The sequence below is a fragment of the Marmota flaviventris genome, chromosome 3, assembly GCF_047511675.1.
Source record: "Marmota flaviventris isolate mMarFla1 chromosome 3, mMarFla1.hap1, whole genome shotgun sequence".
NCBI classification, from domain to species: Eukaryota; Metazoa; Chordata; class Mammalia; order Rodentia; family Sciuridae; genus Marmota; species Marmota flaviventris.
The window spans coordinates 57,232,818-57,304,906 of NC_092500.1; the positions used below are offsets into that span (position 1 = coordinate 57,232,818).

Sequence of the window (72,089 nt, forward strand, 5' to 3'; positions counted from 1 at the left end):
AGCTTCCAATTTTTTCTTTTGCCACAAACAAATTAGTAACCTCCTCTGGTTCTATTATGTTGCCCAGAGAAGGAAGGGTTAGCAGATGATCTCCAAGTTCTCTATCAGTTTCAACATCCTGTGCTTGTAGTCACCTGAAAGATTAAGTCAGGGCTGAATTCACTAGGAAGTTTGAATGCCTGAATTCATCCTATTCAGCTCTACCCGCCAAAGGCAGGCAAGTACTTTTAACCTGGTAGCATTCTCAATCAAGATTTGTCACCACTCAAAGACCACGTAGACTAAGATGCATATATTAAGTCTTTCCTCCAAGGTCCTAGTAAGTATTACTGTGATTATTTTATTATTCCTGGCTATTGCCTGGAATCTATGATTGTCATCACAGGTTCATTAGAAGAGCATTTCCCCCAGCTCCATCCAGAGCACTGAGGGTGGCTATTTGTAATTCAATATACCATTTCCAAAACCACAACTTTCACATTTTTTAAAATTCTTTTTATATTTGGTTCCGATGCAGGGGTGAAAAAAAATCGGTATTAAAATTAGAAGAATTTTATTTTCTTCAAAATCATTGTTTTATTTGTGAATGGTAGGATAACTTATACATTTCTTTAATTTGGAATTGAAGGGTTTCTTGATAACAAAATGAAGTTTACTCCCAGAAGTTTCCCTCAATACCTCCAACTCAGAGAACTAGCCTAGTTTTTGCTCACTTGTTTGCGCACTCCCTTTAAGCCCTTCAACTCCATTGATATATGGTTCCCAGGACGTAGTGGAGACTTCTGGCTGGAGAGGCTGGAAAATGTAACACCAAATTTCCTACAATCTCAGCTCCACTTTCTCCTGAGTCCGGCCCCCGGCTGGAGCCTTGTTATTGTCACGTGGCCGCGGGGTCGCCCGCGGTGTGGCGGGCCAATGGGCGCACGCGGGCCTTGCCCGCCCCGCCCCGCCGCGATGCTCCGCAGTTCTGGGACTTCGTGCTTCGCCGCTGGGAGGAGGCGAAAAAGTTTCTTTGCGGGCCAGCTTGCGGACGCTGCTCGGGCTGCAACTCTGCCACAATTTGGCGGTACTTTTCGGTTTCTGTCCTGCTGCTCCGGGGCATGAGAGGGCTTTGGTGCTAAGAGTAAAAGAAGTTTACCTGGGAGCTCGAGAGAGGAGCACGCGGCTGGAATCAGGGCGTTCACTCGTGGCTGGAAGTTTGTAACCGAGCCCGAGTTCGCGCCGGCTGCGGAGCGCCGTGCCGAGCTAGAGGCCGCGGGACCACGATGTGCGCGCCGAAGCTCCGTGCGCCCGCGGCGGCGCTGGGACTGCTGCTGTGTGCGGCGCTGGGCCGCGGGGGCCCTGGCGAAGGCAGTCTTCTCGGCGGCCGCGGTGCACACGGGCAGCCCTCGGAGGTTGCCGCCGAGCGCCCGTGTCCAGCTCCCTGCCGCTGCCTCGGGGACCTGCTGGACTGCAGTCGCCAGCGGCTGGCTAGTCTTCCCGAGCCACTCCCGTCCTGGGTCACTCGGCTGTAAGTATTCTTCCCGCGGACGGAGGGGATCGGACCGCTGGATTGCGGAAAAGCGGGAGACAGTGAGGGCCTGGTTGCGCCCTCTTCCAGGGCAGCTCTTGCTGGCCCAGGCCACTAGCGGCGCTTGGTGGGGGTGGAAAAGGAGCTGTGGGGCCTCAGTCTCCTTCCTGAGTGCTGCGCAGGTGGGCGCTTGGGGCGCCCCACCCGGCGGCTGGCGGAGGTGGGGAGGGGACTCGGGCAATTGCCTGAGCCGGACTTCTAGGAGCTCCTGTCCGGGCCCAGGAGGGAGAGGTGACACTCTACATGGATGACCGGAGTTTTGCAGTTTTTCCTCCGAGTTTGTGTGGGAGAATGGCCCAGCTTTACCTTCTGACTGGTTCTGCCCCTGTTCCTATTTCCAACCAGTAATTTCACTCACTTCTTTGACTTGGGAAGCCCCCTCAAGTCACTGCTCAAGCTATGGCAGACATACTTCAGACTTACCCCATGCGTAATTTCGCATTAGCAAGCTGTGAGTTTACCTTCTGGGCCACACAGTGACCCGTTTTCCTTTCGCTAAGAAGTTGGGTGGTAAGATTGATCAGTAGATGTGGAAAGGAAGACACTAGATTTTTCAGAACCAAGGACGTGATTTCTGTGGTCTCTCACAGCCGATTTAGGGGAGAATGCAGTGTGCTCTTATGCAAGTTTTTGTATTTTCGCTGTGAAGTCTGAAAATCTGAAATCACTGCCAACTGCATGGAAGAAGAAGGAAGAAAATGAAATTTAGTTGGAAATACTGGTCCTTTCAAAACGTTAACCCTTTGTTTCTCCTAGTCCCCAGTTTTGTTAAAATTTAAGAGTTCTGTAAAATTTAACAACCCCCCTCCCCCCCAAAAAAAACTTTTTATTTTTTTAAAAGTCGTTATCTTGTTTAAAAGAAAGAATATCTTAGACTCTTTATAATCTTAGATTTGGGCCTAGCAAAACTGCCGTGGAAATTTTCAGTTCTTAAACAATTGTAGCAGACTGTCCTGTTGTTGTAATAACCGGTTGAAGGTTTAGTTAGGTGGTTTAAGAAATTGTATTTTTACATCATTGTGCTAATCTAAATTCCTTTATTTGTATTTAGAATTTTAGAATTGTTGAATAAACCTTAATTTAATACAAAAATAGAATTAAGGAGTGTTGGGTTGGTATTTAATCGCTTATCATGGGATGTCTTACTTAGTAGTTTTTATTACAAGTGAAGAAGGAGATAAGGGCTTTAACCCAAAGCAGGAAAGACTTTCAATTAGTTGTGGCTAATTCCATTCAATTGCCTCTTGTGGAGGTCATGCTGCTGCATTCATGAAATGTGAATGGCTCTATTGACAACATATGGAACTAAACATTTGAATGACTGGAGAGGTGAACACCTATGAATAATAGAGGGACTAGAAAGAAAATGAAGATAGTGCTTCCAGGAATGTTTAGAAATGCTTGGATTCAGCATCAAATCTAACTGTATTCCGTAGTTTCTCAAGGACAAGTGGGCTCTTGGATCATGCCAATGTGCAACATACTTTTTGTGAGTTTAGATGTCACTAAAGAAATAACTGTGTCTCCTTGCCTTTGATTAGAAGTTGAGTTGAACCAAAAGGAGTTCGATACCTATTTAAACATTGTCTTAAAAGTAGCTGACCTAATTAGGATTTTGTTTTGCAGATAATTTGGTGGCACACTAAAAACAAATTACAGTTTATTTGGTTAGCACAGTCTTTAATTACATTTCCGCCAGCAGTAAATTGTCTCAATACAAGTCCACATTCCTTAAATGTATGTGAAAATAAGTTCCACTTGTATAAATAAGCACTTGGTCTGTTGTCAGACGCCCTGCTGTGATCACTCATTGAACAGCCCTGTCATTCTTGTACTTTTGTGACTTCTAACCATCTTTGTAGGTGTCACCAAACCATGTGGTTGAAGTTCTTTATTGTAAATGTTTCTTTTGTTTGTGCCTAAAGCTCTGCAGCTGTCTTCTTCACCTTTGAACAAAGAAAAAACAAACAAATGTGGAAATGAGTTTTACCTTCTCTGTTATTTGGCATATTGGAATAGGAGGTGTAAGAAGATGCTACTTAATTTTCACATGATTGAAAAAGCTCTTAAGTAGATTATGGAAATAAGTAGAAAAAGGGATATTCTTCGACATGTTTTACCTTCCTTAGGCAATTGAAATAGTAAAAGTTTGTCTTGGGACTAGCTTATGAAAGCATTGTTCAGAAAAAGCACAATGTCTATTTTTTGTTTCATGTATATGTGAGTATGTATTTTCCCCACTTGATTCAGTTGAAATTCCAACTATTCAGTTGAATAGTTTGAGTTACACAATAATAATACTGCACTTAGTTCTACTTTCAATAAGTAACTCCTAATAAATACTTTAATGAAAGTAGCTGTTAAAACAGTAACGCTTTGGAGCCTTGCTGTAGAGTTTGTGCTTTACAGAATTCTGAACCTAAAGAAACTTATTGTTTGAATATTATTTAACCAAAAGAGGGAAAAATTGCTGATGAGAGCTTCCAAGTATTACTACTTTCCCACTGAAATGTCAGAATTATTTATTTTATCTGGTAGAAAAGTTTGGGTTAGCACCAGGGCTCAGGCAAAAGCCAGAAAGGTAGATTCTGCTGGTGTGACTCCTTGAGTGTTGGCCTGTTATAAATCTTCTGGTCCATACCAGAATTGGGGGTGGGGTAGAGGTAATAGTCCTTATGGTTTTCACAGCTGTTTTTCTATATTTTCCAGACTAAAACTCGAACATAGCTGGCTGATTTATGAGTCACTTTGGATCAGTGTCTTAAAACAGCTACAGCCTGGCTTTTTGTTTTTCAGCTTTCCAGATTTCTGCTGAATTAGCAGCTCTGCAGGCCCAGTGGGATTGATTAAGAAGCTCTGCTGTATTTGCATTTTAAAATTTGACTTAGAAGTCAGATTCCTAAATGCTAAAAGGAAGAAAATGAGAGCTGGAACCACATGTTGTAAATTAATTATTTTCATATATATTTATTTGCTTGCTAATATGCAGGAAGAGAATCTTCTCTCTGTCGTGTAGAAAGAGTTTGAGTTTTGAGGATTTGGTTCTGGGAAAATAGTTAACACTTCTCTCCCATACCACCTTTCCCATTTGTTAACCTCACTACAACAAATTTTTTTTTAAAAAAGTTTCTTGGGGAAGATGTTCATTAGTGGAATTCTAAAAACGATAAATCTACCCTCCTTTTTGAATGCTTTATGTTCTGAGTTTAACAAAACACAAGAATTGTACAATTGTGAATCTCTCCTGAGTGATGTAGCCATAAAAACAATGTAAGGAAGATTTAGGAAAATGTGACATCCTTTAACTGGAAAGTAATCATTGCTGAAATGTAAACTATATTAAATCTAAATTTAGGTACATTAAAAGTTTCATGGCTTTAAGTATTTAGCAGTAAAAGTCACTTACAGGGCGCTTTTTTTCTTCTCCCACATATAATGTGGTTTTAATAGCACACAAAACTCAAGCATGCAAGTGTGTTGCAATAACTGAAATATTTAAGTTTGCCAGCTCCTGCTTCTGGATCAGAAATGAGTGGTTCCCTGCATGTGCCCTGGTCTCTGAAGGTAGTTTCTCATTTTAAAGGTCTTTTGTTTGAGGATCTCATCCCATTACTGGTAGAAAAAAGTTAAGCACTCAATCTCATTTCTCACAGGATTGCCCTGTGGAATAATCCTAACAATGAAGTGGAGAGTGCAGTTGCAGTTTTTTTAATTAAAAGGAAAAATCACCTGTATTAAATGTAAATGCCAGATTGGTTCCCCCTTTGCTTTTAAAACGGGAAACAATGGGGGAATGCAGGTTCAATGTTCCTGAGTTAAGTCAGTTCAAATGAGACTCTCTGAGGATTCTGGCTGCCTCCCAGGTGAAGGACTCCTTTCCTTGGTTGTTTTTTAAGCCATGTGGGAAATCTGGGACTGTCTGGGGTGCTAAAAGCACACAGGTTTTGTTTGAATCCTAACGTGAGTTGTTGGGCTCACGGTTTCCTTGATGAACTCCAGATGGACTTGGGCCGGACTGTGAGGGAAAGTGTCTGGCTCCAGCCGGTGGTGAGCATGCACAGCAGTGGTTGTAATTGCAGGATTTTTATAGTTTAAAGACTGTGCCAGATTTTTTTTTTTTTCATGTTATAACTCTACCAGAACAAATCTACTCATGTCTGTTACTGTCTGGTAGGTCTTTAGGCAAACATACTTGGAATAAAACCTTTGCAGTGTTTTTTTTTTCTTTTAAAGGTGAAATAGAGAAATCCAGGGTTACTCAAAATAAAAACTTGGAGACTGAAAGGATCTCTGATTTCTGATTGTTAACTAGGCACCGAGTAACACTTTTCTTCTGTTTTTAGTTATTTATTTTGGGAGAACATACTTATGCATGTAACATAGTTCATGCTTTTTGTTCAGTGGACTTTAGTTGTTGGAAAACTTTCCTTATTTAAAAAATCTTAAATTTTAAACACAAAGAATTAATTTAGGAAGAGCCAATTTACCTCTTAGAGTGGGCCCCTTGTAAGCCATACTGCTAATCAGCCCCATTTGCAGTATCAGCTCAGCCATTTTATTTTCATTACACCATTTTGAAGGCACATAGTCAGTGTATTGTTGGAACGTACAGGGACTGTAGTCAAGCAATTTGCCAGATTTCTTTTCGAATTTTGAATCTTAAGCGACAAGATGAATTCCTTGGACCATCATGTATGTAGGAATTTGTTGTTTTTATATTAGGATTGGTATTCTGTGAAATTGTTACTAAGTTAGACTGGGAAACACTAAGTTTGAGTGAGAAACACTTTCATTTTAGTGATTGAATCTATTCACAGGTGCTTGTACAGTCTGCTTAACTTTGTTAAAAGATGGTCGATGTGGTTTAAATTAAATGTTAAATTACCAGATATTTAGATTTGGGGAGCTCCAGAAAGCAGAGGGTTCAGGTGGTTTTGTACCCTTTTAACACACAGGCACGAGTGCACACATACACACACACCACAAAATTTTAATACAATTTAGTGCCTTAACCAAAACAAACAGTTTTGGGTGAAAAGCAATTTCTGTTTTGTCTGACTGTAATAAAAACATTGATACTTAATTTCATGATAATAAAAAGGTTTGTATAGAAGCTGTAGTTTCAGCAACCTGCCTAATTAGCCATTTTTCATGAGCCATGATGTCACCATATCGAGTTGGGAGTGGGGACTTGGGAGGGTAAAGCAAAACTAGCAGTTCACAAAAGATCTGTTCACCATGTGCCAAAAACATCTCTTAAAACATTTGTGGGTTTAAAGTATTTGAATCTGCCAGTTCTTAAACTAATTTTGTCCTCTAGAGTTTGTATTTTTGAGTTTGGCGTTTTGGGTGCCATCTAGTTTGTGGCCAGAGTGGACCAATTATTTCTTCAGTTGTCACTCGGGTTGATAGTGCCACTAGTTCATAAGCCCACTCTGTCTTGCATGTTGTTGATCCTAATTTTGGTTTTTAGAAACTAATAATTTTCATTTTCTTAAAGGGACCTAAGTCACAACAGATTATCATCCATCAAGGCAAGTTCCATGAACCACCTTCAAAGCCTTCGAGAAGTGTGAGTCCTAGTTACTTTTTGTTTGAGATTTGCATAAAATATATTACCTTTTCACTGTATGAACATTTGGATTATAATAAATTATTTAAAACTTTGAACTTGGAAGGAATTTTTAAATAATTTATAAAGTTTTCATATCTAAATTACAGATGACCTAATTAGCCCCACCACCTTTTCTCACATTTATAGGAAACTGAACAACAATGAATTGGAGACCATTCCAAATCTGGGACCAGTTTCAGCAAATATCACACTTCTTTCCTTGTAAGTAAATATCAACAAAATTTCATGTGTATGTTTGTAAGAGCCATGGGTATTAGATGTTCCATGATTCATGTGGGCTAGTGTAAAGCTCTTAAGAGCAAAGTATGAATATTTCCTCTAGGATATAATAAAGAAGGATTCTTTAACTTGGTTAACTTATTTTTCAACCTATAGTGCCACTTCTGAATCTCAAGTGTCCATGTACCTTCTAACAACATACTTTATGTTTTGCTGTCATTGTCAAACTAGTTGGTCTTCAACATACAAAGGAGCCCCATAGAGATGTATGTTTGATGACATTCTCTATGTTAGGATTTTAATTCTGGTGTGGCTCAGTGGTTGGCATGGAATCCGTGGATTGTGGATTACATATCTCCTAGTGGAGAATGATTAGAATTGTTTTGTGAGGATACTTGAGAGTTGGTGGTAAGGCATTGAGGTTCCCGTTTTAAAGTGAGGCAGCTGAGTGAAAGATCAGGGTTTAGAAACCTCAACTCGAAATATCAACTGAGGCAGTGAGAATTAAATATGTAATTGAAGTTAGAAACATCATCACATGTTATTTTGCAAATAAGAGTTTTCAAATACAATTAAAATTGTGGTTTTTGCATTTTTGTAGAGTATAAACATATTTATATTCATGTATTGAGGTAGATTATAGAATAATTTTTGATTTTTGAGCATTTAAAAGTAGCATTTAAAATGCTCCTGATTTAATTTCTTAAATTAAGTAATTTACCATCTTAATCTTGAATAATTAAAAAATATATTTGTGCCATTGAAGCTAAAAACATGTTCCTTCTTTAAACAACTGAAGAGAAAAATCACCATTGTTAGTTGCTTCTGGTGAAGGTGTTGGGAGGGTTGAAATTATACAGTAAATTTCAGGAAAGCTGTTCAATTAATTAAAGTGATCACTACCCAATTGCTTACATCTGGTGATTTATAGAGGTTTGTTTTTACTGAGGGCCCAGGTCAGCCAAGTCACGGTGCAGCCGCTGTGTCTGCTTTCTTCTGTTTGAATAAGAACTAAGTGACATTTGATACTGATGTGGTTTTAGCAAAGATCAGAAACAGAAAGGAATGAAAGAAAAAGCAGTTGGTATTTGACAAATAAACACTGAGTCTAAAAAATATTTTTATGCTAGCATTAATACCCATTTTCTTTGTCTTTTACCATTGCTTAAAATATTGGAGTCTAAAATGGAATCTTGGTTTTGTTATCTCACTAGGTATTCTTCTTTGGCCAAGGGAGCTTTTTAAACCTCACTTGCTTTCCTGGTCTTGTGTTTTGGCAGGTTCTATCAGCATGCTCAAGAGGGCCTTGAGGGTCATGGTACACTTCATTGCCGAGGGGTCTTTGGGGCCAGTTTGTAGCCTGGATGGGTTGAGGAAAATAGTGTGTACTTTGGCCTGGCATAGAGTCGGAAGCATAGAGCTTGGGAGGAAATTAGAAAATTCTATTGGAAATAAATAACAGCGGCTGTACCCTTTAAGGCTGTAATTTGGAAATAGAAAGCCAGAAGAGTATCTAAAAAGTTAGAAATCGTCAAAATTTGGATTTTTCTCCATATTGTTTTTATTTGTGTTTGGCTTTAGCAAGAGCTATGTCAAATCAGCCTGAATAATCTCACTCTTTTTCCCCTTAATCTGCTGCAGTACTTCTGACCAGTGATTGCTTTGTTCTCATATAATGATAGAACCAATTACTAACTAGATTATGTAGACTCTCCAAGAGTAATTTGTAGGATGGGCTTACTCAGGCAATGTGGAGAGTGAAAATTTATTTTCATACATATGAAATATCTTGAGGAATTTTACTTCTGGTTGTTTCCTTCTACCAATGTTTTGTTTTCTCTCTTGGATATTGCAGAGCACAACCACTGTTTCTAAAACACTAATTGTTTCCATGTTCTATTGCATAGGCTGAAACATTTTCTTTTTTAAAGAAGAACTTGAAAATAATCAGAGCTGGATATCAGTATTTAAATACATCTCTGAAATTTTAGGGAAAAAAAAAATCTACTAAACCACATGACATGAGTCAGATTAGATACTTGGTGTAGTGTCACAATTAAAACCCATATTTTTCAAAGGAGTTTCTGAGACTGTTGGACCCCTGTGTTATCAAGTTTTAAATTTTTTTTTTACTTTCTGTTGTCTAGAGGAAAACTTTTTTCTGGGTTATTTACACAGGTTAAATAATTTGAAAACTTGTGTTAAAAGGAAAAATTAGCGGAGTTTTCAGCATAAGATTTAATATCCAGGCTTCATTCCATTGCTGCCTTGTGTTCTCTCAGCTGGAGGGCCTGGATACAGAGAACACTGTACCTGGTAAGATCTCCCTCTTAGTCGTAGGAGCCAGGAGCTCATATTTTATCAAATGATACTAATGTCCAGAGACATTCAGTTAGGGACTGGTTCTGGTAACATCGGGGAAGCCTAGTAAAATGCCAGGCACCTGGGATGCTGGTTGAACATGCTCATGTACAAAACTCATCTCTAACCTTTTCAGGGATCTTTGAGAATATAAAAGACCTGAATAGACCTGTTTTCCTTTGAATCCCACACAGAGTTGCCTCAGAAGTCAGCCCCTGTGCTAGGGGCAAGGCATGACTTGTGTGTGTCCTTGTTTTTCTCTCACAATTTCATGACTGTGGCGGGATGGTATTTTTTAGGTAAAGAAATGGAACAGTCTTGGGAATGAACATACAGTGAAACAGTTGACCTGGCATAAGTGAGCCAATTTTACTGATGTGCTAGTTTTGGCTCTGGTGGCCCTCCAAATGTGCTCATTCAGTGGAAAGCCGTTGTGACATGACCTGCTCAAGCATTGGGCAGTTTTGAAACATGTGGACCTGGGTTAGGGAAGTTTGTGACTTGTGCAACATGATTGTTGAATGAAAGAGGCCTTGTTGGTTCTTAAATAGGTGAGTTGGGTCTTAGTTGTGATGCTGATGGTTTATATAGTACTGCCCAACTTGCAGACACTTGTCTGGTTTTGAAAAGTGTTTAGGTCAGTAGCTGTCCAAGTTTTATCTGGAGTGCTTGTTAAAAATGTAGCTGGGCACTGTGGCCTACACTGGTGAGTCCGAGTGACTTGGGAGACTGAAACAGTAGAATCATGAGTTTAAGACCAACCTGGGCAACTTAGTGATACCTGTCTCAAAAGAAAAAAAAAGTGGGAGGAGCTGGGGATGTAGGTAGAGAACTCCTGGGTTCAATCCCTATTACAACCAAACACACATACACACACACACACACACACACACTCACAGAAGAAGGGGAAAAAATGTAGATTAGTAGATTCTCTCCTAGAGATTCTAAATCAGTGGGTTTGGGTAGGGCCCAGGTTTATTCATTTTAAAGTATTTGCCTGATCACTCTGATCAGCTGTTCCATAAGTATTTCTGAAATTACTGATAAGGTCAGTATCACAAATAATCGTTTTGTCCTTATCTCTTATCTTACAGGTAGAACATTTCCTCCAAGTCTGTCGTTTTCTTTATAGCCTGTCATTTGTCCAGAGATGACATTGTTACCCTTTTGGGGGGGGGGTCATTATAAATGCTGATTACCTTTGCTGGTAGCTCTCCAAAATGGGCTCATTCCGTGGAAAGCCATTGTAGAGATTTTAAGCTGTGAGACCAACAGATCTGGTATTTGACAGTGTCACTCTGGCCTTGGTATGGAGAATGGCCTGGAGGTGGCAGGAGCGGGGAGAAGGGGGCAGAGGATTGAACCTATGCAACAAGAGTGGTGTTGGCCCCGTTCTACAGTGCTGCTTTGGTCACATAGAAGAGTAATTAAAGCAGAGCTCAAGTCAGACAGCCTGGTATTAATTGCTGGCTCCACCCATTGTTAGTTTTGTGACCCTGGGCAAGTTACTTTCTTTTTGTTTTTCCTCAGCTTTAAAAAGAGAATAGTAATAGTGCCTATCTCACAGGATTATTGCGAAGATTCAGAGAGAGGATACAGTAAAGCCATTTGGCACTCACTGAGTGCTCAGCGACTGAGCCATGACGGTTGGTGATGGAGACAATTCATTCAACTAAAATGTGTTGACTCCCTGTTGTGTGCCGGGCTCTGTTTTAAGTGAAGAGCAGTAATGAAAAACTGTGAAATTTCCCTTCTATCGAGGAGAAAGACAAAAACAGATAGGCAAACAGACTTTAAAAGGAAAGATGACTTCAGTCCATGATAAAGGCCGTGAAAAGGGATTAGAATGCTGTGGCAGTTGTCCTTTGATGTGGTCGGTGAAGGTGAATACTGAATGCTGACCGAGTTCCACCTTGTGCTGGGCATAGTTCTAGGATCAGAGGAGTAGTGAACAGAACAGACGAAAATCCCTGCCCCCAGAGAGCTGACCTGTTGGAAGGAGGAAGGCAGAAAACACCTGGTGTGATACCATCAAACCAGGAAGTGTGAGGACTGTGTGTGGTCACAGAGGACTCCCCAGTTGACCGCCCTGCTCCATTGAGGCCCACACTTTGCCTTGTAGACCAACTCATATATAGGCAAAAAATGATATTGCTGCTGCTTTTCTCCTCTGCTGCATTGTGAGGCCTCTGTGGTCGAAGTTCCTTTCCTTAATGCAGGTGTGTGGCATAGTTAGTTAATGCTTAATGCATGAATTAAGGAATAGTTATAAATATTCATATGCATTTAGCATAATTCAGAGAGATCCATGTACATTTAGTCTAAACCTGTGACTACAGATTTCTATTGGAGACTGTTCAACTGTGCATACTTGGTACAATAATAATAATTATAAATTATTACAATAATACTGGTTGAAAGAAAAAAAATGAGAACAAGAGAAGTAATTTCAGTAACTCAAGGATGCACTTCACCACTCGAGCAAGAGAGAAACGTGCTCTGGAGTATGTGGGAGGTGGGAAATCAGAACCCCTTTTCTCATTTGTCTTTGTAAGTTTGAATGGCTCAGTTCACTAAGGGTGACTTTGGTATTCAGAAATACGGCTTTCATAGCACATGTGCCCTTCACGCTTGTGGACTTCTTCATCAGGTCCTGAACTTAAAAATTCAGAATATAATAAACAATGATAAAACACATAGTCTTTCCCTAAAAAATTGATCTGCTCCCACTCTGAAGGCAGCTGGCCACGTTGGATTCATGGAGCGTGGGAGGGAGACTGTCGAAAAGTGCTTGGCTGTGTCCTGAGGACTTCAAGGGCACGCTGATGATAGATGTTTCCCCCTGTCTGCTGACCTTGGAACCTAATGCATGTGAGATGTGATTCTGTCACATCATGTGTCTTCTCAAATGGAGATGCTTTGGGGAGGCAGGAAAGTATAAAAGTGATGCTCTTCCTTCAGGTCTCAGGCAGTTTGTACACTACTGAGAACAACACTGGGTGGCTGTGGTGGTGGGGAATGGTATTCTGTGTGGTGTGAACTTGTTTGTAGAATCATGGGGATTTTTCTTTCAGTTTTGAAAGGTCTACAGGTGTAGTGCGTGTAGTTTCTAATGGCATTTGTCACAGCTTGTTCCAGTGTAGGACTCACATCTGACTGAGCTCTCTGTCCTCTCAGCAGCCCAGTAGAGTCCCAGGCACAAAAAAAGGTACCCATTAAGAAATGAGAGTGAGGTTTATTCAGAAGAGTGGACCAGAGTAATTGTGGGCCCTTATGCAACAGGAGAGGGACCTGAGCTGGGAATTGTGCACACAGGTTTTGGTCTTGTCTCACACTAATGACCTGTCTGACCTTAGGCAGACTTAATTAACTCTTCTTTGTTTATCTGTACTGTCTGAGATGTCTGCCCATCTATCTCCCATGGTTCCGGCAGAGGATCAAATGGCACGTGTACATGAAAGGGCTCTGAAGGGTGTGAGCAGCCGCAGCTGCTCCAGTTGCAGTGTGGTGGGCTTGGCAGAGGAGCAGAGGATTGGGGCAGGGGGCCAAAGTGGATTCTTGAGTGGAAAGGTCACAGGAGGAAGACAGGATTTAGAAATCATCCTGGCAGCAGTAGATGAATTAACAGGAAAACTTTTGCTTTCTTTAATTGGTTAAAAAACAAAAAAGGGGGAGTACAAAATTATAATTAATAATAGCAATATTTGTAGCCTAAGTCTTGTATCTGTAAGGTATATTTTGAGTTGCTCAAGTGCCCAACAATAACATTAACTATGCACTAGAGAACAAAGAAAAATAGGTCTTGATCTCTGCTCTTGTGGGGCTCTGAATAGTGAGAAGACAGATGATAAAGACATTCTTGTCCAAGTGAGGTGAGGTCTAGGATGACGAAGGATTCCCAGGGGTGTGCCAATGCATAAGGTTTTAGAATGTATGGATGGGAGGGCAGGGAAGGTCTGGAGGAAGAAGGAGACCTAGGAAGTTAGTAGGATCAGCTCATGAGGCTTCTGCCATGCTTAGGTGATTTGCAGTTTGGAGGAATCATTGAATTTTTATGGTGTTTTTTTTTTTTTTTTTTTTTTTAGCAGGGCAGTGAATTTACACAGTTTATCACAGAATCTGATTTTCTTCTTTTATGGAGATAGCATTAAGGAGTGTTCATTTACAAAATCAAGTGCCATAATGTGCCTTTGAGAATTAACAATTATGACTTGCCAAATACTTGTTACCTATAAATCCCTAGAGTTGTTCTGTACCTTGAGCCCTGTAATGTGCTGGGCCACATACCTTTTTTTTCCCCCACAAAGGGAAATTGGCCATGGGGTGGGAGTCATATGAATATTGACTTCTGAGTGAGGGGGGAGGGTACAAGTTGAACAAGTGATAGAAATCAGACTTCAATACAGACCGCCCCCGACTTAGGATGGTTCAACTTAGGAACTTTTGATATTTCATCTTTGTGATGGTGTGAAAGTATACCCATATGACGATTCTGTTTTTCATTTTCAGTACAGTGTAATAAATTATGAGGTAATCAACACTTTATTATAAACACCTTTGTGCAAGATGGTTTTGCCTCTCTGTAGGCTCGTGCGCATGTTCTGAGCACATGTAAGGCAGGCCAGGATGAGCCATAGTGTTCAGTAGGTTAGGTGTACTATATACATTTTTGACTTATGATATTGTCAGCTTACATGTTTGTTGGGATGTAACTGCATCTTAGGTGGAGGAGCATCTCCATAGTTAGTTACCTACTCAGCCCAGCACCATGTTAAGTGAGAATTTCATCTAAAAGTAAGCATTTCTCATTACACTCCAAAAATCAGACTGTTAAAGAAATCGGTTTGGGGGACACTGATATAAGAAATGGTTGCTTGGTTTGTGGCACTGAGTTTATTTAAATTATTCACCAAACTCTCTTTATAACTTTTCAAACAATATTGATTATTTTAATAGGTTCATAGCTCAGAGATAAAGTTGTATTTAGGGAAGGCTGCAAGCATTATAACACTTTCAAGTAAGGATATATATTTGAGTAATTTTGTGACTAGGCAGTACAGCCCAAATAGTTGTTTTATCCAGTACTTTTCAAGTCAGTATTTGGAAAGAGTTCACCAGTTTGTTGTGTTAATTCAGGAAGTTGGGGAGCAGATTTGCTAGAATTATAACTTATGGTTCTGAGGGAGTCAAAGTACTTTGTTTTGAGTAAGTGGACACAAACCATATCCTGTCCTTGCCCACATCTGGGTAAGAGGAACCCGGATTTCATCCCCAAGTATATGCTGCCCTGTTGTGGATGAATGGGCGGAGTCTTCTTTGCTTGTCAGACTCTGCCTCTTAGGGCTACAGCCTTCACTAGCTCAGAGAAGCCACGTACTGTTGTACTTAATGGAAATAAGCTCACGGAATGCAGGTCTTACAAAATAAACACATAAGGATCTTAATACGATAAGTGGTATTCTTTCATTGAATTTTAAAGTGTTTATGTCTAACTTGCACTTAAAAGAGAGTTTACTGTTCACCGAGTTGTATTTGTGACAAACACTCTTCAGTTTATCTTCACATTTAATCTCAAACTGGTCCCCAGAATACAAACTTACTAGGTTTTTGAAAACAGCTGTATTTGAAACATAAATTCGTGATCCTTACATGGCTCTCTAGATCCTTCAGTGGTCCCCCACTGCTCTTAAGTCAGCACAGTGCTTCTCAAGATATAGAATACTATGCATCCTTTTTTCCCTTTGAACCTTCTCTAGAGTCATTGCTGTGTCCCAGGCAGGCCAGGTTGTGCTGCCCCAGGTTCCTGTGGTATGCTTTTTTCTCCTGTCTAGAGTACCCACCCTCCCTCCACCCTTCATAGATAAGACTTGTGTCACTTTTGCATTTTTATATCTTCTCTGTTATAACAATGTACCTTGTTATTGTATAAATAATCATATTTTCAGCTATGTATTTGTGGAGTCTTTAAATGTCTTTCCCTCACCAAAATGGAACTTCACAAAAGTTGATATCCCATCTGTTTTTGTCCCCATTTCTACCCTGGCATGTAGCACAGTGCCTGGCACACATAGACACTCAGTATATGTTTTTTGGTTAGATGGATGAATGAATGGATGACCTAGTCCAAATTCATATACATAGTAAGCTTTTCTATTCCAACTTTTCCATGTACCCCAAATTTTTTTTCATTCATAAAACTTGGTTTTTCCAAAGTACCATCAATTCTAGATGGATGGAATGACTCACTGATCAGCTTTTTTTTGTTTCCAGTGTTGCTTTTTGAAGGCCGTAAAATTGACTCCTACTCCTTGAACTTAACCTTCCAGTATATCTTGCCTCAGAAACTTCTGTATTATCAGTGTTTATCCTGAATCTGAATCATTTTCTCAGTCTCTCCCCCACCTTCGTACCAGCCATTTACATTGCTGCTTTGAAGTATCAGGTACAGCTTCTTCTAAGAGACTTCCCTCTTTGCCGAATGAGGCTTGTTCTGCCAAGACAGACACAACAATAAAGTGAGAGGCAGTAGCTTTTCATGATTGGGGTGGCAAGATTCAACATGTGTCTCTATTCTGGTCTAGTTACTTTTCCTTCTTTTCCTTATTATAGTTTCTCTGCTGGCTTCCACAGGCCAGAGGTTTGGGGCTCTGGTTGGGTAGAGACCAAAACAATCAGACTTCTAACCAATACCATCTCTACTTTCTTTGGCTGAAAGTTCCTTAAGTACTAAATTCAAAACATGAAAGGAAATGCAATTGTAAATATAAACACCTCCTTTCTAGCACTTACCAGCCCTTGTCTGCTGTCTCCCTCCCTCTTTGTGTAGCTTTCTCAGGCAGATAGAGCAGCCTCTAGAGTAAGGTGGAAGATAAATTGACATAGTAGGGTAGAATTCCTGCTGCAAGTACTGTAAAACGTAGGATAAGTCTGGTACACATTTGTGGACTGTCAATTTTATTGTGCATGAACAAGTTTGACCATTTTAATAGCAAATAAATACATTATGGAATAGCATCAAAAATGGGTACTTTTTTTTTTTTTTTTAATATGATGCTTTTGAATTTGATCACTGATCACTGTCTGATCCCCCAAAGGGCAATGGCCTTGTACTCTTCAAAGATAAAAGGTTGCTGATGGATTCAAGGTAATTGTCAACTAATTGTGTAAATCTGTCTTTGTCTTTCACTATGAACATGTAAGTATCAAAGAAAAGGTGGAAGGAATTAGAGTTTGCTAAATGATAAAACTGTTACAACCCCATTTTCATTGGTTCAAAGTGTCTATGGGCAGTCTTGTAACTTGGAATTAGAAGAGACATTTATCTCTGTGGAGAAATCCCTGGAAGAGTGGTTATAGGACCTCCCTCCCCTGAGGGGACAAAGCTCATTCCTGGTGAGGCGCCTTTCCCATTGGCTGATTCTGTAGCTCTAATTGCCAGGACTTTTGTACATTAAGCTGAGCTCTGCTCTTGTGCAGATTCTGACTGCTCTCCTAAGCTCTGTGTGGTGGGGAAAACAATTTCCTTCTATTTTTGGCATCATAGTACTTACATATCTTAAAATACAAGGTTTTCTCAAAGCCCTTTCTCTTGGCTCAAATTCTCAGGCCATTTCTTGCGTAGCATGGGGTCTCAACTGGCCCTGTCTGTTAGCACTTTCTGTGGTGGTGGAAATCCCTAGAGCTTCGTGCCCCTCTCTGAAGATGAAGACAAGGGATCACTGTGAGCTCACCAGCCTGTATGATCATACCACCACACTTTCTGTCCTATTTACAAAGACAAGTTAAATACTTGGGTGAAATTAAGATAATCTATGCCAGTGATGTTTCTGGTTCATTGTTCTGTGAGCCATATTGGAAAATAAAATGAAATGAATTTAGCTTGATGTGTTCATACAGAGTTAATGCTCTATATGCCTGTTTATTAATTTGAGGTTCAGAAGAGTGATGTAATATTTTCTCATGTACTTGTACTATCATCTTAAGTGAATGTTCTTTATATAGACTAAATTTTTTTGTTAGATTACCTTGTAAAAGTCTGAGTCGAATGACTTTTCAGTGAGAAACAAACTACAGTAAATTTTTTGAGGGAAGAGTTTGCTTTTTGGGGATTTAAAGTGAAACTGATGTTATTGATGGATTGAATTGCTTGCTGGTAAAGACTTCCTGTTAAACATGGTGGGCTGAGTGCATTCATGTTACTCTGCTCCTTCCTGCACCCCATTAAAATGAAAGTAAAAGATTTGAAAAAGAAGGGTTATACCAACAGGAACAAAGAGAAAATAGAGAACAAAGAGAGGACACAGTTGAAATAAAAAAATGCCATAAAAATGTTGTAAGCAGATGGATCAATTACAATTGACTTAGAAGAAGGAGAAAGCAGCTGACTTCCCCAAAAGGCAGGCTTTTTATTTATTTATTTATTTATTTTTGAGTATACTGCAGATCCTCAGAATGATTCTGGAATTCAGAACCTATAAAGGTGAGGTGCAGAACAGAATTGAAAATAGAGAATTAGTTAATAGTCTTTTACAAGAAGTATTCAGACTTCCCTTCACATTCCTACTCCAGAACTCAGAGCCCTTTCCCTAGCACAGAAGACTGGAAGTTTACTTTCATGAGAACTGGAATAGAAAGAAAGTCTCTGGAATTCAGGTAGGGGTTGTGGACACCATCTTTGGAAATCAGCAACATTAAGTCACTCCTGAATACTGAAGGTGACACCCCTGCTCTCAACTTAGTTCCCAGATAGCCTTCCCAGATGACAAGAGATGTGCTCCCCCACCCCCATCCACCCCACTGAAGACTGAGGATTCAAGAGAGAAGACCCACAGAAACTGACATGTGACCATACCACAGTCACCTGTGCAGAGATTCACTGTTTAGCAAGCCCATGTCACATGAAGCCCTCACTAAGCTGCTTAGTGTTCCTTTTTATCAAATCTGAGTGAATGGCCATTGGTCAGCAGACATCCGAAGAGGTTTCTGACAACAAAGTCAGAGTCTGAAACAGCAAAATGGAGTCAGAGGCAGTGGAAGGAAAAGGGTACTTGAGAACAAATGTGATATCTTTGGAGCGAGAAGAGAAGATGCTAAATCCACAAAACCAGAAGCATGGCAAAAAAAAAAAAAAAAAATTAAAAAAAGGAATATTCAGCAAGTTAGCTGAAAATAGAAGAATGCAATAAAAAACAATTTAGTAAGGTAATAGAAGTGTCAGGAGAAAGTTGAAAAAATTTTGTCAGAAAGAAGAACCCAAGGACCAAGGGATGGAAAACAGGAGAAGAGAAAGTGAGCAAGTGGGAGGATTAGAAGACAAAGGAAGTCTTCACACCTCCCTAGATCAAAGTCTACGAGGAGACATTGATAGAAATGGAAGGGAAGAAATTTTCCAAGAGAGAAAAAAGTTTCCCATACTGGAGGGGTCATGTGTCTAGATTGAAAGGGTCTGCTAAGTGCCAGCACTGTGAAAAGAGGGAAAAAACCTACAGTAAGCTATGTTTTCAGAATACTTGGGGTAAAACAGGTTCTGGGATGGGGTGTGGGAAGCATATATGCAGATCTCTAGGATTGACAGAGGTTCTGTAAATGTTCTCCTGGCAGCGTCTGCATCCCCTGGGAACTTAAAAGAAATGCAGACTCTTGAGCCCCTCCCCACACTCAGTGAAACAGAAACCCCAGAAGTGTTGGCTGCTCAACAACTTGTGCTTCAAGAAGCCCCTCCAGTTCTGATGTGTACTACCCTTTGAGGCCCCTGGCTCATCAAACTGCATCCAGGAGTGCTGTGATAGAACAACATGGTGCCTTCTCTGTACCAAAAGAAAAGGGTTGCTGATTTAATCTCAGTGCACACCTGAACTGTCAGCCTATAAAGAATTGTGTGTGTGTGGTGGGGGTACCAAAAAACTTGTATACTTGGTTTCTGAGGAAACTACTGGAAGATGTGACCCAGGAAAATGAGGGATTAAACCAATAAAGATGAGAAATAGCCTTCAAGTGATGGAACACCAATGTAGGGGAGAGGTGAGATAAATCCTCCCAAAGGGAGGGTAGGCTCTAGAAGAGGCTACAGTTTTTACATCATGCAGTTGTGTCAAGTAAATCTGGTCATATCCAGTGCTTATTTAGAATCTCAGGTCATTCGGTGTGGAAGAGATCATTCCATTTCCTTCCTTTTAACAGAGGAGAAAATCAAGATTCAGAGAATATAGTAGGTCAAGACATGAAACTGAGAATCGAATCAAAATACCCTCTCTAGGTAACTGTACTGGAGATCTTACTTTTAATAGTTAGATTCATGTAGGGGACCATGGTTTTTGTGTTTACTTTTTTGACTGGCAGCTATAGTGGACATAATATTTCCTGATGTACATATGCATCTTGAACATATGGATGTATGCATCAATGCCTATGGGCCAATCTAAAGCCAATCTGAAGTTTTTGGACTAGTCAGGATTGTCTCCTTCAGGGTCTTGAACCCATTCATTTTATCCTGAGTTTTGGAGCTCTAAAAATGAACTAGAGGTTCTCTCCACCCACAAGTAAATCAGAGATTGTGGAGACACTCAAACAGGTGAACCATACCAGTGGTCTGTCATGTGAAAATGGCTGTGGAAGGCCTCTGCCTCAAAATAGGGAGAACTTAAAAAAAATTTTTTTTTAATCAAAGGAGAGCTTCTTATTGCACATAAATTATTTCAGATTAAAATGCCTTTGGTAATTATCTTCTTTATCATCCTGTTGTCTTCTAGGATTTACTTGTAAATTTCTGTTTACACAGAGGACTAAGTTGAATTTACATTTGTTGATCAAAGAAGGGTTATTTTGTATGTGGTATGATTTTTTTTTTCCATTTTTAACATGTGTTCTAACTGGCACATGAATAGGGTCCTGATTTTGTAGGACCTGAGTATTAAAATACTGTGTTGTAGCCATCTTTATCCTGTTTGTGATCCAAGAGATAATTACATTTCATGTTGACCTGGCTTTGAGCTGAAAGAACTGAGTCTTTGCTCCTTACACCATGGCTCAGTTGCTGGTTAGCATCATTAGTCCTTAATCAAGAATCTGTCTCCTTGCAGAAGTTTCCTCAGTTGGCTTTATTCTTTGATGCCACACTACTGGTGAACCAGTCCAAACATGTGTTCTTTTAATGAAACTTCTTAATTATCTTTTTAGAAAAGAGATGAGCAGAGACAGTTTATTTTTATCTGTATGGGAAAGGTTCTTTGCTTGCCAAATTGTTCTGTTAAAAGAAGCCTGGTATTATGGGATGTTAGTTATCCCAGCCAAAGTAGTTTTCAGGGAGCCTTAAGGATACCATTTTTTTTAATGGGAGTGTGTGTGTGTGGGGGGGGGGGGGCGTGCTGTAGTGTTAGACCTTAATGTATTTGCAAAATGTGGTATTTTCTTTAACAACTTATAACTTCTTTATAAATGGTGCTGAGCCTGTTACTTGCAAATTATACGTAGAAATCAGGATTTCCTTGACTCAGCCAGACCATACCAGTCAATACATTTAATATGCTTACATGATAGTTATTTGTATGGAATGGATGAGGTTAAGCAATTCTTAGTTGCAATAATTAAATTGGAATTAAGGGGTAGGGTTAGATTGGTACATTATAAGAAGTGAGAGCATTGCAAATATATAAAAATTGATTTCAAATTAACTCCATGCACACATCCTCTCCAAGTGGAAAATGCCATAGTGTACATATGTATATACCTTCTTTTTTTTTCTTTTTCTTTTTTTTGGGGGGCGGGGTACTGGGAATTGAACTCAGGGGCATTTAACCACTGAGCCATATCTCCAGCCCCTGTTTGTATTTTTTAGAGACAGGGTCTGAGTTGCTTCACGCCTCGCTAAATCGTTGAGGCTGGCTTTGAATTCTTGATTCTCCTTCCTTAACCTCCTGAGCTGCTGGGATTACAGGCGTGCACCACCACGCTGGCCCATACCTTCTTCATACAAGATGGTATGTCTATACACCTCACAACTGCAAGACCTTGAGCTGTCTGTGCAATAGGTGGGAGACTGATGAAACTCGTCAAGAAGCTAGAGCTTGATTGATTCAGAAAATTCAGTGTGAAAAAATCTGATATTCTGCTTCCTCACCAACAAAAAATATCTCCTCCTGGGGGTCTCCTTTTAAACTTCAGAAATAAAATAGCACTATTTATTTATATTCACTTAAGTCTGTACAAGTGCTTTTGAGACACTTCTGCTTCCTGATGATTACAGTGAGTCAAAAAGTGGTCCTGTTACTAACTTCTTCAGTTATATTTTACCTTTATTAGTTTAGTCCAGGTTTGCATTCAGAGCTAGTGAAATGAGCGCATTTCTAATATGTGAGAATAACACAATTCATTTTCCTAATGATCACAGACATATTGTAATGCTGGAATTGGGCTGGTCTGATCAGTAGCATCTCATACCTGAGCAAGAGGGGGATGCTAGTCTGCCCCACATTCCTTAGAAGGCCTCAAACCAAAACAACAGAAACAACTAAAAAGGTAGAACACAATGGTAAAGAATAGAGTTAATGGCATCTCTGGACCTTAGTCCCAAGGACAGAGCTACAGATCTTTAAAAAAAAAAAAAAAAAAACTAGGCCTATGTGCAGGGGAGAAGAGCTCAGCCTATGCTCTGGAAACTGGAAGAGTGGTCCCCACCCCAGAGCCTGTGTCTAGTTAGGCCACCACCCTGGTGCTAGCATTGTCTCTGTGTCCACCACATCAAGTTAGGAGCCTCCTCAGGAGGATCACAAGTTCAAAGCCAGCCTTAACAATTTCGTGAGGCTGTAAGCAACTTAGCGAGGCCTTATCTCAAAATAAAAAATAAATATTAAGGGCTAGGGATGTGGCCCAGTGGTTAAAGCACCTCTGGGTTCAATCCCCTGACCAAAAAACCCCACAAAAATTAGGAGCCTCCTACATGGTGCCCCTGCGCCTGTTCTTGTCTGCCCTTCATCCAGTCTTTATACCCATGACTGCCAGAGCAGCCACTGTGTAGCACATGTGACCCCACTATTAGAAATGCTTTGGCTTCTCCTCACAGCTGATCTTGAGCTAGAGACTAAATGCCTGACATGGTTTCCAGGGCCCTGCTTGATCTACTCTTTCTTCTCTTCTCAGCCAACTCATTCTTGAGCTTCATATTTCTCCAGTATCTAGCCGGGAACTCCAAACTCCAGCCATCAAGACATTTTTTCATTTCCTCAAAGAAAAGACGCCTTGCTTCACTTTCACTGCCGCCAAGCTAACCCCTCATCCTTCAGGTCTTAACGTAGTTCCCCTGGCAAGTTTTGTGACCCATGCCCACCCTCACTCTTCCCACTGTTCTTGAGGAGTCTGCCCTCTCTACGTGCTCTGCTCCCTCTTCCTTTCACAGCGCTTACCACACTATTGACCTCTCCTTTTTGCCTGTTCTCTCCCCTAGACTTCAGGCTTGGTGGGGTCAAGGCATCTCCATCCTGGTTAATGGATAGGTCTCCCTGTAGCCCTACATCATCAGACAGCAGTGGGTACCCACATCTGCCTCTGCATTTTAAAAAGGTATTTGGCAAAGTTGGTCAAAAGATGGAATTGGCAACAGAATGAAGCCATTATTATTGAACCTAAGAAGCCAAGGCTGAAATATCTGGGACTCCTCTTTTTCCCGTGGTCTTAGAAGCCTGAAGGAACCTTCTGCCTCCACCCCCCCCCCCCCCCGCACAACCATGCCCCCAGTTCTGTTTGTCCACAGGGATTAATTATACTTCATCTCAGTAATGATTTGACTGTGGAACTCCCTGTACTCTAAACAGAGAAGACCAAAATATTTCTAGTCTCTTAGGTGGGTTTGCATGAACCTAAAGCACCTTTCAGTGCTTATAGTACCATGTTCTGATTTTTGAACAATGGAAAGATGGCATTTCTACGTGGCTTAAATAACAGAAAAAGTATTGACCCAGTTTTATTTTTGTTCAGGTGTTGCACACATCCTGCCAAAAATATTAATTAACTGCAATGCTTTTTACTATGTCGGTCGACTTTGGCATTTATCCATATTTGAAGAAAAATGAAAGGTGGAGCTGAATTGAATATTTGTCTCCTAGAAGTGGCTATTTTGACCCACTCTGTGATATGAACTTATTTTGGAAGTTTCAGATGATAGAGATTTTTTTTAACTATAATCTTATTTTTTTACCTTTCTTTCATGATATAAAGCAAGTTTTTTTTTTTTTAGGAGGGGGTTTGTTTTGTGTTTTAAACTGGTACATATCAGGTGGTTATTTGCCAGTTACTTTAAGCGCTAATAAGAAACTGACATTTGGATTTAATTCAGTTCCATTAGGACAGATTTAAATTTTTGTGATACAGGGGCTATTATCCTGGCAGTTGTAAGGGATTTTTGTGCTGGGGCGCAGAGCTGACAAAGACTGTACTGTGCATGCTCCATCTATAACTGAGCACTTTCACACTGCAATTTAGGAGGTGTGCAGCTCAGGAAATTGCTGGCTTTGGCTGGAGTATACTTTTACTGCAAGGAAAATTTTATTCGTCACTCAAGTAATTGGCAGTTTTAATACCTTGTTCATAATTGCCTTATAAACAAACGAATATATAAACCAAAGATTGTATGGTCTGTTATCTTGTAGCCTTGTTTGACCAGAGTGATAGACACCTGTGAGTCTCGCTCTCCCTCCCCTGAAACCCTAATTTGCTCCATTTATTGCAAAAATCTCTGGCTACGTGTTTTCTTTCTGTTGTTTTTAAAGTGTAAGTGTAGCTATACTAGACCCAGACAGCCTGGGAGCCAAAACCAGATGCAGATTTATGAAAGGAGATGTAGCTAGGGACAGAGCAAGGTCTGGAAAGAAGGGGCACTTGGACATTTCAGGGTTACTGCACTCTTGGTGGGAGGACATCCTGATAATGCAAACATTGGTTTATGTATTTTAGAAAAAATTTGTGTGCCCCAAAGTGTGGTTTTGTTTAACCCACACACCCTGACCCTGAAGGCCTGTGGCTTGTCCCTTGGATTGATTCCATCTCCGGGACCTAGAAATTGACTAATTGTCTTTCTTGCATTACCCTTTACCTCACAGCTAGATCAAGGAGTTTACGCACTGGCGAATCCAGATGTGGGAAATGGTCAAAATCAGAGGTCATGGCTGACTTGATTCTAAACAAATTCTGGAAGACTTTATGGGAATCTGAGGGGTTTGCTAATTTGTGATTTGTACACAGAACTGCTAATACTTTTTGTTTTTAACTTTGTTGTTAATTGCCAAGTTCAGCTCTTAAAATATGTATTTTCTAGGCTTGTATAGGATTACTTTAAAAAAATGGAGTTAAATTCTCTGTTGGCTTGGATTTTTAAAGATCAAAAATGACATAAAAGTCATTTGCTGTGGGGTTTAGCAATATTTGAGAAGTTGTATTAGTTTTTTGTTTAAATACATAACTTGGGGCCTGTTTTCTCCTCCTTATTGTTCTTTATTGTGGAGAAAACAGCACCTGACATTTGCACATAATCAGGAATACAACCTTGTAACTCCAGAGGGTCAAGTGTAAATGGGAGAGGTCCTGTCCTAGGGCATTTGTGAGTGTTGGTATGGTGAAGGCTTAGTGAACCAGGTGGAGTCCTATGTTCACTTCAAGCCTTCTGGCTTCAACTTCTGTTGAGCAGTTTTGCAAGGTGAAGCATTTTAGATCTTTCTGAAGGTACATCTCCAGTAAGAATTTAATTGCCAAAATATCTTTGATACTCTGAGTTCTTAGAGACAAACCTTCAGGAATTGCTTTGGGACCAATTTAGACGTATGCTCTGCAATGGCTTAGAAATACTCAGCTTGTTACATGAAAAGCCCTGATTTTTTAATTTTAAAACCATCTATTGTATCTCTATCAGATAAATTATTTTAAGATTAAATAGCATAGTATATGAGAAGTGTTTGGCATAGGGCTTGGCCCCTATTCTTTGCTCAACACTACTAGATTTCATACACATTCCAGGGTAGAGATAAAGATATATGTCTGCTTCTAATAAACTTGCAATATGGCAAAGAAGACCAGCATTGTATATACTATGTCAGAATGCAGTGTAGGATTTGGGGAATATAAGTACAGGCTACACCTAACTCAGGAAACTTCTGAGGTTGGGAGATGCCTGAGACATATACTAATACAGAAGAACTTAATAAACTCAGAGTGTTACAGAATCCAGCTATTGATAAAGGAGATACAGATATGAGATATATCTTCTAAGTTTTCTTGTTAAGTGAAGATTAACTGCAGACCAAAGAAATGCAAGGTGTGATCTTTGTAACAGCTCTGCCTTCAACATACAGATTGTTTCACCATTCCTTGGGTTGTAAAGAGAAGACCTTCTCATGATTTGTAGAAGGGCTCTTATCTTCCCAACTTTTCTGCTCTGACATGTTAATTTCCCCCACCAAATGATGGTCTAAAAAGACCAAGCTACCTGATCTAATATGGCAGTGGAGAAGACTTGCATGTCTGTTGGATTCCTGTTTTCTAACAAAATTGTCACTTAGCTGAATTTCCCGTTGGGACCGGTAGTATTGATGTCCTTTTAAGAAGTTTGACTTGGCCTCTTTTGATTTTGTTGGTTTGTTTTCTTGTTTTTCCCGCCATGTGAAATCCAGTAACATTATCAGAACTGCCACGATGGTGGGACAGAACTGTGTGTTTTGTCCTTTTTGATAGCTACTGCCTACTGTAACCAAGGAACTAAATTCTAACATTTAATTGATTAAAATTTAAAGAGCCATATGTGACTAGTGGCTCCTGTGTTGTGCATCTTGATTTAGACTGTTAATGTCAAACCTGTCTTAACCTAACTGCCCAGGGATTAGACTAGTATGATCTTACATAATATTTTTATAGTATTGAAAGCCCTGGAGCATCTGTACTGGCATTGAAACTTTGGCAATGCATTGAAACTTGCTATTGCTAAAAGGAAAAAAAAAAAAATCTTTCCAGAATGGTTTTTAAAAAAGCCCCATTCTCGTGAGTATTTGAAGTTCATTGGCACCTGTAGTGTGGGTACTTTGCAAGAGAAGAATTAGATTATAAATCGGGGAGAAGAAATGGGAAATAATTTCATCAGTGCTTATATCCCTCTTGATACTAGGACTTTCACTTACCGTGTAATAAGATAAGGAAGAACTATTTTGAAAAATAGCATGTTGTCTTAAGTGGATAGTGCTTAGACAGCTACTGCCAAATAGTATCAGACTTATAGGAATGTGTTTCATATGTTCTAATGTGATATGATTTAAGATTCAGTGAATAAATCAAAGTGGTTGTGGAATTACTGCTTAACTTTCAAAAGTACTGTTTTAATCACCGTTGCATATTTTTTAAGAAAAAGTTAGGAACAGAGAAGATTCTTCTGTTTTCAGCAGGAATAGGAAATATTTTTCTCCTTTCATTTTTTTGTACCATTAAACCAGTTATCTGTGCTTTCTTTTAATTCCAGAGCTGGAAATAGGATTGCAGAGATATTACCTGAACATCTGAAACAATTTCAGTCCCTTGAAACTTTGGATCTAAGCAGCAACAATATTTCAGAACTTAAAACTGCATTTCCACCCCTTCAACTCAAATATCTGTAAGTGAAGCTTTCTCTACCAAAAGTTTTTATCTCCAATGAAAATATCATGTTATAATGAAAAAAAAAAAAAGATACAACAAACACTGCCTAACTACTAATGGATCAAAAAATATCACTTTCTTATTGATTTGAAATGTGTGGTAACCTCAATCTCCATTTTATTCTGACACTTTGGGATTATCTTTGACTATATAAAAAATTGTGTTAAAATGTTTCTTTAAAAAAAAATCAAAGTTAACTTTGCTGTGTTTTTTTTTTTTCCCCATTTTGTTTTGTGTTTTTTGTTATTGTTTTTTTTTTGGGGGGGGGTTGTTTGTTTGTTTATTTTGGTACTGGGGATTAAATCCAGGGCCACTTAAACACTAAGCCACATCCCCAGTCCTTTTTATATTTTATTTTGACACAGGGTTTCACAAGTTACTGAGGTTGGCTTTGAACTTGCAATCCTCCTGCCTCAGCCTCCCAAGCTGCTGGGATTATAGGCTTGTGCCACTGTGCCTGGATGAAAAATGAATGTCACAAAAGTAGAGGCTTATCTTAACAGATTTTTGTAAACTTCAAGCCTCCCACTCTTTCCCCAGAAATACGTGTGATATTATTGTTATTTGCTTATGGATTTGAGCATTGGGATTGAACCCAAGGCCTCACAAATGCCATGCATGCATTTACCCCCTGAGCTATACCCCCCAGCCCATGTGTGTGAATCTTCACATCAACATTTGTCCACAAGGACCTAAGGGTAATTATTGTAAATATCCATTGAATGTTAGGCTCTCTGGAGATTCTTTATAATGCAGAGGTTGCATGCACTTAAACTTCCCAGAGAAACTAGAAAGAGCAGCTCATCCTCAAATGTTCAACAGGTACATCAACAGCAACAGAGTCACATCCATGGAACCTGGGTATTTTGACAATTTGGCCAACACACTCTTGGTGTTAAAGCTGAACAGGAACCGAATCTCAACTATCCCACCCAAGATGTTTAAACTGCCCCAACTGCAACACCTGTAAGTCCAGTGTCCTCTTGGATACTGTTTCCCTCACCTCCTCCAAATCCTGATGTCTGTATTCCAAACTTCACACTCTGGTAAAAGGCATTTGGAAGCAAGCACATGGCCACCTTTCTTCTGAGAGCTGGGGTTGTAGAATCTTTGAATTGGGAGGATCCTTAGTCATCACCCACTACCAGCTGCTGCCTGACAAGACACTGTAGATTGATACTGAAAGAGGTAACAGTGTTATCATTGAATGGCCTCCTTACAAAGGTGCCATTGTGGCACCAAAGAAATCATGGGGCTCTCAACAGCTGCGGTTTATGAGAATAATGCCGACAACTCCAGGAGGCCCCGATAGCTTAAGAGGCTGTAAAGAACTGTCTTGTTAATAATGGGAGAATGATCTGTGAACAGGCTCCTGCAGTAGTGGTTTTCAGCCTTGGCTGCACATTACAGAGACTTGGGGAGCTTTTAAAAATCCCAGCACCCAGGCCACGCCCTAGACCAATTACATTAAAACCTCTGGGAGTAAGAGCCAGGCTTCAGTAACTTTTAAAACTCCCCAGGTGGTTCCAGTGTGCAGCCAAGATTGAGAACTACATACAGCCTTAAAAGAAATAATTAAACCTAAAACGAGTCAGGGAAGAGAGTAACCAATTTTGTAAGCAGACGGAGCAGGATACTCTTGAAGGCCCTGATCCTGAAAAGACCTCACGTTTTAGTGGAATGTTTAATGTCCTCATTCTGGATCATTTAAAAACAAATATTAATTGATATGCTTCTATGCTGAGTGGACTGTGGTTTAGAAACTCAAGTGCAGTCTGGTTTCAATATTTTATTATTCCAAAAATACATCACATATTTCAGACAGAAATTCACTCACTGCTAATAAACTGAAATTCTTCTCAATAAAAATGTTTAGAAATTTAAAACGTTCTATGTAATTTAACACTGACTGGGTTAAATATATTGTCGTAATGACACATTTTATTACTCCCTCCAGAATTTAATTGTCATATAAGCTAACTGTTTAATTTGTCATATCCAATGCAGTGAACTGAACCGAAACAAGATTAAAAATGTAGATGGACTCTCATTCCAAGGGCTTAGTGCTCTGAAGTCTCTGAAAATGCAAAGGAACGGAGTAACAAAACTTATGGATGGAGCTTTTTGGGGCCTCAGCAACATGGAAATCTTGTAAGTGTGGGTTCTCACAGTTCCCACTCAGCGAGCAAGAAGGTAGAACACCCAGTAGTTCCCACTTGAAATACTGTGTTAAAATCTCATAGTGCACAATCTTATTTATAATTTACTATTGAGTTTTGTTTCAGGTAATCTGGTTGAAAATTCCTAAGCACATAAACTTATAAGAAAGATTTTAGAGTATTTTCTGCCAATATCTTCTGATAGCAAGAGCTAAATATCTATTAAACAATCGGAATGTGTCCTCAGATGGAATTACATGTCCCCTTTGAAGAGACTCAATAATGAACTTTGGATTCTGCCTTTGATTCTTCTTATAAATGTAGGCAGCTGGACCACAACAACCTAACAGAGATTACCAAAGGCTGGCTTTATGGCTTGCTGATGCTGCAGGAACTTCATCTCAGCCAGAATGCCATCAACAGGATCAGCCCTGATGCCTGGGAGTTCTGCCAGAAACTCAGTGAGCTGTGAGTTGCCTTTTATTCTCAGGTTTGAGAGCAGGGATCATGCCAGAGCATGAGCTTCTTACCACTGATCTGTGAAATTTTCATAACAAAGTTTCCAAGGTGACAGATTTTTTTTTTCACATGCAACCTCGTCCTTATATTTATTGTTGTGATAAGTTGAAGCCAACTCTGCTGTTTCGTGGTGCATGGGCAAAAGCAATCATGGTTATTTTGGGGTTTTTTTAAATTATTGGGAATAAAAATAATGTTTACCCTGAGTATTGTTGAGGTCAGATTTTAAAGTAAGGATTGTCATAGTTACATTTATTGCCTGTCCGTCAGGAAGCAAATCGTCATGTTGAATGGAAAAGTCAAAGCCGTTTTCTAAAATTCCTTTTTATCTTTATAGGGACCTAACTTTCAACCACTTATCGAGGTTAGATGATTCAAGCTTCCTTGGCCTCAGCCTACTAAACACATTGCACATTGGGAACAACAAAGTCAGCTACATCGCGGACTGTGCCTTCCGGGGGCTTTCCAGTTTAAAGACTTTGTAAGTTACACTTTCTGCTTTCGGTACATGAACCTAATTGGTTCCTAAATGCGCCCACTTTTCTCCCAGCAGATTTCCTTTTTGTCAAGGAAATGTGTACAGCCTCAAAAGTAGCATCTTAATCTGTCCCAGAACAGTTTGATTAAAATGGATCCATTTTATCCACATGTGTTTCATAAAGGGATTCAAAGGACAGTGATCAGATTTTTTGGGTGATTATGGTTAGCCTTCTCAGGATCTCCAGGAAGTTGATAACTGCCCAAGAGGGATGCAGTTTTAAATCCACTAACTTTTCTTTAGAAAATGCAGATTAAAAATTACCCAGAGCAAAAAGATAGACAAAGGGCAGTGGAGGATGATGCCTACTTCTCATGCCAGTTACATCTACAACCTGATCGCTGTCCTAAGAGAAAGAAAAGAGAGTTGAATTAATTGACCTTTGAAAAAATCTCTCAGATATTAATTTAACATTGTGCAATGGGCCCTTGATTTTTGCGCTGTCAGAAATTTGTGCTCTGTTCCCTGTTTGAAGCATTACATAATTGAAAGACGCTGTATGCTTTGGCGAACTCCTGCTTGTGTGGTTGGAACTGTGGTTTTAAAGTTTAATGCAGTTTTCAGACTCTTCAAGTCTTCAGAATTTAGTCATCTTGATACAGGAATTAACAAGGCCAGAGTCAGCTATCTGGATTTGGGGCAGAAACTTAAAATGTAGTTTGAGGGAAGAGTATAGACTATGAGAGGTGCCTTGGGAAGCGAAGAGTTTATGATTTTGAAAGGGGTGGAGATGATAGGGGGAATTAGGAGGAGTTTGTTACAAATGGCATGCCACCTGGGTGGTGATCTTAGGTTTCTGAAGCATCTCTCTAAAGATAATGCTCTTTTTAATTAGGGACCTGAAGAACAATGAGATTTCATGGACTATTGAAGACATGAATGGTGCTTTCTCTGGGCTTGACAAACTGAGACGCCTGTGAGTATTATTTGCCTCATAATTTGGCTCAGTCTTTGACTTAAAATTTTTGTCTTAATTGAAGTCAGTTCCACAAATTAACACTGTAAAGAGATTATAAGTTGATGTGTAATCCTGTTGCTACCCTGTATCATTTCCCCCAAATGAGTGTTCTACAAGATGTGTATATAATAATTAGCTTTTGTTCCTTGGATAAAAGGGGAAAAAAATTTAACATTTAAGGTGTACAACTGATCTCAGTGTCTACTAATATATAACTACATTTTTAATTATTTGCACTGCTTAGACTTTGGGAATTATCATTGGGTAAAAGTAGGCATACTTACTGTTAGTCAGCTTTTTATTGCTGTGACCAAAATAACCTGACGAGCAATTCAGAGTAGGGAAAGATTATTTGGGGTGCATGGTTTCAGAGGTTGAGTCCATGGGTGGCCAACTCCATTGCTCTGGGCCTGAGAAGATGCAGAGCATCATGGAGGAATGGAGTGGTGGAGGAGTGCTGCCCAGCTCATGGCAATCAGGAAACAGAGAGGGCATGCAGGAGCGGAAGGAGCCAGGGATAGGGTTTAATCCCCAAGCATACTCCCTCAGTGACCTGCCTACAGTTTTTACCCAATATTCAAATTATTAATCCTTCAAGCAGATTAATCCACTGATGAAGATCCAGTCATTTCACCTGTGAACAACACTGCATTGCCACCTGAGCAATTCAGAGGACATCTCATGGCCAAACCATAACGCTAACGTGAACATTTTGAAACCCTATGTGTTGCATTCTACTCACATGAATTTTCAAACAAAGTGATCCAGTGATTAATACTGCAGAAGGTCCCCAGAATACAGGATGAAAACACATTTAGCCATAAAACGTTCTTACAGATGGCCAAATTTTGTTCTAAGCCGACTATGAAGATATCCAAAGAGGAGGGGAAGAAGAAAACTTCCACTATTATGTGCTTTATCTGAAAGAATTTCCTTGAAATAAAGTTCCTTCCTATTCCTAAAAAGACCAAAAAGCAGTGCTTTAATGTCACCATCAGAGTAACTTCTTACTTTTAGGTTTACTGTTGAATGCTTTGACAATCATATTGTACAATGGATATAGTTTTTAAGATATATTGTTAAATTGATGAAAATATACTTGCTCACAAATGATTGAAAGAGCAATTGTTTTTATGAGAGTTCCACCAGCAGAGTGGCTTTTTGTAATTAACTGTTCTGTTCTCTGATTATTCCTGCCTACCCACCCTCCCAGAATACTCCAGGGGAACCGGATCCGGTCTATTACCAAAAAAGCCTTCACTGGCCTGGATGCATTAGAACATCTGTGAGTAGATGGAATTAAGTTACCTTAAAGGTAGTCTGAGGTGTTTCTTGAAAGATAAAACTAACTAGAGTGCAATTTTGTTGTCATTCTCCCAGGACCACAAATGTGTTTATATATCTATCTTTCTACCTGCCTATTTGCTTGCCTATTGATCTGTCTGCTGGTGTGCATATCTGTGTTTTCCTATACATTTAAGGACATTGCTCTACTTCATTTTTGGATTTTCTTCACTTTTCTTAAGTAATGATACATTTAATTAAAAAAAAAAAACCTATCTATTGTGTGGTTAATGCATGCTGGACATGGTGAGAGGTATTTGTATATGGTCTCATTTAACCCTTATGAGAATATTATTCAGTAGTTCCTATTATCTTTAAGTTCAACAGAAGTCCTAGAAGTTCATTAATTCCACTGGGCAATTAAGAGAATGAACTGCATTTTGAAGAGCAAAAATCCAGTTCTCCTTAATCCCCAAGAATAGCATAGGAGATCTTAACACATGTTGAAAAATTTTTTTGTTGGTTTTGTTTAGTATAGAATGTGTAGCCATCTCCCCATTCCCCATTCTCCTTCATTATTGACCCATAACTTAGCAACTGGCAAAGGTAGGACTCAAGGCAGGGCTCTCTCCTCCTTCACGGAGTCCCTGCCTCCCTCTGCCTTTGCCTGCCTAATCTCTACCTCTCTTCAGGAACCTCCCAGCACACATTTTTGAAATAAGATTTAGGGGTTCAGAATTTTCAGCCATGAGGAAAGGAAAGTTGGCCGGTGTTAGGAGGAATCCAAACCTGCCTGTATACTGTGTTATTACTAACTGAACCGACCAACTGCTCATACCCAGGGGTATATACATTTTACAATTGTACAGTAAAATGATAACATAATATATAATGTGTCTATTAAGAAATGCTTATAACCAAAATTTTTAATATCTGTGAACTTGAACAAAATAAGTTATGTTTAAAATATGCATTTGGCTTATATACTCATTCGGACCATATGTAAAAAGCAAAGATTTCAGTGTTATTTCTACACCACCTTTTAGTCATTTTTTGACTCTACCAGTTAATCTGAGAGAGATTTGGATTGCTAGACCTGCTGCCAGTGCAGCAGAGAAAACTGTAGAAGAATGATTCTGCAAAGCTGAGTTCTGGAAGGTTGGGCTAGTATTGCTGAACTTATTGAAACAGATTATTTTCAAAGGAAAACTAGCCAAAAGGGTTTGTCATTTGGGCCATTCCATTTCTGGGAAAGTGGAATTAGTGGATCAGTGGAGTATTAACCTCTGCTTCAATTTTTTTTAACCTTCTTTGACTCTCCCAGCCTCTTTCCCTAGCCATGTCTGGCACCTTGTTTCTTTGTCTTCTTTTGCCACTCGTCTCATTCAAAATGCCTTCTGTATACTCTGACCTCCGTAAAGAAAAACAGTAGCAATCATTGTGGCCGATATGTTAATTCAAACTATTTATAAGTGCTAGTTAAAAATAAAATCAGCCCAGAAGATTCTTTTTATGTTTTGAATGTCCTACCTGGAATGTTTGTTTTAACAAGTACATCTTGTCTGAATAGCTTACTGCTCTTATGTGAGTGAGCTGTGTTTGGCAGAATTGGGCTGGTGGGGGCAAATACCTCCCTCTTCTGAGTTATTCTAGAATTGAAAACAATAATATATGTGCATCACTAAACAGAGTACAGGTCATAGAAAATGTTCTGTAAATGATGGTTTTAGAACACATAATTATGAGGAGTTTTGTTTGTGTATTTAAAAAGTTCTGGTTACTAATTAGAATAATGAAAAGTACAATAAAATAATATAGCAGAACATCTCAGGCCCTCAGGAGCCAAATAACATGATGGTGACAGAAAGTACCTCTTACCATCACAGAGCCTTATAACACACACGTCCTCTTCCTCAGTCCCATGCTTTGTAATGGATTCTTCTAGGATCGTCCCCTTCTTGCATTTCAGTATAGAGGATTTGCTTGGAGAATGGGATGGGCAGTGTGTTGCCTGATGACCCAAAATGACCATGATGTGTTTGATTTGGTTCTTTCAGAGACCTGAGTGATAACGCGATTATGTCATTACAAGGAAATGCATTTTCACAAATGAAGAAACTTCAACAACTGTAAGCTTTTCCTTCCAAGAGCCTCAAGTAAATCATAGCAGGGACAGCTGTCCTGTGATGTGTCATCCCAGCTGATGTGTCTATAAAGTGACTAGCTCTTTCCTAACGTGACTTCATTTTTATACTGGAAAAGGAATTGATTTTTTGCTTTCTTTGTTGCAGTGAGGAATTTCTTTTTCTTTCTGTTTTGAATTTGCAACTTAAATTTGTGGTACCAAATGGAGTACGGTGCTTAAATATAGCGGCAGTGTTTTAGTAGTAAGGAATTTTGATACATCAGCACTTCTGCTTCAGTCAGACAATAAGAAGAATAGAGACAGGAAAAAACTAAAAACAGGATAGGTAAACTTCTTCCATTTTAAGATAGACTATGGAATATTTATAACATGGGATATATGTATTTGGTTTCCAAATTCATTGCTTTGTTAATATTTACTTGAATGTAATTTACTTGTAGAAATCTGCATTTCATACAAAACAAATTGAATGTAATTACTCTCCTCAGGCATCTAAATACATCAAGTCTTTTGTGTGATTGCCAACTAAAATGGCTCCCACAGTGGGTGGCAGAGAACAACTTTCAGAGCTTTGTAAATGCCAGTTGCGCCCATCCTCAGCTGCTAAAAGGAAGAAGTATTTTTGCTGTTAGCCCAGATGGCTTTGTGTGTGGTGAGTATAAATATTGCCCTTGATTTTTATTCATTCTTTTTTTTTTTCTTCCCATTTGTTCAAATAATGGTTCTGAATAGATTTGCATTCTCTTAATAAAGCTTTTATTTCTGCTGAGGTTAACGAAAATGGTTCTTTAGTTTGCTGATTATTCTGATTTTACAGATGGGAAAGAGAGTTTTCTAAAATTTCTTCATCTTTGTTTTGGCATCAGGGTAGTTTGGTAGAAAGGGAATGAAATTGGATCTTGAGAGCACTGAATGATAGTCCCAGCCCTTTTTAGTCTCTGCATCTATGAAGTGAAGGCTCTGTTACTGCTTTTTCATATTGGCTCTGTTTTTGGTAGATGGGTGTTACTGTCTTTGGTGACACTGATTATTATGATTGATGTTTGCGTTCTTAATTTTGCTGTTCCTCATTTATGGAGAACATGGGAGAAATTGCAGTTCCTGATAGTAGCATTCAAAGATAGACCAGGAGCCTAGAAGTTTCTTAACTGCTTTCTGCTCTTCTCAACTCTAGGGTTTATTGTAAAACTTGTAGAAAAGAGAAAATTTTGTAGCTAAGGATTTTTAGGGTGCTTTAAAATTAACTGTTGGTGAGTAAAGCATTACAAGTAATAGCAAATTTGAATTCATGGTAATGATTTTAAGGTCCATTGTTCTAGCACTTGAGAATAGCAGCATTACAAGTCTGCTGATCCAAAGTTCACATTGCTAGTCAGTAGCAGATTGCAATTAAAAACTGAGGTTTCCATCTCTGATGCATATTCTATCTACTATATAACACTACACTGCTGTTCACTGTTAGCTACTAGGGAAATCTTTATAAAAATAAATGTGTGTATAAAACGTGCAGTCCAAATTTGCTTAAATTTAAGCATGTGTGTGAAGATACTTCAGAACTATATTTTCAGTAGCATTTACATATCTACTCAACACTGCTTTGCCTACTATATATATATATATATATATATATATATATATATATATATATATATTTGGTTGCAGCATTAAATAGTATCAGTAGTTTCTGGAAATAAAATCTCTGATGTAGCTCTTGGATCCAAATAAGCTTTTGGCATTCATCTGTAAAGGCCTGAGTTACTCCTTTCCAATGGTCCTTATTTCTCAGTTCTTTAATCTTAAGAATAAGCTCCTTATTAGTTTGAAACAAATACCTATACATTAACCTATACGTTATTATGAGTCTGAACCCTGATTTATCAGATGAGAATTCTAGGAAAATCTTGTTTACAACATGCAGTATAGCATTGAAAATTGGCAGCACTGGCTTTATCAGGGTATCCTCCATGTTTCATTCACACACATAAAAGGTTATTTATTTCAGATCACCCAAATAATACATATTGGGAGATCAGTTTCCTTCTGGGTTTAGACCATCTCTTAGAAACTGAAGTTCAAAAAAGGTGACTTTTCCAAAAAGTAACAGAGAACTAAAAATAACGGCTTAGAATGAAAGACTTGCTCAGCTGTAATTATAATGTAGCTTTGACAGGATAGAACAGCAGCGTGATTGATTGGCTGCTCTGAACTCCAGGCCAGAACTAGTGTCTCACTGTTAGACTTGGAGATGCTTCTCGTTTACTACAGGATTTTCTTTTCTTTTTCTGGTTGTTTTTTTTTTTTTTGGCTCTACCTGAATTACTTGTTTTTAATATTGGCTCTGTTTTTGGTAGATGGGGTGTTAATTACTCTCTTTGGTGATACTGATTATTACGATTGATATTTTCTCTCAATTTTGCTGTTCCTTATTTGTGGAGAATACAGGACAAATTATAGTTCCTGATAGTAGCATTCAAAGATGGTTCATGAACTTGGAAGTTTCCTAACCTTGTTCTTTTTAAAATAGTTTAATTAACACATGTTAATGGTATATCTTTATGGAGCACAGTGTGATGCTTCAATACATATACACACTGTCATGATCAGGGTGACGTGTATCTGTCACCTCAGACATGCACCAGTTCTTGGTGGTGGGAACATTGAAAATCCTCTCTGCTGGCTCTTTAGAAATAATCACTTAATTGCTGTCAACCATTGTGATCCTACCACATTGCTCAGTTTTAAATATTGTCTCATTTCCCTTGTGACTTCTTAACTGCTTTCTTCTTACATTTATACAAAGCACAAAGCATCTGGAAAAAAACTGGGTTTTCTGATAGTTTCAAGACAGCAGTCTTTTCCCAGGTAACCACAGCGGGCAGATCAGTCTGTCTCCAGGTGACACGAATAGATTGCTTTACAAACATTGTCCCAGGCTATTGCTTCGGCCGCATCTGCTGGGCTGTCTGTAAAACACACAGAGGTTGACCCTAAGATGCTTTTGGTTTTGTACTCCTTGGTGCTCAGGTTTGAGCAGTGTTCAGACTCTGGAGCCTTCACATTGTTGTTTCCTCCTCTCCATTTCAAACAGATGATTTTCCCAAACCCCAGATCACGGTTCAGCCAGAAACGCAGTCAGCAATAAGAGGCTCCAATCTGAGTTTTATCTGCTCTGCTGCCAGCAGCAGTGATTCCCCAATGACTTTCGCCTGGAAAAAAGACAATGAACTACTGCACGATGCTGAGATGGAAAATTATGCACACCTCCGGGCCCAGGGTGGCGAGGTGATGGAATACACCACCATTCTTCGGCTGCGCAATGTGGAATTTGCTAGCGAAGGGAAATACCAGTGTGTCATCTCCAATCACTTTGGTTCCTCCTACTCTGTCAAAGCCAAGCTTACAGTGAATAGTATGTAATCCTACTTTTCCTTTTTGCATTGGAAGACAACTTGTAGAAACAGAAAACACATGGTTTTCTTTCTCCCTCTCTCATTCCTAACCCTGTCTTTCCTGTCTCATAGTTTCCCACCTAACTCTTCCTTTCCCTACCTCTTACTCCACAAAATTAAGATTCTCAATTATTTGTATCTAAGCCAGCAGTTATGACGCTGTTGACACCTCACTCAATATGATAGGATGAATCAGACTCAGAACTGTAGCAGACATGTTTTGGTGTGTGGGAGTTCACAATCTACCACCCTGATTGGAGAGGCCACCAAGTATATCATCAAAACACACTGCCTTTAACTCAGAGATCTGAATGTGAATCCTGCCACTCCAGGCTAAAGCTGTGTTGCTTTCAGCAAATTACTCAACCTCTCTGTACCTCTGTTTCCAGTCTTCTAATTAAGGATAATAGTGCCCACCTCAGGTATTATGATCACTAAGTAAAATATTGTGTATAAAGTACTTAGCAGAATGCATTAGAATCTAGTTAGTACCTATAAATACAGTTAATGTCAGCTACTGTTAATAAAGTTATATCACTATTTCCTATGTGTTTTAGGTATACATATATATATATATATATATATATACACACACACATATACATGTGTGTGTGTGTGTGTGTATATATATATGTGTATATATATATATACATACATATATATATATAAATGTTTTTTAGTTGTAGGTGGACACACTAACTTTTATTTTATTTTTATGTGGTGCTGAGGATTGAACCCAGTGCCTCACACTTGCTAGGCAAGTACTCTACCGCTGAGCCACAACCCCAACCCCAGGCATAGTTTTATAAGAGGACCCTTACCACTTTATCATTTAACCTTTAGTACCTGCATGACAGAAGCTTTTTGTGTGATTCATTAACACATTCATTCAACAAATAATCATTGAGGCCTGGCACATAGAATATTTTGAATTAAAATCATAGTATAGAACATATCTAAAGTCTTAAAATGTTAGGGCCTCTAAGATGGACTTAAGAAAAAATTTTAAAACTAGATGAAATGAATAGTCATAGTAGAAAGAGATCAATTGACTTGCTGAAGATCTTAGTTACTGATTAAACTAAAAGTGCCCAGAATTATAGCAGGGAGCCCTTCAGTCTGAGGATCACATGACCTGTCTTTCATCCTGACTCCCTCACTTCTATTCCTGTGTAATCCTGAGCAGGTTACTGCATCTGTCTCAGTTTCCCTGTCCTGAAGTCAGCACTAAGCCTGTCCTACCTTTGTCAGGGGCATTTGGAATAAGAAGGAATCAGGGTGGATGCAGGCGGACCCTCCCCAGGCCCTGACACTCATGCCTGCGCTGCCTTTTGATTTCAGTGCTTCCCTCATTCACCAAAACCCCCATGGACCTCACCATCCGAGCCGGGGCCATGGCACGCTTGGAGTGCGCAGCCGTGGGACATCCCACTCCTCAGATAGCCTGGCAGAAGGACGGAGGTACTGACTTTCCTGCCGCAAGGGAGAGACGCATGCACGTGATGCCCGAGGACGACGTGTTCTTCATCGTAGACGTGAAGATAGAGGACATTGGGGTGTACAGCTGCACAGCTCAGAACAGTGCAGGAAGCATTTCTGCAAATGCAACTCTGACGGTGCTGGGTAAGAGGATTCCTGGCCACTCTGCAGTTTGTATCAGTCCTGCAAATATTATGGGCTCACACCAGAGCCTTGGTGGGAAGAAAACCATAGGGCACTGTCTGTTGCTAGAAAGAAAAAAGGGCTTCCCCAAAGCTGTGAAACCAGCAGAGCTTTGCACCTCTACATCAATGGCCCAGGAGGTGAATTTTTCCGTCCCTAGGAGAGGGAACAAGTAAAAGCTTTGACCTCTTTCATTTTTGCCAGGATTACTGCCTTCTACTGGGCATGTTGCATATTCTCCACAGTCTTTTAACACTATAAAGAACAAAAAATAAATGTATGAACATATTGGGAAGGACCTGTTCTCCCTTCTCAGCCTCCCATACCACTCTAGAAACCAAGGTTCTTGTTTAATCTTTTACCTAAACAAATGCTTCTTACAATTGTGATTACATTATAGTAATAACACATCTTTGAAAAAGTTAAAGTAACCTATTAAGATATCAAATAATAAAAGTAAATCATGTTTAAAATTTTAATTTAGACCTAAGCGCATTTGACAATACAAAGTTTTACCTTAAGAATATAAGCATTCTGGAGTTGTTTTTTGTTTTTTGTTTTATAAATCTGCCAACACACTCTAGTTCTTCAAATTATTTTAATATATTTTTTCTATTTTTAAAAACTATTTTATCAACTTCCCCCCACTACCAGTTTTCTAACCTTGGCAAGAAGGAAGGAGATTGAGCTGAAAGTAGTAATTATCTTCCTTACTTGGTGTTAGGAGTAAATGAAAGCAGAGTAACAAAAACCCAAAGGTTGCATTGTTTTTAGGCTCTTTAAGAGAGATGTCCAGCCTCTTTGGGGAGCTCAAGATTTTAGGCTGCAATTTGAATAAAAATGCTAGTTGTCGTGATATGGGAAACAGATTTCACTTAGGAAATTAAAACCCTAACTTGCCCTTTCAGAAACGCCATCCTTCTTGCGGCCTCTGTTAGACCGAACGGTAACCAAGGGCGAGACGGCCGTGCTGCAGTGCATTGCTGGTGGTAGCCCTCCACCCAGACTGAACTGGACCAAAGATGACAGCCCTTTGTTGGTGACCGAAAGGCACTTTTTTGCAGCAGGCAATCAGCTGCTGATTATCGTGGACTCTGATGTCAGCGATGCTGGAAAATACACGTGTGAAATGTCCAATACCCTTGGCACTGAGAGGGGCAACGTGCGCCTTAGTGTGATCCCCACTCCCACCTGCGACTCTCCTCAGATGACCGCCCCGTCTTTGGACGAGGATGGCTGGGCCACCGTGGGCGTGGTGATCATAGCTGTGGTTTGCTGTGTGGTGGGCACGTCGCTGGTGTGGGTGGTCATCATATACCACACCCGGCGGAGGAACGAGGACTGCAGCATTACCAACACAGGTGCGTCAGCAGAAGTGTGGCACGGGATGCTGTGGTCACATATTTGTGGTTCTGCAGTCATTTTTTCTAGAGTGTGTGTCTTACAGTCTGAGCCCATTTCAGAAGGGTGACTCATTCGTTTCAAGCTGCAGAAGTATTGTTAACTAAAAGTAACACTCAGCCTGGAATAAAGCTAATATTTAAAGATTAATACTTTTTATTAAAACCTCATTAGACTATCCTGGTGGCTGTGAGATAAAATCTAAATCAGAGTAAAATAGTCTCACAGGACGGTGGTGGAGAGTGACCCTAGACTTCCCAGGATTCCCCTTTACAGCATTTTTGTAAAGGGGATTGTAAAGGGAATTCACTGGGATTGTAATTGTGAGTCAGGAAGGGACCATCTTGACTAATTTGTGCAAACTGAGATATCAAATCAAGTATCATTCAAAGATTTAGTTACTATCCTATGAAAATTCTTGAGCCTTTTATCTTTTTATATATTTGTTTTGAAATTTGGAGTTGCGTCCAGTAGGTGATAAACTAGAACATCAGCTTATGTTTCCCAGAGCCCAAAAGCCCTCCTTTGCATCTCCCGAATACCACACATCTGGATAGTTTTGCCAGAGTTGATCTTCCCTTACTTCATTTGTGGAGCGACCAAAGCAGTAGTATCTCCTGTTCATCTGGAAAGCCTGGGGGACAATGACATTCATTTTTGGTTGACAGAATGCTTTTTTTTACAGATGAGACCAACTTGCCAGCAGATATCCCTAGTTATTTGTCATCTCAGGGAACATTAGCCGACAGACAGGATGGGTACATCTCCTCAGAAAGTGGAAGCCACCACCAGTTCGTCACTTCGTCAGGAGGTGGGTTTTTCCTACCACAACATGACAGTTCTGGTGAGTGTTTAAAATAACCATGACTGTAGTTGTTTGAAATCATATGGTAGGAGGCTCATCTGTAATATTAACTTTTATAAGAAATTGAAACACTGATATTTAGGACATGGCCTAAGATCACTAGCAAAACTGAAATTACATGGTTTTATATTCTTCTCTTAAATACTAGAAAATAATCATTGTTTCTGGCAATATAAGGAAACAGGCAGGTTAAGCAAAATTTAAGTCCTCCACGCAGTGTAATATTTCCTTATATTTGGCCCTGAATATCCTTTCTCCTTAAATAATTTCATACATGGTCTCCAAAGTCAAATGATTTAAATTCCTTCTGTTAGAGATATCTATTCTGACCCTTGTTTTAGGTGCTCCATGTTTTTGAGGGTCGTGGTGGAGGCAGGATGGTACAGGAGTAGTCTTGGCACACACCCATTCCCTGTGTAGGTTGGGCAGTGACAGTGCTCACTGGCGAGGTGGTTGTGAAAATGGAAAACTACACAGTGCTTGGCACAGACCAAGGACTCAGCAAGTGGAATCATTGATGTTATTTCAAACATTTTACCATTTTTTTTTTTAACCACAAGCATTTATTGAGTATTTGCTCTATGCCAGACTTCCTAGTCAGGAGGGAAGAGTATTTGTTTTCAATTTTTCAGTTTAGTCAGTGGTGAGACAAACAATTACATAAAGCATAACAGGGCGCTTGGCAAGTTGGTACTATCGCTGTAGAGATAAAAGAATATCTGGGCATGAATATTCTGGCTAGGCCCATTTGGTAGCAAAAAGCAGAGCCCCAAACTCATTCAAATATAATGAGGTTAATTAAAGAGACATGTATGAAAACCTGAAGGACAGAATTGGAGCATAATGTCAAGCTGCCCAGATGTAGCCAGGAGATGGGTCTGTTCCAAGAGCGGTCTAGAAACCCAACATTGCTGGGTCACTCTGCATGTCTGCTGCTCTCTCAGACCCTCACCCACCTTCTAAGCCCTCACTTTCTGCCTCCCAGGCATGTGGCCTGTCATAACAACCTTAACCTTGACATTGTTGTTTATCCTTGGACTTCTGTATCTTTTACTAACTGACATATCATTTTTTGTGCTGTTAGTTCAACTGCCTATAAGTGATTTTTTTTTTTTTTTGCCAGGCCTCATCTTTGAGCTGGGTGCTAGGAGGTCATGAATCAAATGCCAATCCCTGGTTCTGTTCATCTGTGATATTTTGTAGGATGTGGCTTAAACCTTTAGTGCTTTGGCTGCAGAATCCAAACACAGATCAGTTTCCCTTAGAAACCAGATGCCCTATTCAGTGCCAATTGGACCCTCCTTCAGTGAGCTGCCCCAAAATTACTTGGGTATCATCCATAGGCTTCAATAAATTCGGGAAAATAGGGGGGGACCTATACATTTATGCAGGTTTTCTTTTATATCATGTTCTATCCAAATTTCTATCTTAAAGTATGTAAAATGCTAAAATTGGAGAAAACCTTGAATGACACTAAGAGTAAAATTGACTCAGTGACTTGGATTTGTGTTTTAAAGGGACCTGCCACATTGACAACAGCAGTGAAGCTGACGTGGAAGCTGCCACAGATCCGTTCCTCTGTCCCTTTTTGGGATCTTCAGGCCCTGTGTATTTGAAGGGGAACGTGTATGGCCCAGATCCCTTTGAAGCCTATCATGCAGGTGTGTGGCATTCATCCTTATTTCTTCTGTTTCCCAGAAAGATTTCTAGAAGCGCTAACTATGTCTCCTTCTGGTATGCGTGCCCAATTAAAAAGGTTGCAGTCCAGACCCAAGAACAGCTTTAATGGACCACTATGAGCCTGGTTACATAAAGAAAAAGGAGTGCTACCCGTGTTCACATTCCTCAGAAGAACCCTGTGAGCGGAGCTTCAGTAACCTAGGGTGGCCTTCTCACATGAGGAAGGTCATTCACTCCGGCTACTCTCAGAATGAAGCGCCTACAATGAAAAACGTGTGTCTGAACAAGTCCTCTTTAGATTTTAGTACGAATCCAGAGCCAGCGTCAGTAACTTCAAGTAATTCTTTCATGGGTAAGTTTATTAAATTATTAGATGCCTAGTTTCCAGCCCAGACTCCAAGTTGCATGTAGCAAGAGCTTTGATGTCAGCTGTGTTTTTTTTTCCTTAATGATGTTACCATGATATCCAAAGAGCTAGTATAAATGTTTCTAAATGTAGAGTCAGAGGTAGGGATTGTACTTGGTTCTGTATTTAATCTATAACTAAGACTTGGGAGCTTTCTGGGTAACTCTGTGTGTGGCAACTAGAAGACAAGAGTTTAGGGAATGACTTAGGAGCTGAGCTTGTCAGCCATGTGGAAAAAGTGGTTTTGGGCTCTGGCAGCTTTTGGGGTGGAGCTGTGTGCTCTGCATGATTGTGGTTTGGTATGTCTGGTGGCTCCTAACTGAACCCACGGTAGAGGGGTGGAAAACAGCATCCTACCTAGCAACAGCTGCTTAGTCAGACAAGCTGAACTACCTTTGGCAAAGGAGGCCATCCAGCCTTAATGCCCAAGCTGGTGGTGGTAGACATTGGCTGGCACCAAGAGAAGCTTGTGGATTTTTTGGCCCAGTGCATGGGAACAATGGTACGAAAGAACTGAGATCCTCTTTTCACTGAAAGGAGCAGTGTGGGAAAATGAGCCACAACTCCCCTTGGTGTTTTTGTTTTTTCAAAAAAAGTAGAATTTTATTTTACACAGCTTTTAAGAAATTTTTGTGTTTTGTCATGGTGTGATTGTTTATTCTCCTTCTTGGAAAAATGAAAATGAAGAAAGGGTAAGGCACAGGGTTATTTTAAAAGAAACTTTCTATATTCAGGCACAGTTAGCTTATGCGTTACTATCCGTGTGACTTGTGTGGAGATTGTGGGCTCTTCAGTACTGAAGGGAGGATTTGGGGGAATGCGTGTTGGCATACTTCAGGCACTTTGTTGTGCAATAATTAATATTACTACAGGCCATGAAAAATGGTAAAGAGTAGATGCACTTGTTCAGTGGATAAGAAGGAGTTTTGATGTCATCTTCTGCATTATATGTTAATGTATTCTTATATCTGTCCATAGCACAGATGCACAAACTCCTGAGTAGCATGATGTTGAATGTATACAGAGCTTATTCGTGTTGATGCAGCAAGATGCTTCTTCATTTGCTGTGTATCATGTTGATTTACATGCTAGTAAAGTACCTGCGAGCTCAAGGGATGTTTTTCTTTCAGGTACATTTGGAAAGCCTCTGAGGAGACCTCACCTAGATGCCTTTTCAAGCTTTGGACAGCCATTGGATTTTCAGCCCAGAGCCTTTTGCTTGAAAGCTCCTTCTTCCCCTGACTTGGACTGTGAGTCAGAGGAAGAGAAAGAAAGGACAGATTTTCAGGAAGAAAATCACACTTGTACTTATAAACAGACCTTAGAAAACTACAGGACTCCAAATTTTCAGTCTTATGACTTGGACACATAGACTGAATGGGACCAAAGAAAAGCTTTAACATACTACCTCAAGTGGACTTTTATTTAAAAGAGAAAGAATCCTATGTTTTTAAATGGAGTTATGAATTTTAAAAGGACAGAATGCCTTATTTATACAGATGAACCAAAATTACAAAAAGTTATAAAAATTTTATACTGGGAGTAACTTTCATATAAAAATACCTTTTAAAGTATTTTATAACTTTTGTTTTATGCAAAAAAAAACCCTTATGTAAATTAATGGTATAAATCCACAACTATTTTATGTATTTTTATAATGCCAGAATTCTTTTTATTGAAAATGAGTACTAAAGCCTTTTAAATAATTCCTGTCTTGTACCTTTTTTGAATAGAGGTCACTTCATTTTATTTTGCACATTACATTTAATAAAACATGTCATTTTGATGCCACGCCCCATTTATACCATAGTAATTTTTCTGGTTTTTAACACACTTAAAACTTAATTAGTCCATATTATTGCATCACAAATTGATGAAAATTATATCCAGCCCATTAAAGACAAGACAAAAATGACCATTCTGCCTGCCTCTCAGGATTGTTGTAATACAGGTTCAAATCACATTGGTACCCCTGAAAGCACACTGTAAACAACACAGACCTACAAAGCTTTGAGAAAAATCCATTTATTTTTAGCTCTACAAACAAATAAAGAACTGTTGTTGTCGTCTGGTGTAAAACAGAACAACCACCATTACTTAAATCACTGTTCAACCCATGTCTCCTTAATTACAAAAATGCCTTCTGTTATCCAAATAGTTCATATCCACCATCCTTGGATTGTAACAAGAGTAGTTTATGGCACCTCTCAGTAGCTTGAAGGGCTATAATAGAGATGAAATTCCATCCTCTATTCTAGGTCATAATAGGATACTGATAGAATTCTTTCCTGTTCTTATTATTTTTTCTGCTATATGAGCAGTTTGTATATAAATGGCACTTCCAAGCTACTCTGCAACATTCTTTAAGAATTAAAAATATTTTCCTAATTTGGTCATTGCTACTCCATTGGTTAAAAGCTAGACATCAAATCTGTTACTTAAACACACAAAAATTTGTTTTACAGTATTAAGTAAAAAATCTTACATGACAGACCTATCTATACACACAGAAAAATGAGCATAGTCACATTTTCAAAACTAGGTGACCTAGTTTAAAGTAATTAAATGAGGTAAACTTATTAAGTTCAATAATTTGGGTGACAAAACTGGACTTTTTTCTTTAAGTAAATCCTTGTTCATATGTGTAGTTTGAAGAAAGCCCTCTTTCCCAGGATAAATTAAATTGGCATGAAAGAACTTAATATAGCATATTAAGCTTTAAAATCTCCTAAACTTGAAGGGGTGAATCTATGCCATTTGCAGTTCTTTGAACTAAACTGAAAGCAGCGATTGGAAAAGCAGATTTTTCTCTGAGGATACGTTGGAGGTAAAGGTTTCCTGCTCAGTGAGTTTAGGCCTTAGTTGTTTGTGAGCCAGAAGTCTGAACCCAAATGCCTTAAGATTTTCTTCCTTTAATTTAGAAGCCAGAGTCCAAGACAGGAAGTTGATCCTTTCTTGGACCACCAGTGACTAAGAACAGAGAAATAATTTTGTGTGCTTGGCTTTATCGTACTGCCAGATTTTCAAAATCTTATTGTTAATTTGTTTTCATTATTGCCAGATGTGAGGCAGACATCGATTGGGGTTTTACAATGATTACGAACTGCTTTTAAAGGATTTCGTTTTTCCAGACATAAGCATAAAAGTTCAATCAATGCCTGAAATTCAAAAATTCATCAATATGATTTTACCCTTTTACTCTGCCTATGTATTGAAACTTAGAATTAAATATAATCTTAATTGGAAAGAAAAGGAGCTTGATTTTTCTTTGATGTTTATAGGAAAATAATATGTGAGTCTTTAATATGAGACTCCATGTTGAATTAACAAAATGAACTAGTAGGTATTAAGACATCCTAAAACAGTATGAACTTAAGAGAAACAACCAAATATAGATAAGTGTTAGATCAGTAGTTTATGTATTTATTTTATTTTTGTGATGCTGGGAATCAAACCCAGTCTCTTGCACATACAAAGCAAGCACTCTGCCACTGAGCTACATCCCCAACTTTGTAATCACTTGGTTTATTTGTTAGAAAAGATGCTTTAAATTTTCAGTTTCATTTTCCTATGTTTCTTAATAGAAGACCATTCAACATAGAGCATATCTTAATAGATATTCACACCTTTTGTGATTTTTTTTCTGAATTCTATCATTGACCCTAATAAGATAGTTATGTATAATCTCACCCATTTAAAATACTAGAGAAGAAATATCACTTAATAGTGGCAATATTTTAGAAAAAAAAGTTAATATCTTTGGAACATGTAGAATTAATTTTCATAGCCATTCCACAGAAGGAAGCCAAAGTTATTTCTCAGAATAGAGCCAATCACTACTTTTAAAATATTGATATAAAACAGGAAAGTAATATGGTATTTGTACATCCTTGAGGGGTTTTAGTCCTGATGATGATGTGATAGAAGAAATTCATAACCAATATTACAATAGATGGGCTACATTAATATATTTCAAAGAGAATAAGAACCAAAGTCATTGCAAAATGCCTGCTCTGTCCTTCCCACTCTGGGAAACGGCAGAGATTGACCTTGTGTAAGAGGATAATTTAGAACTTGCTGTTTTTTAAGACAATGTTCTATTGACACATTGGATTATACAATGTCTTGCCAAAAAAAACTATTAGTCTTCAAAGAAGAGTACAATTTCTTCTGAATTGAATCATTTCAATACTCTAGAATATCCAGTTACCAAAACTTATCTTTTCCATGAGGCAGTTTCTTTTATGTATAATAAGAGAGTATTCTACAGTCTGGAGAAATTCAGATTTGACCTAAAATGGCACAGAGGCATTTTAGTTGGTATTTTATTTTAATGGTGTATAGAGGGTTTGTCCATGTATATCCATGGAACAATTTCAATATTTTAGGTATCCCTCTTTTTGTTTAAAGAAATTGATTCTGGGTGAGATATCCTTTTTTTGAGGGGGGTGGGACTGGGGATTAAACTCAGGTTCACTAAATCACTGAGCCACATCCCCAGTCCTATTTTGTATTTTATTTAGAGACAGGGTCTCACTGAGTTGCCTAGCACCTTGCTTTTGCTGAGGCTGGCTTTGAACTTGTGATCCTCCTGCCTCAGCCTCCCGAACTGCTGGGGTTACAGGCATGTGCCACCACACCTGGTTCTGGGTGAGATTTCTTTTGATAAAATGTTTGATTTAACACAGTATAGTGTGTGTGTGTGTGTGTGTGTGTGTGTGTATGTATGTGTGTGTGAGAGAGAGAGAGACTGACTAGAGATTGATCCCATGGCCTTGCACAGGCTATCAAGTGCTGCACCACTGAGCTACATCCTTAGCCCTTATTTCATTTTTTCCCAGACTTGTAATCCTTTGGCCTTAACCTCCCTAGTGGCTGAGATTATAGGCATGTGCCTGGCTAGTCTGTTCTTACTGCAAGATTTCTAGTTCATTATCCATTCCAATTATATTTAGTATCTGAATTCCAAAGCCGGATTCCCTATCCTTCTATAGGTTAGATACCCATGAGCATACAAAAAATTTAACTAATGCTCTTGTGCGGCTTTTTGTTTTTTAATGAAATCACATTTTTTTTAAAATTAAAGAATTTGTAAGAATACTTTTTAAAGAATAAAGTAATTCGCAATTGTTAAAATTTAAATTTTTGGATTTCTGTATTTTCTACTTTTCATATATTTTTTCTTGGGTTTTACGGTTGAGTTTGACTTTAACAAGTATTTTTAAAATTAGTTTTGAATACAACACCTAATACCTTCACAAGATTGTTGTCATGGTTTTGGTGGAGGTCAGACTCCTCCTTAAGCATGCTAGGCAAGTACCTTACTGCTGAGTAACATCTCCAACCCCAATATCTCCAGTGGTTATTTTCAAACTTTTGCACGTGGCTTTTTTGACATATCTACAATTCAGGGTTAAAATTTGGTAACAATTATCAAACAGTTTCTTACAGGCTTGGTCATGTTTTTTGCCTGGGTGATGTAAAAAATAGTAAAATGATCCTTGTCCTAATTATCAGTGGCACAGGATGCAGCTTCATAATTAAATAACTGATAATGTCATAGCTTAGTAGACCACTGTAACTGGCACTAATTTCATATTTAAAATGTTTGCTTCCTAACTGAGTTACCTAGAAGCCTTACTTCACCTCACCCAGCATGTCTGACACTAAGCTGATTATCTGTTTTCTCCACCTGCATCCCAAACAATTCCAGTTCTCGTACTTCCTTGTTTAATTATCAGTAATCACCATTCCTGTTGACTTTGCACCTGAATTTTCTCCAGGCTGTTGGTGGCTTCCTCTTATCCCATTGCGGCAGCTGAAGTTCACACCCTTATCTGCCTCTTACAGCAGAGTCATTAGGCCTCTTCTCACCCCACCCCTTGACTTCTTCCATTCATTGTCTTCACTGTTTCCAGAAATATTTTTTTTAAAGAGATCCGAACAGGTCACCTCCCTATTTAAAATGTGCAGTGGCTAATTTCAAGTCCTAGTTAAGGCACAGAAGACCTTTCACACTCTGATCCCACCCAGCCCACTCTTCAAGCCCTGCTGCCCTCATCTACCTCCACACCACTCCCAATGTCTCAACCATCCAGTCCTCCTTATCAGCCCTATGCACAATGTCCTTGCACAAGCTAAATATCTCATCTTTGGTTCAGTAAACATTTATTGAGTGGCTACTGTATTTGGTGCTGTCATATGCTATGGATGTGATAACTATTAAAATAAATATTCTTCCCTTAGGAAACTCCTAGATGACAAAATCATCGCCCCTCTATTTACTTTAACTCCAAGCACAGCAAACTCCCCCGCCCCCGGCCCATAGGACTCTATAGAAAGTATCATGCGAACATCAGGGAAGTGGTTGGTTACAAAGCCAGCTATGATGTTGTATGGCAAATAATAAAAACAGTTAATCTGTATGTCAATAGGAAATTTTCTAGAAGGAAGTAAAGAGAGTGCAATGGTTTGGAAGGAGTTTGTTCCCAAGATTTCATGTGTTGGAAGCTTGGTTCCGAGTGTGGTGATATTAAGTGGCAGTACCTATAAGAGATGGGGCCCAGGACAAGGTGATTGAGTCATTGGGGTCATCATCCTCAGGAAAGTGTAAGTAATCCTTGCAGGACACTGGTTAGTTCCTCCAGAGAGAGTTGTTATAGAAGAGCAAGCCTGGCCCCTCCATGTGCTCTGGTGTGATATCTCCCACAAGTATTACTGTCATTGTGATCCTATCACTATGTGGTCCTCAACAGAGCTGGCTCAAGGCCTTTGAATCTCCAACACTGAGTAAAATAAACTCTATAAGTACCCAGCTTCAGTTATTTCATGACAGTAATGGAAAACAGACTAATACAGAAGTCAAGGTTTCTGTGGTTTTTTTTGAAACAAAATCAGTATATGATGTGGTCTAATACTTAGCAGAAAAACAAATTCATATGCAGTGTTCTAAAGGTAAAATGGTAGTCAGGTGTGTCAAGACATCTTTTTTTTTTTTTCTGTAGGAAAAGCAAGTGATTGATTCCACATGAAAAAGTATAGAAGCTGTGGGAACTTGAGATGTCACTGAAGAGAGAGGTTGCTGTCCCTCTCTTTGATTTCTAATGTCCTTAATCCATAACTATGGTTATCAGAGTTTTATAAAGCAATATATCTCATTCCTTAACCTCACCTCTGAATTCTCCATTCTCCCATTTGTACTTGTTGTTGTTTTTTTGCTTTGTATTGGTACTGGGGATTGAACTCAGGAGCACTTAATCATTGAGCCACATCCCCAGCCCTATTTTGTATTTTATTTAGACACAGAGTTTCACTGAGTTGCTTAGCACCTCGATTTTGCTGAGGCTGGCTTTGAACTCATGATCCTCCTGCCTTAGCCTCCCAAGCTACTGGGATTACAGGCGTGTGCCACCATGCCCAGCTTCATTTGTACTTCTGAAAAGCATTGCTCCTTTTTCACCTAGGGAGATGAGAAATTGCTTGAATTACTTGAAACTTCTTTGTCAAAATCACCAAACTCCTAACTTCCAAACTCAGTAAACATGTTTATAATCTTTATTTACTGGACTAATATGTTGTTGCATACTCCATTATGAATCTCCACATTCTTCTAATCCTACTTAAGTTCCACTGATCATTGTTTCTTGGTCTCTTTTATTGATACTTTTTACATGAACCATTTCAAAAGCAATGTTGCTCAGAATTTAATTTTCTTGGAGTCTGATGTCGATCCTTTACCAAGGTTTTTATTTGGTCAGTATGTGATTTCTGATCTGATCACTTTCAATCTTTACCATTTTTGGAATATGATTCCATGTTTATGAGGTATCTAAAGTAGTCAAATTCATAGGAACAGAAATTAGAATAGTGTTTACTGGTACTGGGGGTGCGAGAAACAATTGCTGCTTAATGGGTATAGGGTGCTAAATTTAAAAATACAAAAATTCAGGGGTTGTGTTCTACAACAGGGTGCATATACTTAACAGTAATTAACTAGGAAAAAAAACATTAAGATGGTAATTTTTTTTGTTAATTTTTACCACAATAAAAAAGTTATAATCAGACTATACCTAAACTTTTTCCTAACATGGAAGTCTTCAGTTTTGTCAGATTCCAGAGAAACAAAACCAATAGAGATGTAGGTGGGGAGGAATTTATTGGAAATAGGCTAACATGATTATGGAAGGTAGAAAGTCCCACAATATACTACCTGTAAGCTGGAGAACCAAGGAAGATGGTGACAAGATACAGTCTACAGTTTGACGTTGAAGGCCTGACAAACAAGAGACCGTGGCATAAGAGTCCAAAGCTGAAGGCTTTGGAACCTGCAGCTCTGATGTCCAAGAGGAGGAAGAGATGTATATCCCAGCTCCACAAGAGACAGAATTCACTTTCTCCACCATTTTCTTTTATCTGGACCCACAATGAATTGGATGATGCCTGCCCACATTGGTGATGGTGGATGTTCTTTACTCAGGCCGCTGATTCAAATCCTCATCTCTTCTGAAACAGTCTTACAAGTATGGTGAGAAATAAAGCGTCAGTTATCGGGTATCCCTTGACCTAGTCCAATTGATGCATAAAATTAGCTGTCACAGTGAATTTATGCTACTATCCTGTGAGGATCACTAACATTGGGATTATTTCTGCCAATCTGTCCCGTTTCTCACATCCTTTTCTTTCTTCATTTTCCCCCTTTACTGACTTCTGTTACACTGATAGAATTTTCCATGGTCACTTTTCTTTTTCCTTGCTAATTTGGAGCCTATAGCTTGTATTTTTATTATTTGGGAAGTTGCTAATAAAATTTTAACACACACTCTCTCTTTCTCCCTTCCTCCCACCCACCTCCCCCTCCCTCCTTCATCTTTTTCTAATAAAAGATAATGCTCTTCTGTCCTCCTTAACACATTTTTTTCCTGTATGTTGAATTCCCACCTCTTGCCATCTTCACTGATGTTTCTAATTTTTTTCTACATTTTTTATTAGATTGACCAACGTATTTTACCATTCATTCAATCACTTTTGTTTTAATATTCGGTTTCATTACTTTGGGTTTATTTTTCTTCTTGATGGACTATATTTCTCAGTATTTCTTTTAAACTATTGGAAACTACATTCTCATGGCTTTTGGGGGTTTAGAGTTACCATCATCTTATCCTCCCTCTTGAGTTATGGTTTAGCATGATAAAAAGTATTAAATTTAGGTAGATTTTCCTTAGCATTTCAAAGGCATTTCTTCACTGTCTTCCAGAATCTTTGGTTGAAATCTGCTCGCTAGTTGTCATTCTTTGCTGTGGTCCATCTTTTCTATCTGGTAATTTTTAAGAGTGTCCACATTATCTATGATGCTTTCTAGCTTCACTCTGACATCAAGGTATGGGTTTATTTTTATTTTACATATGACACTCAGGATGGACATCTAATCTGAAAATCCATGTCTTTGATTCTACAAAATTCTCAGCTTGTTTTTTGGTTTGTTTTTTTGTTTTAGAAAATTACATGCCTGTCTATTTGCTTTTGAATTCACATACCATTTTAAGATGTGTTTTGGCGCTTCAAATAAGCTTTCACATTTTTCATTTATTCTCCTGTGTTCTTTCTAAGTGAATGCCAGGAGTAGGTGAATCCTCTTTCTTTAACAACATTCTAGAAGGTCTTTGCTTTTAAATTCAAGGGCTATATTTTTATATATGTAAGAACTCTGGGTGTTTCTGTTTTTAGCCATTTCTTCTTGAATTGTATCTTCCAGCTTGTGTTCCACAAACTTTTGAGGTGTAATTTTTTTGTGTGTCTCTAACAAATTTAAAATAATTTTGAAATCACATGAAGACAATTTCATTATTTTTATTTTTCCCAGATTGACGCTGTCTCCCACTTGTCAGTCTTGTTGATTGTCTCTCTTAGTGTTGGTTTTGGTTATGTTCTTTGGAATTTTTGTTTGCAGGTAGACTGTTCTTCTGTCTCTGCTTTTAAGTTACCTCTCGAGTTTTAGTGATTTAATGACTATCTTGGGCTACCATTGGAATGCTGTGCCAGAGCATTGGAATATGGTCATGATTTGGGTACCTATCACATTTAGTCACAGAGCTGGCAGCCAGCTTGGTTCAAGTCCAACTTTTCTCCTTCGAGCACTGCAGGTGCACCAGATTGACATTTGCCCTAGCCTTGGTCAATGGTCACTGCTTTTTTCCATTGCTTTCTGTGGGTGGAGAACCCTCCTCTACTATTCAGTCTCTTGCAATGAGTCAGGCTCTATTTCCTGCAACACTGAGGAACTCTTGGCCAACTTCTAGATCTCGCTGTCGCTTTTCTTACTTAGAGGTCGATAGAACCCTAACTTTAGCCTCTGTTACTGCTGTATACTCTGTGTGTGTGTGTGTGTGTGAGAGAGAGAGAGAGAGAGAGAGAGAGAGAGAGAGAGAGCTGTTATTATTGTGTTGGGTTGCTAAAGTCCTACCCATGGATATGTCCATCTTATCTTTTAGTGTGGCTATGCCTCATACTTAGGCATACATACATACATATAGACATGCATGTTTGTCTTGGTTGTGGGGAAGGTTAGAACAAGAAATCATAGTACCATCCTAACCAGGGAGGGAACTGCAAGGGAAAAAATGAAAAAGATACCAAAATTATAGTTTTTGTGATTAAGTGGATGGTAGTACCGCTCACCAAGATAGAGAACATAATAGGTTTACAGAGAGAAGATGATATAATTTATTTTATACAGTTTGAGGGATTTATCAGAAAACAAAGGAAATTTTAATAGACTGTTAGAAATAGCATGAAGTTCAGAAGAGCAAAAATAAATGTGAAGAGATGGGAATCATTAGCTTTAGAGTCTTAAGTCTGAGAGGTTATGAGTTTGTAGAATAAATAAGAGAACCAAATGGGCAGAAGATACACAGATGAAGTGGAATTAAAGTCTGAAAAAAAGGTTTCAGAAAGGTAATAGAAAATAAGGTATAAAAGAGTTTTAAAATGTATTAAATAACGTAAGATTATTCATTTAACAAACATGTATCACCTACTTTTTATGTAAAGCATGAATGTTCCACTCGCATAAATATGATGATGAAATAAGTAAAAGTTGGTGCTGCCATGGATCTCATAATGAAAGGGAGATAATAAATCAAATAAATGCTGTATGGTACGTTTCATAGTGACAAAGGCTAAAAATAAAAGTAAAGCAAAGAAATGGGTGTAGCATTATCAGGTATAGGGACTGAAACTTTAGATAGAATGGCCAGAGAAAATGTACTCATTTTATTATGTCATAAAAAAGTGACGGATCCAGCAACATAGTATCTGGGGGGAAGCGTTCGCGTTCCACATGGAGTGGACAAACCACATGTGCACAGGTGGTGTTTCAGGATCATGAAAGCAGTGGCCAAGGCAGAAAGCGGTAGGAGGTGAATCCAGACAGGTAATAACAGGTGTCAGATGCTGAGACCTTAAGTGATCAGCATCTGGCATTGTCTCTGTGGAACAAGCATAGGCCTTGAAGGGTTTCAGTCGGAGGAGAGACCTGTTAATAGATTTATTGATTGATTTATTTTAAGGCTGAGAATTGATCTCAGGTCCTCATGAATGCTAAGCATTCACTCTGTCACTAAGCCATCACACTGTCCCTTACCAGGTTTATGTTACATCTGTGGATAATGGAGTGAAAAAGGCAAAATTAGAAAAAGAGACTGATTATGTAACCATTTTTATTATCTAAGCAAGACATGATAGTCTTTTCATTGGGGGTATGACTGTGAAGGTACTGAGAAATATATGGCTTACATATTTTGAATTTAGAGTGAACTGGATATGTGAATGACGGGGATGTGGAGTACAACAGAAAAAGTGGAATCATGGATGACCACAAGGGTTTGTGTGAGAATGATGGAATTAATCTCAGATGTCTAATCTCAAATGGGAACACTGTGGCAGGACCAAGTTTATAGTCGAGAATGTCAGCTTAGTTTCAGACAGATACACGAATTCTTAGTGATATTTTAATGGAAATGACAAGTTGGCAGTCAAATATGTGAATTGGGGATGAATTTACAAACTCAGGACTTATTAGCATAGAAATAGTCTTTGGACCAAATTAGTTAACCTAAGGAGCAAGCAGAGAGAGCAGGGCTCGCTACCAATAAGAGGCCTGGGAGATAAAGCACATTCATCTAAGTTTATTGAGAAGGAACCACAGGTAGTGTTCTTGGAAGCCAAGTTTAAAAAAGAAATGTGTCAAGAAGAAGGGAATAGCTGACTACGTCAAATCTGCTTATGGGACAAGAAAGATGAGGACTGAGGGTTTATCAATTGATTTATTAATGTAGAGATCATTGGTGATCATGACAGTATTTTTGATGGAGTCATGGGTGCAAAAACTTGAATACGATGGGTTGGAGAGAATGCAAGAAAAGAGATGAGATACAGAAAGCATGAATAATCTTTTCAAGGCATTCTACTGTGACAGAAGAGAGAACAGGAGCAGCCCTGCAAGAGAGAATTTAGGTAAAGAGAAGTTTGTTTTCTTGCATAAGAGGATACATAAAAGCCCAGCATATTTGTGTGTTAATGAGGAAGATCTAGAATTAAAAACTGCTGATGCACACAAATTAGAGAGAGAGAGAGAGAGAGAGAGAGAGAGAGAGAGAGAGAGAGAGAGAACACAGAGAATTGCAGGGTCAGAGAGTGTAGTGTTCCAGTGGCAGCCTCAACAATGAGCATGGACTACACAGTTCCATGCCAGTGTCAGACAAGCAAATAGACCATCCTGAGTACTGACACTGGGGAGTGAGGACATATGGTCGGGGGAACTTGTAGGAGTTCTCTTTTATCTTCTAGTTTCTCGAGGATTAGGAGTCAATGAGACTGAAAATAGGGGAATTGTTAGGGATTTGATACTAGCAGAGTGGAAGAGATATGGTAGTGACATCCACAGTGACGTCTAGGTTGCCCTCTGAGCCCACCTGAGCTTAGTGCATACTTGTGGTATGTGCTACAGTTTTGTTCTGCTGTGCAGGCGCAGGCAGAGGAAAAGCAAAGATTTGAATTTATTCGGGATTATAGCTGTATCACACAAGTACAGTGAAGCAAAGGAGAAATGGAATTATATGTAAGGGGTACTTATAGAGGTTGGCCATGGAATTTGCCTGGGGAAGAAGAAATGAGAGCAAAGATTTCACCCTCAAGAAGATCCTGTTGTTGAAAGTGTTGCTGGAGGGAGTCCAAGTCTTATGGGAAGTGTCCTGCATGGTTTAGAATCACTCACATGCCAAAGTTTATTATCCTTCGGTGTTGACAATAGTTTTCTCATTTTACAGATAAGAAACCAGATACTCGTAAGAATCACAAGTCTTTCCCTAGGCCAGTGAATGCTAGAGGATCCATGATACAAACACATTTCTGAGTTCATTGTCGAAGACACATTTCTCCAATTCCATTACCATGGAAAACTCTAACAGAATGCAGGACAGAAATGGCCTTTATTTTGAGTGTTCATATGCTTCTGTCAGACCAACATCAGAAGAGCACTGGTGGTAGGACCTACGTTATAGTGAGGCAGATAGGGATTTTGAAGTGAAGACAATAAACACAGACCATGTTACTAAGGAGTATGGCAGGAAGGGAGGTTGAAAGATGAATTTATATCTTGAAGTAGGAACAAGGTTAAAAGAATTTACTCTTAGGGTAAGGATAGAATTGAGTGAGTTGGTAAACTCCAAAGAAAGAACTAATGAAAATCATTCTTACAAATATATAGTTACCTTAGCTAATTGAGAACCATAGTATGTCAGATGGATTTTACAAGTCAGTGAAATAAAAGCCTATTTAAGAAATTTAGGTCATGGTAGATATATTGTGCCTGGAAGCTATAATTTTGATTCCTCAATTGAGTAATTTTCAGGGTTTGAGCTTGTGAATTCTAATGTCTTTTTTTTTTTTTTCATAAACTAGATCCCCACCCTGTGCCCAGATAAAACTGAAACAACACATTTCTATTAACACTATGCTTTCTGAGAACCCCAAAAGATAGCTCATAGACTCTGGAATCCTATTGATCACATTTAAAAGATTAATGTATGAAAGGGTAAGCTAACTCTTTAATGATGTGCTGTATGATTAAATTACTACTTTGTGACCTGCTAATAAGCTACTGGTAAAAGCAGTCAAATTATGTATTTATCTTTTCATTGTCAAGAAGTTTCATCAGCTTTCTCAGAGGAAAATTGAAAAGAAACATATAAACTCAATCTACTTAATATTTTAACATGATTGAATTTATTTTTAGGTCATATTTTTGGAAATTTCTAAGGTGGTTTACCACTGAGAGAAGTGTGTTACAGGATGAGAATAAGGGGAAACTCTACTAACAACAAATTATATCAGACCTCATTAATGCTTTTCTACTTAACCGTGGAACCGAGCATGAAGACATTATATGGATGAAAAAAATGTTTGCAATTTAATAATAAGGGGGTTCCAGTTTAATGATGAGATCCCAGATTACAAGTCAAATATATCTGGAATTAAGAACCACAGCCTCTGGGACAGGAGGCCTCTGTGTTTCTCCTTTTCTAGCAAAGCAATAAATCATCTTTTTCCTTTTACTCAAAACCATGTTCTTGTTACTGAATTGGCATTGAGGACAAGGACTGAGCTTTCCGTAACAAATTTGGCACCCCAGATGGGACCCAAGAGCAGCCCCCACTCCAGCTTTCTTGAGCAAGCCTGGCTCTCTAAGGAATCCTGTTTCCATTCTGAGGATTCATGGTGATGGAAAACATGTGGAGAGCCGAATACAGGAGAGTTAGGAGAGACAGGTGAGTTTGCCCCCAATCAAACCAGAGGAGCTATTCCTGTGAGTAAAGGGAGGGACTGAGGGACCAGCAGCTGCCCAAGCTCCCTTTGCTTCAGGGAACTCCTGCCTTCTCTCCCTGAATGGTAGAGATTCCTCATTGAGGCCCACTTTGAGAAAAAGGAAATTGAACTCAGTAAAGTCACGACACCTTTGGCCATCTGGTAAGTCCCCCGGTGTGCACACCAAGACCCTGATTCTACACATCTGGTTCCTCTCTGTGGGAACATCTGGTCTCTCTTTGTGGGGACATCTGTGGCACCACTGGTGTAGGAGTCATGGTTAAGTGGGACTCTGATTTGGGAAAGATCTTGGCTGGTCAATTTAAAGGTTCCCTTCTGTTAGCCATGGTTTTGAGCTCCTCTCTGGTTGCCTCTCTCTGTTGTTGTTGTTGTAGTTGTTATTGTTGTTTGTACAATCTTGTATGTGGAGCTTGTCTGTCAGAGGTAAAGTAAGTTAAAGAAAGGGCCATGTATAGGTATAAACCTGTCTAAGAATGTTTTATTGTAATGATATGGCTTTTGAGTAGCTTTCTGGATTATTATACAATCTTACAGTTGGAGTTGGATCTCTCAAAGGTAAAGAAAGTAGAAGAAATTTGTATATGCAGGTCTTCCTGTTTTAAATTTTCCCATCTCTCAGCTCTGATTTGGGTGAGGCTCTCTTGTCTGTGTTTTTGTATGTTACTGGACCTTTAAGATATGTGCCAGGCCGGGTTGATCTTACCAGTAGTCTCTTGAGCACATAGATCTTGACTGAATGAGCCACCTATAGGCATAGGCCTGTCTAAAAGAAAGATGGTTTACTGTAAACAATCTGGTCTTTGAATGGTTATTCTGGATTATTATACAATTCTGAAGTTGAAGTTTGTCTATCAGGGGTAAAGTATATGAAAGAGATTCTGTATGTACAGGTATTTATGCAGTTGCATGATATGGGGCCTGAACAGTCAGGAACTAATTTGAAGGTGCCAAAAGGCACAGCCTCTTGTGTGCAAGGATAGCAGGACACCAGAAAAGGGGGCTAGAAAAGATTTAAATTTTTAAACCCACTGCTGGCACTGCCAGCACTATATCAGCCTGACCCCAGGCAGCTAAATATCATCACATTGTGGGTCAATGATACCAGCCCTAAAAAGAGCCTGGGCTGTAGAAAAAAATAGCCAAAGAGAACCTGGCCACTACCCTGCCTTCCAGCCCATTTTGCCCCTGCTGGATGTAAGCTGCTGGCCACAATGGATGTAGCAGTAGGTTCCATCACTATCCGTTTATCACCTGGGGACAGGAATAGTCTCCCCTTTTAACATCTGACAGGACACCCCATTTGGCCAGAGGATATTTATCACTGAGGAAAAACAATTCTTGCTCAAAGAGTGTCTCATCAAACTGAATGCATGGGGAGACTGGCAGGGTAAATAACTGCACCTAGAAAAGAAAAATATAGCAACTAAGGCCAACTTGTATGTGTGTTGGCAATCTCTGCAAAGGGATCTTCAAGGAAGCCTAAAGAAAAGGATGGAAAGGGCCTCCTCTGGACATACAATCGATCAACAAGTACATGAAAAAATGCTCACCATCTCTAGCAGTCAGAGAAATGCAAATCAAAACCACCCTAAGATACCATCTCACTCCAGTAAGATTGGCAGCCATTATGAAGTCAAACAACAACAAGTGCTGGCGAGGATGTGGGGAAAAGGGTACTCTTGTACATTGCTGGTGGGACTGCAAATTGGTGCGGCCAATTTGGAAAGCAGTATGGAGATTCCTGGGAAAGCTGGGAATGGAACCACCATTTGACCCAGCTATTGCCCTTCTCAGACTATTCCCTGAAGACCTTAAAAGAGCGTACTACAGGGATACTTCCACATCGATGTTCATAGCAGCACAATTCACAATAGCTAGACTGTGGAACCAACCCAGATGCCCTTCAATAGATGAACGCATAAAAAAAAAGTGGCATTTATACACAATGGAATATTACGCAGCACTAAAAAAATGACAAAATCATGGAATTTGCAGGGAAATGGATGGCATTAGAGCAGATTATGCTAGGTGAAGCTAGCCAATCCCTAAAAAACAAATGCCAAATGTCTTCTTTGATATAATGAGAGCAACCAAGAACAGATCAGGGAGGAAGAGCAGGAGGAAAAGATTAACATTAAACAGAGACATGAGGTGGGAGGGAAAGGGAGAGAAAATGGAAATTGCATGGAAATGGAAGGAGACCCTCATTGTTACACAAAATTACATATAAGAGGTTGTGAGGGGAATGGGAAAAAAAACAAGGAGAGAAATGAATTACAGTAGATGGGGTAGAGAGAGAAGATGGGAGGGGAGGGGAGGGTGGATAGTAGAGGATAGGAAAGGTAGCAGAATACAACAGTCACTAATATGGCATCATGTAAAAATGTGGATGTGTAACCGATGTGATTCTGCAATCTGTATTTGGGGTAAAAATGGGAGTTCATAACCCACTTGAATCTAATGTATGAAATATGATATGTCAAGAGCTTTGTAATGTTTTGAACAACCAATAAAAAATAAATTAAAAATTAAAAAAAAAGAAAAAAAGGAAGGGCCTCCTCCATTGCATATCAATATGTCTAGTATAAGAAAAATGCCCAAAAGGAGGCTCTGTGTACAATTGACAGTGGGGTAGTCACTTAAAGTTGATGGCATTGTGATAATAATAAGGGAGACAGTTCAGGCTCAAAAATATCCTGTGATCCAACCCCTTAAATGCAACCTGGGAGAAAAAAGATTAAAGCACAGTTTTTGTGTATGCTGGATTGTCTGTCTTCTGAGATGAAATTTATTGGGTAAATTAAATGCACAGATAACATTCATAAATATTGTTTCAGAATGTGAATTTAAGAAAGCGTCCCAAACTAGAAAAGATAAAAGAAAATTATAGGTATGGAAATATATTTTAGTACAGAAAATTAGAAGGTGAAAGAAATGTTTCTGGATGAGAGAGAGTTTTGTCTGATTAAGAAATATTCTTGTGCTAAAGTCCAAGATAAAAGAGGACAAAATTAAGGATGTAAACAAATTGTGAATGCCTAAGTAAGCTGCAGAAGATTTGCTAAAGGTAAATTTCAAAAAGTGTGTGTTTCTGATTAAATTGGCTATAATTATCAGTCATTCAAATTTATTTGAACTTTAATGCACTGACATGAAGCAAAGACTGAAACATAATATGCTCTTATCTATCAAGATAATTTTCTTGTATTTGTTAGGTTTTATTACTTGGGGAAACTAAGTCTTAAAGGAATTAGGGTTTGTACCTATTTTAAAGTCTTAAGTGATTACTTTGTAACTGGTTAAATAAACAAGTATTATTTTAGGTTATGCCAATATACTTGACACCCTAAATATATGTGACTAGATATATGTATACATCTGAGAACTATATCTATCTGAGCCTTGTCTAAGTGTTAAATAAAAGCCTTGTCTAAGTATTAAGTAAAAGTTTATGAAAGTTTATTTAGGTTTACTGGCTAGGTAACCAATAAATGCTCTCTCTTTTTTGGATCTGACATAGAAGGGCCACACTGTCATTTGAAGATGTGTCTTATATCTTTTGCTTTGACTAAGTGTATTTCTGATCATTAACACTGTCTCCTAAATGTGTAAGAGATTTAAGGCTGTCCTTTGATTTTTGCTAGTACTACTAACCTATGCAGACCTTTGATTATTGTCGCCATACACTATGGATTCTAAATTGTACTTTAAAAGTTAAGCTGAGTTAAATGTAAAGCTTAGAGGAGAGTACTTTATCAAGTTGGTGTTCTCCAAGCTAAAATTATATGTAGCAATAGTCTCCTTCAGATTTATATAGAAATAACAAATTTGGTTGGTATTTATTCATGTCATTTGATGTTTTATAGCTGGATAAAGTAATCTGTTGTCAATAAGTTATATAAACAATTGTGTTACTCTTTACACTGGAATAGGCATTTAAATGTATTTTTCAAAGGTAATAAGGATAGCATGATCTGTTTAAAGGTGACATTGTAAAATATGGAAACATCTTGCCACTTTTTACACACACACACACAAAAAAAAAAAAAAAAAGTTGAGAGCTCTCTTAGTCTTTGTACGTTTAATGTTTCAGATGTAATGTATTTTATTTCTCAAGAGCCCAGTCTTACCTAAGAAAAGGCTCTGGCTCTCACTTTATTCCATGTTAGAATGGCTCCAAAATGGGTTAAACTTGAGCTCATTTATACTTGTGTTCAAAAGGTCGATTTTTGTTATAAAGATTACTATGATCTCAAAATACACAGGGGATATAATACATAACTAAGTGAAGGTTTCAGATTATAAAAATCAAGTTTCTTTGTTCATAGCTATACACAAACTGAATATTTTTTTTGCTCTGTTAGTTTCACTTTGTATTTTCCTTGTAAACTTTATAACTGTTGTCTGTTAGTGGTTTACAGAGGTGCTGCTTCTAATAAAACAACCTGAATTAATTTGAGATAATAAGCCATCACCTATAGGACAGATAGGATATCTGGCTTCCAGTACTAACACTGACTCCAATTAAAAGAAAGGGATACCTATAAAATTATAGATGTTAAAGTTATAACCTATTACTCCCATTTTAAGATGACTGGTGAAACTGACTGCTGGATGTTTAAACCAAAAACATGGAAACCAAAGTTAAGGAAAAAGAAACCAATATTTTGGCCCTTGCCCTCTAAGGTCAGCCAGCCAGAGAATGATAGGACCCCTCTCTAGGCCTGGAAACCCCAGTGAGTCACCCAATCTGCTGATCAGGGAGATACAGAGGACCCTAGAGAACAGGAAACTGACCAGAACACATTCTGCAAAAAAGGAGGGTCATTGGAGAGGGTAAAGTCTTTGATACTTCCAAGAGAGGCCATGTATGGTCAGCAAAACTCTGACCCATCCTGGAAGATGGCACCACTGTAGAGAAAAGATAAAGGAGCCAAAATATTTTGCAAATGTCCTCAAGAGTGATACCTGTGGAATCTCAGCTTATTCTTAGGTGTAGATAAGAACAAGGTTAGTTTTGACCAACTTGATCTTAAATACCTGGCAGTAGAGTATAGCCTAAGCATAGCCCTACATGGACATTTAAAAGGAAAAACAATGGTTTTATTTTTAATGTAACTTAAAATTTACACTTGTGTCATCCCTACCCAAAGTAAATCTGGAGGCTACAAAGGAAGGGTTGTGTGTGGGAGTGCCCAATAATAATGATCACAAATGACGCTAGAGTCACAAGTTTGTCCTGGGCCAATTTGAGCCTTTTCTCATAGATCTACAAATCTTACTAATCTCCTACATTTATAAACCTGATCTATTTTTCACACATATGATTACTAGTTACTGTCTTCATGGTTTTCAGAGACTGGCTGAAGTACTAATTGCTTTTGTGCTGTCTTTATTGTTGTCTTAGCATGTTCCCTGCCCTATGTATGCCTTGTCCAGTCACATGCCATCAGCCACCGTAGACCTCTGAACTGATCTGATGCTGAATACTTTGAACTGTCAATGCCCCACCTAATAGAGAACTAGGACTTTGGATTGCTTCCTCCATCTTTGTTCCATTTCAGCAAGAGGTAGCTTGGAGATGTTGTGGCCCAGTTTTCTATAGAAATGGAATGTAGAAATTGACAGTGGGGAAATATAACAGTGGTCTACTTCGTACTTTGAATATAACCCTTGCTGGTCTGCCACTGCAACTTTTTTTTCCAATGGGCATGTTTCTTTCTCTCCCTTTCTCCTTGCTCCTCCATAATCTCTTCCCCTCTTTAATCTCAGGGGAAAACAGGCCTACATTTGTTTGCCACTTTAGGCAGATTTATCTATCCTTGAGTATGCACTTACCATAGGAATGAAGTAATCCAGATTTGGGGGATGGCACCAGAAGATCTCAGAAATGACTATCTCCCAAATTACAAGTGAATTACAACTCCATCAGAGGACACATGGAATGTAGGCTTTGAATAACCTCCTTTAAAAAAAAACCCAATCAATAAATGGGCTAAGGAGTTGAACAGAAACTTTTCAGAAAAAGATATACACTGCATCAACAAATATATGAAAAAATGTTCAACATCTCTAATAATTAGTTAAATGCAAATCAAAACTACTCTAAGATTTTATCTCATGCCAGTCAGAATGGCAGATATTAAGAATAGAGACAACAATGAATGTTAGAGAGGATGTGGGCACACTCATACATTTCTGGTGGAACTGAAAATTGATGCAAGCAATCTGGAAAGTAGTATAGAGATTCCTTAGAAAACTTGAAATGGAACCACCATTTGACCCAGCTATCCCACTCCTCAGTCTAAAACCTAAATACTTAAAATCAGCATGCTATAGTAATGCAGCTACATCAATGTTCATAGCAGCTCAATTCACAATAGCTAAACTGTGGAAGCAACCTAGATGTCCTTCAATAGATGAATGGATAAAGAAACTGTGGTATATATACACAATGGAATATTGCTCCACATTAAAAGAGAGTAAAATCATGGTGTTTGCAGGTAAATGGATGGAGTTGGAAAATATCATGCTAAGTGAAGGAAGCCAATGCCAAAGAAACAAAGGCCCAATATTCTCTCTGATAAGTGGATGCTGATCCAAAATGGGGAGGGGGAGGCATGGGGAAAATGGAGGAACTTTGATTGGGCAAAGGGGAGAGAGGGTGCGGAGGGTACATGGGGGAAGAAAGATGGTGGAATGAGATGGACATCATTACCCTAGATACATGTAAGACTGCACAAAGGGTGTGATGCTACATCGTATACAGCCAGAGAAATGAAAAGTTGTGCTGCAATTGTGTACAATGAATCAAAACATATTTCGCTGTTATATATACCTAATTAAATTTTTTTTAAAAGCCCCCTTTTCCTGCTGATGGGCAAAATCACAGCTTCTGGGAAAGGAATCCCCTATGTTTATCCTTTGCTAGCAAAGTAATAAGCCTTCTTAAAAAAGAAATAACAAATTTGGTTGGTATTTATTCATGTCTTCTCTCTCTCTCTCTCTCTCTCTCTCTCTCTCTCTCTCTCTCTCTCAACATAGAGAGAGAGAGAGAGAGAGAGAGAGAGAGAGAGAGAGAGAGACAGAGACCAGTCATCTAATATGTGAATTACTTGATAGCTCTAAGCCTCACTTTCACTCTATGTGAATTGAAGATAGCACCTATTTTCCAGGGTTTTTGTAAGGTTTATAACTAATACAAAATAGTATGCTTCCCAGCACCTGGATTCAATAAAGATAGTTTCTTTTACTCTTTATTTGTATTATTAATGAATAACATAGGAAAATCAGAAAGCTGCTTCTTTTTTTTTTTTTTTTTTTTTTTTTTTTGTCCAGAAAACATCTTGGACAAGTTCTTTATTTGCTGTGGAACAGTAAGGCTTGTAGCTGTACTTACTTTATTTATCTTCCTCTAATAGTATGTATTTAAATGAAAAGCCAAATTCATACTCATGTTAAAGGACAAAGATATGGGCTCTTCATGTAACTTGAAGCTACCCTTTGAGCATTTCTGGACATAATTATTTGTTTCCTCACTTGTGAAACATGCTTAGTAAAATAAGTACAGTCTTTGCCCCATGAATGTTGTGGAGAACAAGGAAAATGACATGTTATGAATGCTGAGTGGAATCCCACTATGGAAACTGGTTTCCAGGTTCTTATAGTGACTGAGATGATGCTTCATGAATGATCCTTGGGGCAAGTCCTTTAACTGCTCCCAGAATCAGGAATAGGTCTTTACTGAAGAAACACTTAAACATTTTGAAACACAAATTCTTTTTACCATGTTGCATTAGTCAGACTTTCATTGCTATAACAAAATACTTGAGAATTGATTACAAAGACAACCCTTAATCAAATGCAGTTGGCCAAAAATGTTGTAGAATCACTTTTTCCAGAGGTTCTTTTTTTAATTTATTTTTTTTTATTTTTAATTAGTTATACATGACAATAGAATGCATTTATGCACTTTGACATACCATACATAGATGGAATATAATTTATCATTTTTCTGAGTGTACATGTTGCAGAATCATATTGGTCATGCAGTCACATATATACATATAGTAATAATGTCTGTTTCATTCTACTATCTTTTCTATGCCCACATACCCACCCCTCCCCTTCCATCACTTCCCTCTACTTAATCTAAGGTAATGCTATTTTTCCCTAGTATCCCCCACCTTATGTGAATTAGCATCCACATATTAGAGAAAACATTTGGCCTTTGGTTTTGTGGGATTGGCAGAGGTTTTTTAGAACAGGTAATGTGATTTGCTCCTCTAGAAGTTTATAGCTGCATTTCAACAGGTAGCCAAGAAAAATAGAAAACTATTTAAAAAGAGATTTGCTTTCTATATTTATGAAATTTCCACAGAGTTGGGGAGAGTGTAGTTAGCCATAGATAATCCAACAAAGATTCACTGAGCTGTTTATGCATAGAAATGTGCAGTCACATTCTATTGGGAAAGGAAAAGTTTGCTTTTAAAGAGATGAAGATGAACAAGATGAAGAGAGAGATTTCTGCCCATCCCTACCACTATCTAATGCTGTTCATAGTGGATGGTGTCCAGAAGACAAAGGGGCGAATGAGCGATTCTGACTGTGAACCATTTGGCAACATGTTCCAGTGTGTGGAAAGTGAGCCTTGAAGAAAAAAGGAACTTCCCTAAAATAATCATAAAACTTTGAAACATAAAGAATAAAGAAAAAAAGTAGGTCATAGTACCACTACTCAGAGAAACGAATTGCTAATATCTGGGTGTATATCCTTTGGCTATCTTCTGTGTGTATGTATACATAATTCTAAAATGTTCAGTTTAACATTTTGAAACACAAATTCTTTTTACCACATTGCATTAGTCAGACTTTCATTGCTATGACAAAACACTTGAGAAAATCAACTTAAAATGAGCAGAGGATTATGTTGGCTTAGGGTTTCAGAGGTTTCAGTCCATGGTCAATTGACTCTGTTGCTTTGGGACTTGTAGTAAGGCAGAACATCATAGTGAGGAACATGTTGGGGAGCAAAACTGCTCACCTCATAGAAGGAAACAGAAAGAGGAAGGATCCATAGTCCCAATGTTCCAAGGGTGTATCCCCAGTGACTTAGCTTTCTTTCACTAGGTACCTCCTCTTAAAGGTTCCACCACTTCCTAATAGCACCACAGACTGGGGACCAAGCCTTGAGCCCAGAAGCCTTTGGGGAGACATTTAATATCCAGACTATAACACAGGCATATCAACATGATTTTGAGTATCTGTGGCACTGACTATGTGTCTCTTTTGCTTTACTTCTGGAATCTCATCATCCCTCTCTTCCATATCCTATGAGAATGCCAAAACTCTAAGAGGTTGTTTCTAGTTACCATTATTGCAAACAGAAGTCACATTAGAGTCAAATCATGCTGTAATCCACATGAGCCATTATCCCAGAACAGACACCCAGGCATAAATGACAGGGCACATGTGACCATCATGCGTGTGATGACCAAAGCATGCAGGATACTCTGTAACCAAAATACATGAAGTCAGAGGCCCACAGTGACCAAAGGCTGTTGTCATCCATCCATATAAACATAGGAATGGGAAAGCAAGCTTACTATAGTTAAGACACTTTGTGACCAAAGCACACTTGGACAAGGTAATCAATGACCATGGCTTTGTGCTATGGCAAAGGTATATTATGTCAAAGGGGCACAGTAAACAATATACTGAGACCAAGGTGCATGGGGACCAAAGAGTGCTGTGACTCAAGCATGTAGTAATCAATGTACACTCTGACCAAGGCATGCCAAGTCAGAGACATCTATAACTAAGCAAGTTTTGACCAGAGAATATGGTGCCCAAGAAGTTCTGAGACACAACCATGCTGTGAACAATATGTACTGTAGCCAACACACATGAAGATCAAAGAACACTAACCTGGCACCCCAGGCCTGTCACTAAGGCCTCTGTTGACCAACCAGTAGTTCTCTGGTGATAGGATCCTGCCTCAGAATTATTCTTGGCTGTGTTTACCCTATAGCCAGAGGCCCAAATAAACTCATGTATCTCCTTTGTTTCTTCAGCTATGTAATCTCCATACATGCATATATATCTCCTATTACCCCAGATCCCTGCCCTGTAGCTCTTATAGCAACTTCAAGATGGCAGCGTGGAAATTACTGTACATTGTACTCACATAGTGACAGGCCAAATTCATAATGTAACCAAGAACTTGGCCAGAAATATGCTACATCAGAGGGTGTCAATGACCTTAATGTCCATCAAAGATGCCTACAAGTATGACCACATTGACCAGGACACTCTGGGAGCTCTAACTTTTGCATGAACTATTTGTGCCAAGAACCAAAATTATAGTGAATGAGCGTCTTGTGCATTCTAACCATGATCTCTTTTGCTAATTTCCCCAGGCTCCGTCAAGTTGGACCTAATCTCAAACCAGGTGTTCCTAAATAAGTAATATAGATTCCTATTTCTAATCCAGGAGGAGTGGGGTCCAAGTATAAAATGAGCCATTAAAATTAACTACCATTTTTTCTTATTTGTAAATGAAGGCTGTCAGAAGAGAAATCTTTGAAGGGTTTCTTGATTTCATTACCTCTCCACCCCAGGGAAAAATGAAGCCAACCTTTTAGAGCCAGGTGTTCTTTAGAATTAAGTGATAGTTGCAAGGAGAGGATAAGCTCACTTTTCTTTTCACAAAATAATAAAAGTTTATACTAGCTTTGTTAACATCTGTAATTTTAAGCATATTGCATAAAAATAAAACAGGGGAAAAAAAGCCACAATGTCTGTATTCCATTCTGTTTGCAAACCTCCCATGTTTATAGGAAACTCAGCAGTTGGGTAATCAGAACTTGGCCCAAACTCACCTCCTCACCTCCATCCTCACCCCACCTTGGTCCTACAGATGCTAATATAAATCAATTAGGTGCTGACACAGCAATTGGCTGCCTGACAAATGTTCCATAATAATGCAGCTCAAGAGAATGTGGAATTTCTGAGGTGCTGGTTATAATGCTTTCAATATAGCTGTAAATTCCATGCCATGTCAGCACAGGTGGAAAGCTGAGTCATAAATAAAATGTTTCCCCAATTCCTAAAGAGCTCCCTAGGTGATTGACTAAAGCAAGTTGTGATTCAACCCAACTACTTAAACTTTTAGGGAGTAAAAACCAGACCTTCATCAAATTTAGGCCAAGAAAAAGGGGGTAGGATAAAGGAAGGAGAGAGAATATGTGTAGAGAATGGTGGGAAGGAAGAAAGGGAAAGAATCCTGGCAGCCAACTATACCAATCAGCATGGGCTGCTCCAGCTGAAGCAATTAGAAGACTCATTATTTGGAAAATAGTAAAAGAAAAGACCATGGCTAGACATGTGCTCAGTTCCATGGGAGTAATTAAAAGAGGCATACCATACCACTTCCCTGCCCTCTCCACAGACCAAAGCATATCGTGCGTGCAGTGACTTAAAATTTCCACTGTTTTAATAGCTAATGATGGAAGCACTCAAGATTCATGTTGTTCTCCTAGACCTCTCTTCCATCTGGGGAAGCCTATTCGACTTAAGCCAGTTGCCTTCATTGAGTGAGGATTGGAGAGAGAATTCTGGTTTTCACAGCTGTCTCTGAGAATCTCCCAAAGGTAGGCAGTGTGCTACCTTTTGGACTTTCCATAGTTTTTAGCATAACTCTGAGAACATACCGATACACTGACACTACATTGAAGGAACAAAAATTCAAGAAGTGTCCTCAATGATACATTTCAGGACCTGTACAATAAATAAAACAGCGTTACTAGGTTTATATGAAGACTTAAAATTTGAATATACCTCATAAGACTTTTTTTTAAAAAAAATAGAGTATCATTACTCTGTCTAATTTGCTCTTAATTCTCCAAAGTCTCAGATGAACTCATATGCAAGTGGATATTGATTATTTATGGGAAGGATAGAAACCTTCTAGAGACATAAGTATTGAAAAACAGTACTCTCTGAATTGATGCTAATGCATAGTCTTATTTTAGAGAGTCTTATTTTCAGAGAGATGCCTAAGTAGAGTAAAAGAACTCATATTGCCAAGAGTGTAATTGGTTTTATTTTTATGTTTTTTCATTTTCCATTTTATCTAGCTTCCTTGAAAAAGTTATGGATATCTATATATGTGAATAGATGAGTATTTGTGCAATTCTGAGTATGGTCTTAGGATATTTCTACTAAAGATACCAAGTGTGGTGAGCCGCTTCTGCCGTTTCTGCAGTCTATGGTCGCCATTACGAGATGGCGCTGGCTCCGCTGTGGTATGTGACAAACAACTCCTTATCTGAGAGAGTTGGCACATGATTTTCACCACCCTGTGAGAAAGCTCCACGCGGCAGCTTTGCATTGGGGCTTGGGATGCTTTATTAAGGCTGGGAGGGCATCCGGGGGAGAAGAAGAGAAGAAGAAAGAATAAGAAATATCAGGGACCTGAATAAACTGCTGAGAGAAGATTCCCGAGTGTTGCGTCTTCCTTGCGGGCAAGGGGTCGCGACAACCAAGTATTATAGATGTATCATTAAATTCCTCTCTGATGTAATAACTTTAGAGCTATTAAGGAGGAGCTGAAGATAATGTGGTCTATTATCTGCGAAATGATGAATACTTTTCATATTTGTGAATTGCAGTTATGCTTACTTTTCTGTTCAC

General features: G+C 38.9%; 1 protein-coding gene across 1 annotated transcript; it reads left to right on the plus strand.

Annotated features, from left to right (window-relative positions):
* The first annotated feature begins 1,024 nt into the window (after nt 1-1,024).
* Nucleotides 1,025-46,054, plus strand: Lrig3 (leucine rich repeats and immunoglobulin like domains 3). The gene is made up of 19 exons (XM_027928556.3): nt 1,025-1,510; nt 7,071-7,142; nt 7,332-7,406; nt 27,274-27,405; nt 28,272-28,415; nt 29,457-29,600; nt 29,933-30,076; nt 30,465-30,608; nt 31,501-31,581; nt 32,837-32,908; nt 34,965-35,036; nt 35,542-35,705; nt 38,142-38,462; nt 39,844-40,125; nt 41,073-41,525; nt 42,251-42,409; nt 43,948-44,091; nt 44,187-44,462; nt 45,647-46,054. Exons 1-19 carry the CDS (start codon nt 1,266-1,268, stop codon nt 45,886-45,888), a joined length of 3,366 nt encoding a protein of 1,121 aa, XP_027784357.1. The 5' UTR covers nt 1,025-1,265; the 3' UTR covers nt 45,889-46,054.
* The last annotated feature ends 26,035 nt before the right edge of the window (nt 46,055-72,089 follow it).

What these genes read in the sequence shown, in the direction of transcription:
- Lrig3 (XM_027928556.3), top strand. Translation starts at nt 1,266, where the DNA reads ATGTGCGCGCCGAAGCTCCGTGCGCCCGCGGCGGCGCTGGGACTGCTG. An exon ending in CTGCAGCATTACCAACACAG is followed by an intron (nt 41,526 to 42,250) that starts GTGCGTCAGCAG and finishes TTTTTTTTACAG; the next exon opens with ATGAGACCAACTTGCCAGCA. An exon ending in ACCACAACATGACAGTTCTG is followed by an intron (nt 42,410 to 43,947) that starts GTGAGTGTTTAA and finishes TGTGTTTTAAAG; the next exon opens with GGACCTGCCACATTGACAAC.